At 56.3% G+C, this 59548-nt stretch overlaps 5 protein-coding genes across 10 annotated transcripts in view; 4 read left to right on the forward strand and 1 right to left on the reverse strand.

Moving 5' to 3' along the window:
- Window positions 1-5987: 5987 nt before the first annotated feature.
- Stk11 (serine/threonine kinase 11) lies at window positions 5988-20640 on the forward strand. Of its 2 annotated transcripts, XM_021174235.1 has the most exons (10): window positions 5988-7089; window positions 14750-14833; window positions 15427-15516; window positions 15976-16108; window positions 16176-16312; window positions 16602-16729; window positions 16995-17052; window positions 17859-18055; window positions 19867-20073; window positions 20218-20640. In XM_021174235.1, the coding sequence occupies exons 1-9, from the start codon at window positions 6800-6802 to the stop codon at window positions 20058-20060; spliced, it is 1311 nt and encodes a 436-aa protein (XP_021029894.1). In that variant the 5' UTR covers window positions 5988-6799; the 3' UTR covers window positions 20061-20073; window positions 20218-20640. The 2 variants fall into 2 exon arrangements, with proteins under 2 accessions (XP_021029894.1, XP_021029895.1); XM_021174236.2 differs by lacking the exons at window positions 19867-20073; window positions 20218-20640 and adding an exon at window positions 18346-18719.
- Window positions 20396-29292, reverse strand: Cbarp (CACN subunit beta associated regulatory protein). The gene is made up of 10 exons (XM_029482510.1): window positions 29047-29292; window positions 27286-27385; window positions 27041-27180; window positions 26872-26936; window positions 26348-26492; window positions 25360-25531; window positions 25103-25231; window positions 24556-24763; window positions 22969-23149; window positions 20396-22213 (listed from the first exon to the last, which is right to left on the reverse strand). Exons 2-10 carry the CDS (start codon window positions 27376-27378, stop codon window positions 21253-21255), a joined length of 2094 nt encoding a protein of 697 aa, XP_029338370.1. The 5' UTR covers window positions 27379-27385; window positions 29047-29292; the 3' UTR covers window positions 20396-21252.
- Window positions 29293-32234: 2942 nt separating this feature from the next.
- Window positions 32235-35781, forward strand: Atp5f1d (ATP synthase F1 subunit delta). Its single transcript, XM_021174220.2, has 4 exons — window positions 32235-32568; window positions 33796-33949; window positions 35186-35274; window positions 35386-35781. Exons 1-4 carry the CDS (start codon window positions 32428-32430, stop codon window positions 35506-35508), a joined length of 507 nt encoding a protein of 168 aa, XP_021029879.1. The 5' UTR covers window positions 32235-32427; the 3' UTR covers window positions 35509-35781.
- A 1466-nt stretch (window positions 35782-37247) lies between these two features.
- Midn (midnolin) lies at window positions 37248-48386 on the forward strand. 4 transcript variants are annotated; one of them, XM_021174335.2, is made up of 9 exons: window positions 37248-38325; window positions 39654-40286; window positions 41362-41449; window positions 41647-41709; window positions 43545-43673; window positions 43770-44087; window positions 44300-44438; window positions 45030-45302; window positions 46373-48386. In XM_021174335.2, the coding sequence occupies exons 2-9, from the start codon at window positions 40051-40053 to the stop codon at window positions 46648-46650; spliced, it is 1524 nt and encodes a 507-aa protein (XP_021029994.1). In that variant the 5' UTR covers window positions 37248-38325; window positions 39654-40050; the 3' UTR covers window positions 46651-48386. The 4 variants fall into 4 exon arrangements, with proteins under 4 accessions (XP_021029994.1, XP_021029991.1, XP_021029995.1 ...); XM_021174332.2 differs by having other exon boundaries at window positions 38217-38325; window positions 44297-44438; XM_021174336.2 differs by lacking the exon at window positions 43545-43673 and having other exon boundaries at window positions 38220-38325; window positions 44297-44438.
- Window positions 48387-58009: 9623 nt separating this feature from the next.
- Cirbp (cold inducible RNA binding protein) overlaps window positions 58010-59548 on the forward strand; it is a 5591-nt gene continuing 4052 nt past the window's right edge. For both annotated transcript variants that reach the window (XR_002378906.2, XM_021174040.1), the window contains exon 1: window positions 58010-58116. The gene's annotated coding sequence lies outside the window, so the exon portion shown is untranslated. The remainder of the gene's footprint in view (window positions 58117-59548) is intronic.

Below are 59548 nucleotides of genomic sequence, written 5' to 3' on the forward strand. Positions count from 1 at the left end.
TGTGAGCCACCATGTGGTTGCTGGGATTTGAACTCTGGATCTTCGGAAGAGCAGTCGGGTGCTCTTACCGGCTGAGCCATCTCACCAGCCCCAGGGTCATTCTTGAGTACATAACAAGTTCAAGGCCAGCCTGGCTACTGGAGGAGACCCTGTCTCCAAACAAGCAAACACTGAAGCAGCCATGAAGGTCAGGGAAGACTTTCTTGAGGCAGTGACCTTGGCTCTGCCCCATGTGCTAAGATTGTGGCAGCAGCTCATAGCCAGGGCAGGGTGGGGGTCCTTAAGGCAGAACCCTCAAAGGCCCAGAAGAGAAAGTCCTGCTCTTGGAGGTGAAATTAAACCAGGGCAAGGATGCCTATCAGGTGACTGAGACCCCAGCTTCTGCATCAGGCGGCTGGGGCAGAAGGCTGACTGTGGGCACGGAGAGTAGGTCTTACCTTATGTCAATTCCCAGCCCAGGCTTTTCCCAGCCCAGGCTTCTCCCAGCCTTCAGCTTGCCATACCGGAGGATGGGGACTTAGCCCTGAGGCTCCTATCCCAGACTCCCACTCTGCCACAGGCAGAGAGAAAGGTCCTCAGGCCTCTGTTCTCAGGGTACCCACTCTCACAGGGTAAGACAGCTTTGCCTGTTTCTCTCATGGGCCCAGGAAAGAAAAGACCCAGGGTCCTAGTAGTATCATTCAGTTTGTAGCAACCAGCTATGGCTAAGTAACAAAAGGACCCCAAAACAGCATTCATTCACTCATTCATTCCTTAATTAACGTCAAGGACACTGAGCATCACTGATTCATGAGGTTGGGTGGTGGAGCGAAACCCAGGCACAGACTGTACAAAGGGCCTGGGATGGCAGAATTGAGCTGCACGTGGCACTGCTCAGGACAGCAGGGACATAGAAGACCCCCACATAGTGCAGGCCGTACAGCTCTTCATGCAGTGTGGGATAACCTTGAGCTGGTCCTGCCACCACACCTATCTTACCTATAAAATATCATATTAAAAACTATGTTCGGTGTCATCCTGAAGCACTCGTTCTTTCCCCTTGGATTTTCTTTTTCTTCCTTCCTTTCTTTCTTTCTTCCTTTCTTTCTTTCTTTCTTTCTTTCTTTCTTTCTTTCTTTCTTTCTTTCTTTCTTTCTTTCTTTCTTTCTTCTTTGTGTGTGTGTGTGGGTTTTGAGACAGGGTTTCTCTGTATAGTCCTGGCTGTCCTGGAACTCACTCTGTAGACCAGGCTGACCTTGAACTCAGAAATCCACCTGCCTCTGCCTTCCAAGTGCTGGGATTAAAGGCATGCGCCACCACTGTATCCCGACCATTTTGACTTGTTGAAATCCTATTTATCTTCTTTCATATCTATGATGGTTTTGACTAGCATGTGTGTGTACCACTGGCATGTAGTTCTGAGGTAACCACGAGGGCGTCGATCCCCTGGGACTAGAGGCATGGTTGGGAACCATCATGCTAGTGCTGTGAACTGAACCTGGATCCTCTGGAAGAGTAGCCGGTGTTGCACCCTCTGAGCCTCCTCTTCAGCCCCATAAACCCTTTGTTTTGATGGACTTGAACATCAAAGACAGTGCACATGATGTGTGGGCAACTGATGGTGGAGGTGAGGAGAGGGAGTCAGAGCCACACCCCACTTCAAGCTGGAGTTAAAGGCAGTTGCGAGTCACCCTAAATTCACAGAGACCCACCAGCTTCTCCTCACCATTGGTGGAATTAAAAGTGTGCACTATAGCCAGATGTGGTGGTACACACCTTTAATTCCAGCACTCAGTAGGCAGAGACAGGTGGATCTCCTGAGAGTTCAAGGCCAGCCTGGTCTACAGAGTGAGTTCTAGGACAGCGAGGGCTACACAGAGAAACCCTGTCTTGAAAAAGCAAGGGGAAAAAAAGAGTGCTTCATGACAACACCGAACACAATTTTTTAAAAAAGATTTATTTCTTATTATATGTAAGTACAGCTGTCCTCAGATGCACCAGAAGAGGGCATCAGATCTCATTACAGATGGTTGTGAGCCACCATGTGGTTGGGGGTTTCTCTGTGTAGCCCTGGCTGTTCTGGAACTCACTTTGTAGAACAGACTGGCCTCGAACTCAGAAATCCGCCTGCCTCTGCCTCCCGAGTGCTGGGATTAAAGGCATGTGCCACCATGCCCGGTTCACACAATTTTTAATATGATATTTTATTGAGACTTTCATACATGGTTTTTGTCTCTCTGTGTAGCCCTGGCTGTCCTAGAACTCACTCTGGAGATCAGACTGGCCTTGAATTTAAGAGCTTTGCCTCCTGAGTGCTGGGATTAAAGTCATGTGCTGCCACTGTCCAGCAAACTTAGAGGTTTTCACTGGACAGTTTCTGGAGGGGTGTTTTGGCTCAAATTATGCAAACATTTATTAGAGTTTTTACCTTTTTTTTCTTCTTGAGACACTCTTGCACTCTGCAGCCCAGGCTGGCCTTGAACTCACAGAGACCACATGTCTCTGCCTCTGTCTCCCAAGTGCTGGCATTAAAGACATGAACGACTACTGCTGGCCTAGTTTTNNTTTTTTTTTTTTTTTTTTTTTGGTTTTTCGAGACAGGGTTTCTCTGTATAGCTCTGGCTGTCCTGGAGCTCACTTTGTAGACCAGGCTGGCCTCGAACTCAGAAATCCGCCTGCCTCTGCCTCCCGAGTGCTGGGATTAAAGGCGTGCGCCACCACGCCCGGCTTGATATTTTTTAAAAAGATTTATTTTATGTACATGAGTACACTGTAGCTGAACAGATGGTTGTGAGCCTTCATGCAGTTGTTGGGAATTGAATTTTAGGACCTCTGCTCGCTCTGGTTGGCCCTGCTCGATCCAGTCAACTCTGCTCCTTCAGGTCCAAAGATTCATTATTATTCATAAGTTCACTGTAGAAGTGGGCATCAGACCTCATTACTGGTGGTTGTGAGCCACCATGTGGTTGCTGGGTTTGAACTTAGGACCTTAAAATCATAGTCAGAGCCATCTCACCAACCCTAATTTTGATGTTTTTATTTTTATGTTTTCTGCTTCTTTGGAGATTGTAATGGCTCTTCCTGGTTGTCAGCTTGACTCTATCTGGAATGAACTACAATCCAGAATTGGAAGGGCTCACCTGGGATACTGATCTGGAGGCTGGAAGATACAAGTTTCTGACCTGGATCTTGGCATGGAGATCTTGAGGCATAGTGACTATGAGTCTCAGGAGACTTAAGACAGAGAGACCTCTGAGTTCAAGGTCAGCCTGGGACAAAACAAGTCCCAGATCCAGGCCGGGTGGTACACACCTTTAATCTGGGCCACACCTTCTGCTAGAGACCTACAAGGACATTGGAAGAAGGAAGGTTCGCTCTTCTTTGCCTGCTTGCATTTACTTGCCAGCACAGCTGTTGGAATCTACTGGCCTGTGGGATTGAGCGACTGTTAGATCCTTGGACTTCATTCACAGCTGACTGTTGTTGGAAAGTTGGACTGCAGACTGTAAGTCATCATCACAAATTCCCTTACTGTATAGACACTATCCATAAGTTCAGTGACTCTAGGGAACCCTGACTAATACAGAGATAGTAGCACTATGTAGCCCAAGCTGGCCTGGAACTCACTATTTAGTTGAGGGTGAACTCTTTCCTGCCACCTCCTGAGCCTCCTGTAAGTGTGACTTATGTGGCAGCAGGGATGGAAACAGGAATCCTGTCCCCTCAAACTGGTGCTCTACTCACTGCCTGGCTGCAGGCTTCATCTTTAGTCTGAAGTTTTCCCTCCTGGTGGCTTCTACCCCCACCCCCCATCCCCCAACCCCGGGCACCATTCCCATTGTGCTTCTTTGGTCTGGAATCTGTGGCCTCTCAGGGATAATTAATGCTATTGAAGTGGTACTGAGTTCCCAAATTTACAAAGTGGCTGCTCTACTGGAAGTCACAGGTTCGGTTCTCAGCACATGAAAGTCACATGCCTGATCACAACTATCTGCAACACCATTTCCAGGGTATCTGAGGCCTCAGTGGGGTCCTGAATATGACAGACACACAGAGGTAAATATGATAAATCTCTAAATAATTCTAACTATATCTCTGACCCAGACTTCTCACCAGCGTGATAACTCTTCCGCTCAGAGAATTCAGGGTAATGTCTTGGGACGTGTGAGGCTGTCACACTGGGGGAGCTCAGGTACAGATCGGGTGGAAACAGAATCTTGTCTATTGCCCCTGACTCTTTCTGGATCTGTCCTTGGAGTCTGTCAGGGGAAGGGTGGAGGTGGAGGTGTTTGAGACTTACCTATCCCTGCCATAGTTTAAGGCAATGTCAGAGCAATGAAATGGAGGTGAGTGTGTGACGTGGGTGCTGGCCAGCAAACCTGTGTGTTCAGGAGAGCAGCCCGTGCTCCTCACCCCTGACCTGTCCCTCCATCCAGCCTGACTCTTTCTCTGTTTGTCTAGTCTGTGTTTTCCCTGGACTTCTGTCTTCACGTCTGTTTCTCTGATCTTTTTTCTTAATTTATGTGCTTGCATAAGTCAGTTCTCTCCTCCATGTAAGTCCTGAGGGCTGAACACAGGTAGAGCAAGCATTTTTGCCCACCCTTCCTGGAGTCTAGGTCTCTCCCTCCCCCAGGACTCTCCTGGCAGTCCACCCTGCCCCCTAGTGGCCTCGGAGGGAACCATAGACTTACTGTGGACCTTGTAACCGGCCAGTGCATAAAGTAGTGTGTAGAGGGAGTCAGGCAGGGTGAGCACTCGTCCCTCAGTCATAAGCCAACCCTTATTTTTTATTCGTGCAGTTAAAAAAAGGGCACACATAAAAATAAATAGATTAAAAATATTAAAAAGAAGATGGGCGGTGGTGCCACACGCCTTTAATCCCAGCACTTGGAAGGCAGAGGCAGGCAGATTTCTGAGTTCGAGGCCAGCCTGGTGAGGTCCAGGACAGAGAAACCCTGCTGTCTCGAAAAACCAAGTATTTATATATATATAAAAATATAAAATTATATATATATATATATTATATATATATATATATATATATATATATATATATATATATTGACCAAAAACCAAACCACCCCAAAACACTGCAGCACAGGTGAGTTGAGGCCAGCGGCGACGTCAATCTTACCCAGCCACCTTTTTTGATAGCTGTTATTTAAAACTCTGTGTTTTGTGTGTATGTGTGTGTGTGTGTGTGCACGCGCGCGCGTCTGCCACGGAGTACCTAGGATCAGAGACAGCCTGAGGGAGGTATTTCTCTCTAGCCACCTTGTGAATTTACGGGGATCGAACTCATGACGTAAAATGCCCGCAACTTCTGAGCCATCTCACAAGCCCAGCTGCTCTTATTTTGCACAGGAAACGCTCCTCTCTATGTCATGGATCTCAGTGGCGCTACATTAAGGCTTCAGGTTCGGAAGTGTCAAGTTTGGGCTACTTTTTGACCTTTGACCCCGCCCCCAAGGCTGTTAAGAGCAAGCCTGGGCTGGATCACTTTAGGGATCCACGAGCCTCTCCACCCTCCCCCATGCCTCCAGTCGCGGCCGTTCCCCGGAGGACGTTGACGCGCGTGAACTCTAACCGGAGGCCCGAAACTCCGAGGTCACCACAGCCAGCCCAGGGGTTTCGCTGGCCCGTCGCGCTTGCTGACGGGCGTCTGGGACAGCCACTGACAGATAAAGTCCCGCCCCCCCCCCCCNCAGGGCCAACCACTGAGGGGCGGGGCTTGAAGCCACAGCCCACGGCCGCTCCCTTACAGTCGCTTGCTTACTCCCATTGACGGGCGTCTGAGACAACCAATGAGAATATAGATCACGCCTTCTCAGGTGGAACCCGAACTGTCCAATGTCAGCTCGGGCGCCCACCTAGATCCAAAGAGCCCAATCCCCGTTGGCGATCGAGGCGGGTCCAAAGGGTGGGGCCTAAAGCTACAGCCAACTGCCGCGCACGTCGGCTTCGCGAGGGGGCGTGTCCACCGTTGCGACGTGCGACGACGGCGCGGCGCAGGGCGGTAAACAAGATGGCGGCGGCGTGTCGGTCTAGGAAAGGGGAGGCGGCTCACGGCGTCCGCGAGTGAGGCGCGAGTCGCCGAGGGCGGCGCCGGCGTGGAGTTGTCTCTCGCGGGCAGCATCTTTCTGCCTGGAGTTCGATTCCCCCCTCGCCGCTCCGGCCTCCTGCCTGTAGTGCGGCGGCTAGGCGGCGAGGGGGACGCGCCGCCCGGGGTGGTTTTTTTCCCCCCTCGATCCCCGGAAGATTTCCTGTCCGGACTTCGTGCCCGCGACTTGCGGGTGTCCCGGTGTCCCGCGTCCGGGTGGACTCTTCGCCCCGAGAAGTCGTAGAACTAAGGGGCCGCGCGCGGCTTCGGCGCGGGCCGGACATGGACGGCGCGGACCGGCCTCGATGCGGCCGCCTGGGCCCCTGAGCGCGGGGCCCAAGTGGCGACCATGACCTAGCGGTCCGCGCGCCGCGACGGCGGACCGTCGCCTCCGTCGGAAGCAGCGTCCCCGGGGACCCGAATTGGGGGGACGCGAGGGTTGGGGGGGCTCATTGCTTTTTTTTTTCATTCTTATTTTCATTTTTTTTTCTCCCTGAGCACCTAGAAGAAAAGGGGAAAATCAAAAGTGAAGAATTGGCGCCCAGGAAGCGGACGTGGACCCGGTTGTGGGGACCGGGAGTGTTGTGGAGGTCGTTCCTATTTTTCCCCGTTCCTTTTTTTCCCCTTCTTGGAACATTTGGAAGAAGCGGGTGGGGGGGAAATTCGAACTTGAAAAGAATTGGCGGTCCCGAAGGGGACGAGGACAAAGAGTGGGCCAGGATGGACGTGGCGGACCCCGAGCCGTTGGGCCTTTTCCCCGAGGGCGAGCTGATGTCGGTGGGCATGGACACCTTCATCCACCGCATCGACTCCACCGAGGTAATCTACCAGCCGCGCCGTAAACGCGCCAAGCTCATCGGCAAGTACCTGATGGGGGACCTGCTCGGGGAGGGCTCGTACGGCAAGGTGAAGGAGGTGCTGGACTCCGAGACCTTATGCCGCAGGGCGGTCAAGATCCTCAAGAAGAAAAAGCTGCGCAGGATCCCCAATGGCGAGGCCAACGTCAAGAAGTAGGTGCCAAGGGCCTGGGGCCGACGCGGGCGCTGCCTTGAGCTCCTTGGGCAGCCCTTCTACTTTCTGGCTCTTCTCTTCCCTCTAACCGTATTCTCTTCTCATTTCCTTCCTCCTTTTCTTCTCTTTCCTTTTACTGCCTTATCTACCCCATCTATCCCTGAGCGTCACCTCGTGGAGTCTGTATGTTGGGGCAGCCTGCAGGACTGTCCTAGCGGGAGGTCCTGCGGCCAACTGCGCCTCCAGCCCCCCTCTTTGGGCCAGGTCCTGGCGCAAGTCGCGCCTGGCTTCTTTGGCGGGCGTTGCCAGGCGGGTGGCTAGTTTGTTTACGCAGCTAGAGGGAACCGGTGGGGCCAAAAATAATGGTGAATAGAGACTCGGGGTGAAGGGGGGTAGCCGGCCAGTGCTGGCGCAGGTCCCTGCGGTGTCCTGCGCGTAGTTGGCGTCGTTTGCCCCTGGGGACTCTTTATCGCCTGCCTGAACTTCACCTACCGGCTTCCAAGAAGGGGCCTTATCTTTGGGGCCAGCACTGGCGACACTCTGCCTAACTGACCTTGCCTGTGGTCCTGTCCCAGGAAAGGCTGGCAGCTTCTTGTTTTTGCCAGCTGGGCACTGCTCTGAGTGGTACCTACAGGAAGGTGGACAGATATCCAGGATCAGATGTGTGGACCCAGCGGTGGAGCAGGGCAGGCTGGTGGCCTAGGCTCCTCACAGGACCTCCTTGGCCTTTTTTGTATGAGTGGTCTTAGGTCAGTCTTGCACTGGGGAACCTGGGCACCCAGCATCAGGTGTTCCTTCAGAGGCCTGAGCTCGGAAATTCCTGGCTTGAAATCATTGTCTCAAGGTGGAGGTGCCAGAGGCTGCTCGCCTCCAGGTGGTATCTGCTGGTCTCCAAGGCAAGTGGCTTCCTTTGGCTTCAGGGTAATGGTTCTTGGAAGCCCACCATGTCTGTGAGGCTGCCCGGGCCTGCATCCTGGCTTGGGTCAGCCGCAGTCCTTGTACACATGGCAAGCCTGTGTGCTCTCTCTGCCTGTGACAGAGGGCCCCAGAGCTCTATCTGTGACTTCCTAGCCCTCATCTGCTGCTTTAGGCTTCCTGCCATCTCAACACCCAGGTTGGGGTGTGGCTTGCAGAGCCAGTCGGGTTCAGCTGAGAGAGATTGGTCCCTAGATCCTAAAGTGACCGCGCCCCCCCCCTCCCCCATGAGTCAGTGATGCTGGACACAGTCCACACTGGAGGTCTTCAGGACTGGGGAGCTCCTACACACTAGGTAGGAGCCTGCATGGTTCCTCAAGACAGGAGTTGGTCTGGGCAAGTAGACACATGCCTCTCATTGCAGTGCTGGAGAGACTGAGGAAGGAGGATTGCTTCTGTTTCTAGACCAGCTAGGAGTGCATGGGAAAACCTGGTTTCATAAGGGAAACTGGCTGGTAGGGTGAAGGCCCCAGGACCCACAAGGTGAAAGCAGACTCAGCTCTCACAAGTTTACTCTGACTTCCATATGTGTGCTGTGGCACATGTATATACACACACAAGATAAAAACTAGGAGGAGAAACTGAAGCAAAAGCTGCAGACTGACACTCTGCCCAGCAGTGAGGTGCTTGAATGGCAGGATACAAAGCCAGGTATCTCCATGGGAGTGCTGGTGTTCCCCACTTCCTGAGTGGCTCCTGCAGGGCAAAGCCTAGGGCTGCTGCACCTGCTTGTGTGATCCCCACTCAGCCACAGCATGGAAGGGGCAGCTTGGCGAGCGACAGCTGGTGTGGGCAGAAAGGCTCCTTTGTCTGCAGGGGCTTAATAGACTGCACTCCTGTTGTCTCTCTCATGGTGAAGTGTCTGGAACCTTCCAGGCAAGCCTCTGGGGTCCTGTCCTCCAGTCTGCACACAGAGCTTTCTCCTTCCAGTACCATACTGTGGAAGCATGCCAAGGCATCAGGTAGTATAGTGCCTCCATTCCTGGGAAGGCTGCAGGGACCTGTGCCCTTGGCTCCTGTCAGCCCCACTGAGAAGTCGCAAGAATTTTTTCTTAATGTTTATTTTATTTTTTTAACGTACATTGCTGTTTTGCCTGCATGCGCATCTGTGTCAGATCCCCTGGAACAGGACTTTGAGATAGTTATGAGCTGTTATGCTGTAAATTGAACCCAGGTCCTCTGGAAGAGTAGCCAAGTACTTTTGGCTACTGATCCATCTCTGTAGCCTCAAGTAGCATGATCTTAGTACCAGCTGACAGGAGAGTTGAGGAAGTTGCTGGTGACCTGCTGCTAGCTCTATGGCTCTATGGCTTTGAAGCCCCCCACCCCTCAAGTGTACTGTGGTTGTCCTGCTCTGCCTTACCTGTGGGGCTTTGTGTGGTTAAAACCCCATGTGCATGGGCCTTGTTGCTACTTGCTTGTGCATAGATATACTTTGAGATCCTCCAGATGGGACAGGTTGATAAAGCCAACCCAGAATATGGTGGCGATGAGACTCTTCCATTTCCATGTTGTCTGTATGGTGTAGTGGAAGGCATGGATCTCTCTCCAGCTGATGCCCTCACCACCAGGAGAATGCCTCTGCATACTTGCTTTTTGTTGGTGTTTTGTTTTTTTTGTATCTTTTTGTTGTTGACATTGATGTCTTCCTTTTTTTTTTTTTTTTTTATATTCCCTCACCTAGCCCTGGGTGTCCTGGAACTCACTTTGTAGACCAGGCTGGCTTTGAACATAGAGATTCACCTACTCCTGCCTCTTGAGTGCTGGGGTGACAGGCGTTTGTTTGGCCACCACTCCCTGACCATTTGGATTTGCTTTTGTACATGTGTAGGGTCTGGTGAGTGAGAATGCACACCTGCCTGTGGAAGCTTGAAGAGCATCATCTCCAGGAGCTAGACTTGTGAGCTGACTAACGTGGTACTAGGAACTGAACTCAAGTAGCCTGGGATGGCCAAAGACATTCTTTTGTTTGGTTTTGGTTTTTTGTTTTTCGAGACAGGGTTTCTGTGTATAGCCCTGGCTGTCCTGGAACTCACTCTGTAGACCAGGCTGACCTCGAACTCAGAAATCCGCCTGCCTCTGCTGAGATTAAAGGCGTGCACCACCACTGCTTGGCTCATTTGGTTGCTCTTTGCTAGTTGCAGGTCATGAGTGGTCAGCTGTGCCTGTGCTCTCTGAGTCCACTAGGTGGGGGCTCCTGCTTGCCCTTGCTCTTGACCTTCTTCTTTCCTAGTTCCCCTTGCTTGCCCTGTAGGTAAGTGGTTAGGACTGAAGGCCGGGCAGCCAGAAGCTGGGTCCTGGCAGTGTGGACCGTGCTTAGTTGAGTTGCCTGTCCTTTGCAAATTGTCTGGCCACCATCTCTTTTGGGGATAGGGAGCACCTGCCTGGGCAGAGTGGCTTGTGCTGGATGGTCACTGGCCACTTAAAGACAGTGCAGACAGTGTGTTCAGCTGTTGGGTGTCACCACCCTGTCCAGATCTGCACCTGTCTGGGTTGCTGGGGCCATGGGAAATGCTGGCAGCTTTCCAGGGACTACTGGAGGCCATTCCATGGTGACTGGCGGGCTGTGTGATGTGGATTGTGAATAGTTAGGACATTAGCGAGTTGTAGGACTTTGTTGGGTTTTCAGCCCTCAGCTCACAAAACATCCAAAGCAGCCCTGACGAGCTGCTCTTGCTGCCTGCCTGTACTGTGAGGCCACCCTGTGTGCCCACACTCTGCGTGCCCACACCTATGCTATGGCCTCATGTGGCTTACTTTGTTGTGCCTGTGGCATCTAGAGATCATCCTCAGGTGTCACCTCTCAGTGCCCAGCACTTCCTTTCATACTGATAGGGACCTGGAACCTGTGACTAGATGAAGTGACAGGGCTCACAGGTAGATACCACCACAGTCGGATATTTATGGGTATTAGGAGATCAAACTCAGATTCTCAGGCTTGCTTGTCAAGATTTACTGTCTCCCAAGTCCACTGTTAGCTGTTTTTTTTGGCAGGGAATTGATGCTTCCACAAGGGAACCATGTTGGTCCACAGACTCAGTACGGGGTAGCCAGCGCACTGGAATGGCAGGATGGAGCATCTGCTGTGCGGGCAGAATTCAGGACTCTGCATCAGGCATGGGTCTCTTTTCCTTTCCCAGTGCCAGGGCCTGGCACGTGAAGGCAGGCGCCCTGTCACTGAGCTCTGCTTCCTGAGAACTGAGTTGGGAGTGTCCCCTCTCCTAAGTTTAGAGTCTGCTTAGGATGTGGGATGCCTGTTTTATTTTATTTATATGAGTATACTAGCTAGCTTCAGACACCAGAAGAAAGAGGGCATCAGATCCCATCACAGATGGTTGTGAGCCACCATGTGGTTGCTGTGTATTAAACTCAGGACCTCTGGAAGAGCAGTCAGTGCTCTTAACCACTGAGCTATCTCTCCAGCCCTTCACCTGCTTTTCTTAGTTACCTAAAAGAAATCCTGAACACAGGAGGATGGCAGAAAGCTCTGAAGCCAGGTGGTTGGGGTTCCTTCCTGGGTCTGAACCTGCCCGGGCGCTTAGGCTCCCTGATGCCCTCAAGTACTTTCCCGTGGGTGAGAGTTGGATGCTGGAGGCTTCAGTAAGGTGGTTTTGTTTGTTTTTATGAAAACTTTATGAGTGTTTTGCCTGTATATTGTGCTCCAAATGTACCTGGGTAACCAGAAGAGGGCATCAGATCCCCTGGAACTAGAGTTTTGGGTATTTGTGAGCCATTGTATGAATGCTGGGAATTGAACCAGGGTCATCAGCAGCCCAGGTTAGCCTCAAACTCATGATCCCCCTGCTTTAGCTTCCTGGGTTTTGGGTTGCAGATACATAGCACCATGTCCAGTCATGAGGATGCTGTGATGCTGTCTCATCCGCTTGTCTTCTTGCTGTCACCTAGCACCTGACTGAGGCCACTGAGGAAGGAAGCGATTGCAGGCAGAGTTCCTCCTTGTGGGGGAGGCACCTAATGACGTCACAGCATATCTGCAGGCAGGAGGCAGACTCCCCCTCAACCCTTTTTTTGGGGTAGGACTTTGTCCTTGCTCAGTCTAATCTGGAGACTCCCTGAGACTTGGCCAGTGCCTATAGAGTTGATCACCATTAACCACCACAACATCTGCTGTGTAACTTCTCCTGGGGAGATGCTACGCACTGTCTGCTCACCCCAGGTAGGGAGCCCACGGCTGACCAGAGTATGGATACCACCAAGGTCCAGTGTGGTGAACCAGTGAGTGAGGTTTATTGGGGTTACTTAGAGGAGCAGAGATGGCTCGGAGATGGCTGAATCCCCAAGGCCCTCCCCAGCATGGGCGATGGCTCTCAAAGCGCACGCCTTTAATTCCAGCACTCAGGAGGCAGAGGCAGGCGGATTTCTGAGTTTGAGGCCAGCCTATGGTCTACAGAGTGAGTTCCAGGACAGCCAGGGCTACACAGAGAAACCCTGTCTCAAAACAAAAACAAAAAAAACCCCAAAACAAAAAAAAAAACAAACAAACAAACCACACAGACATAAGAATGTGTTTTTGTTTTAACCCCAGGTGTAGGTGCAGGGCTGCTTCGGACTGTCCCCAGCAGCTGACTATGATTTGCCTCGTGCTCTAGCGGAGGTGTGGTTTTGCCAGCTGCAGTTCTTTTCTGAGATTGTGTGACATTTGGAATTCTGGGAATTTTCAGCGGGTACATAAAAGTGAGCCCCAACCCCTAGGCAAGGTTGGTGATGTAATTAGGGAGGTTGGTTGCTGTTTGGTTGAAGATGAAACAAAAGGAAAGAAATTAGATTCTTGGAGTTACCTGATTTCTCTCCTCTATTCTTTTTATCTGTTTGGTTTTTTTTTTTTGGTTTTTCGAGACAGGGTTTCTCTGTGTAGCCCTGGCTGTCCTGGAACTCACTTTGTAGACCAGGCTGGCCTTGAACTCAGAAATCCGCCTGCCTCTGCCTCCCGAGTGCTGGGATTAAACGCGTGCGCCACCACGCCCGGCTTTCACTTTATTTCTTTTTTTGACATGGTTTCTCTATATGGTCCTTGCTGTCCTCGGACTCATTTTGTAGACAGGCTAGCTTGAGCTCAGAGAGATCTGCCTGCCTCTGCCTTCTGAGTGGAGATTAAAGACGTGTGCCACCATGGCTGGCTCCAGGGCACAGCTGTCAGCTGGCTCACTGTCCTCTCTACCTTGATTTTCATCTGTATTGGCATGAGTATTGGCCTCTCTGTCAGGGGTGTCAACTGGTGTGGCGTCTACCTCAGCTCCTACCTCCCTAGTGGGCTTCAAGCCCTGCCTTTGACAGTCCTTGCTGTGCCGTGGGATATCAGGATGGCAGCCTTAGTTTTTATAGTAACTGCCTGGAAGTCAGTGTGGAAGTGGGGAGCTGGTAGAGTCTGGGGTTTGGGTCATGCTGTATCTGAGCACTGGTATCTTAGAGTTGGTTTCCCAAGAATCCCAAGCCCAAGACACATTTGAGTGTGTATCTAGCTGTGCTGTTTCCCTCTTGTGGTTGTGGCTCCTGGGGACAGAAAGTGAACTAGGGTTGAACTGGAAGTTCTCTTCCCAACACTTTGAGGAAAGATAGTTGTGTCTGTCCCAATGCAGACCATCTCCATAAGTGCCGTGTGCCTAGACTGGGGGGGGCTGTTGACTTTGGACCCAGGCCTGCTTCCACAGCCCAGAACATAGGGTGGATGCCCAGTGGGCTATGCTCAGGGAGACTTCTGAGGAAAGGAGTCTGGAGTGGTGAAGACAGGCCAGGGAGGGGCACTGTCCACCCAGCTGAGCTTTTGGGTGAGTGTGCAAACCAACCTTCAGGGTAGATGATGTTGCCCTCAGCCATCCTGGCATGCCAACCAGCCTCTTGGAGAACGTGCATATTCAATCACCCTGTGAAGCCCCTATGAGCTGTCCACTACAGCCATAGTCCTATGCCCCAGTGAATCCTCCTGTCTCTGGAGTCACTTGTTCTGGACATCTGCTATCACGGAGGCCCACATTGTGTGGCCTTTTTGTGTCAGGGTTTCTCACTGGGCGAGATGTCAAGGGTCCCTCTAGACTATGACAAGTGTCAGAGCCTTGTTCCTGTTTACACCTGTGTGATACTCTCCTTTGTTATGTAGGTGGGTCATGTAGTGCCTGTCAGTGTCTGTTAGGGTCAGTGCCTGCCCCTTTGGCCGCTGGGTGACTTCTGTGATGAGGCTGTACATGTCTGGGAGCTTCTGAAATTGGGGTGCTGGGCCATTGCCTGGGTATCAGACCTGAGCTAAGGGAAGCCTCTGGGATAGGCCACTGGCCCCATCAACTGGTCACACAGTGGCTCTCATGTGGGACCAGCACCTTCCTCGATGGTATCGTGGTGCCTGTTGCCAGTCTCAGGATTGACCTTCAGCTCAGCGGGGCAGGCCAGGGTTGTGAGGTGGGGCGGTGCTTGGGAGAAGCCCTCTTAGCCTAGCCAGAGGCACGTTAGGTGCTGGACCTGTGCTGCCTCCCATGGGGCTTTGCTTGTCCTGGTGGTCCTTCTCCACTATGGCCGGAAACCACCACAGCCCAGATGACTGTCCTCTCCCTGGGATTGAGCCAGATGTCACAGGCAAACAGGAGGCTCCACCAGAGATGGGCATGTGTGCCATGACTAGATGTAGGCTTCTCACAGCAGGCAGGGTCAGCTAAGCAATGTCCTCTGTTGCAGGGAGATCCAGCTGCTGCGGCGGCTGCGGCATCGGAATGTGATCCAGCTTGTGGACGTGCTGTACAATGAGGAGAAGCAGAAGATATATCCTGTGGGTGGAGTGGGCTGGGGTGGCCCCTGTGTTAGGGGCTGGAAGCCTTCTGCAAGGCCTCTGGCTGCAGTAGTGCTACATGTCATCCTGTGGTGCCTGTCAGCTCAGCAGGCAGGGGAGCAAGGCACGAAGCTTCCACCTGGTGCCAGCCTGTTCTGAGCAGTGTGGCTGGGACTGGGCATGGCCTCACAGGGACTTGGGGCCTATGTACATTGACAGGGCCCCGGCTGGTTCTAGAGGTTTCCATGCTCCCCCTTCCCAGAGGTAGAGGTTGCACAGCCTACACTGCATCTGGGCAGTCCTGGGAGCATTCTGAGAACCCAGTGCCCTGCAGCCCCAACTCCTGGTACCCATCTCTCCCTGTGGCTAGTACACCAGCTGATTTCAGTCCTGTTGTGACCTATGCTGACTCCATGTGGTCCAAGGCACTGCTGTGGCCTTGTGGACCCTGTGAGTACTGATAGGGAGCACAGAATGGCGGGAGAGCAGAGTGTTGGTGGTCTGTTGGCCCAGCAGGGCCCTCTAGACCACTGTTGCTAGGAGCAGGGCTCCTGGGCCTGGTGTGCTGCTTTCCTTAGCGCCCTACGTATATGGTGATGGAGTACTGCGTATGTGGCATGCAGGAGATGCTGGACAGTGTGCCGGAGAAGCGCTTCCCTGTGTGCCAAGCTCATGGGTGAGTGCCCTGCTGGGTGCAGGAGGAGCAGCTATTGTCAGGAAACCCAGGTGTTTCTGGGCCCCCAGTTTTTAGTCCAGCCAATGTACGTACTTAGGGTTACCCTCTTGTTAGGCCCTGTGGTCCCGCTGCCCTGCAGAGCCGTAGTGGGTATGAGGCCTGTTCAGCGCTCCCAGGTTCAGCAGAATCACATCCCCTGGCTAGCAGAGAACAAAGGGAAGGGAAGGAAGCCAGAGGGGAAACCTGGCTCCCTGGGCCTGGGCAGCAGTGACTGCCAGTTGCCCTGTGTAATTTTAGTGGCCCAGCCTTCTGACTCTCAGGTCTGTTTGCCTGAGCCCTAAACACCTATCACCTTGTAGGCCAGGCCTCATGAGTCTCTCAAACTTCATAGCAAACTTATGTAGGTACCATGGTATGGGCTGAGACGCTTTGGGGCCTGAGCCAGTCCCACCCATTCAGGTACTTCCGCCAGCTGATTGACGGCCTGGAATACCTACACAGCCAGGGCATTGTTCACAAGGACATCAAGCCGGGCAACCTGCTACTCACCACCAATGGCACACTCAAGATCTCCGACCTCGGTGTTGCCGAGGTAGGCACCATGTGCAGGGATCATGGGCCGCTTCTCCTGAGCTGCCCTGACTCTCACTGCCCTGCAGGCCCTGCACCCTTTCGCTGTGGATGACACCTGCCGGACAAGCCAGGGCTCCCCGGCCTTCCAGCCTCCTGAGATTGCCAATGGACTGGACACCTTTTCAGGTTTCAAGGTGGACATCTGGTCAGCTGGGGTCACACTGTAAGTGTCTTGTGTGTACCCTGTAGCAGATGGGGGGCTGTGGATTTTCTCTAGTGTTCTTGGGCCTTTTTACCCTCAGTGTGTGGCTAGCAGGTTGGACATTCCAGGTCTGTGGGTGTGGTTCCTCACCCCACCCCACCCCACCCCACCCCACAGGGTTTTGCTTGCACACAGATGTAGGTGCCATCACTGCACATCTACCAGTTAACATGTGTCCTGCCTGGGAGTTGGGGCACCTGTCCTCTGGTCTCCAATATGGCTAGCACTGACACTCTTTTCCTATGTGAAGCTACAACATCACCACGGGCCTGTACCCATTTGAGGGGGACAATATCTACAAACTCTTTGAGAACATCGGGAGAGGAGACTTCACCATCCCTTGTGACTGCGGCCCACCACTCTCTGACCTACTCCGAGGTGGGCATCTCTAGATCACCCAAATGTTAGGACAGCAAGGGACAGAGCCCCTGGTCTGTGGAGGGGTTCTGACCTTACTGTCAGAACAGCCTTTGTCTGCCAGGATGGGAGGTTTCTGAGATTGTTTCCCCCCATCTGGGGCCGGGGTGGGTGGGTGGGGTCTCAGTGCTATGGGGCCTAGGAAGGCCAAGGGGATGGATGGTGGAGTGGGGCTGTGGCACAAAGCAGGCACCAGCTACACTCACATATCTCTTCTGTCCTACAGGGATGTTGGAGTACGAACCGGCCAAGAGGTTCTCCATCCGACAGATTAGGCAGCACAGGTGAGCATGGCCGGCCTGTCTCAGCCTGCTGGGGATCTGAGCTGAGAACATGGTCTCAGAGATACTAGGTCATCACAGGTGTGCTGTGTGTATTAATGTCCTGGGAAGGCTGTGTGTGAACTTGGGGTGTGACAGGGGTGCCCCATGCAGGCCTCCCTACCTTTATCGTTTTGTTGAGGAGTGCAGGCAGTTATGTGGCTGAGAAAGAAGCTGGGGATTTCAGGGCCTAGAATTAGATCCTCCCATGGTGGGCAGGGAAGGAGTAGATGGTGAAGTGTCACTTTGGACCCCAGCTGTTCCTTGGCCATCTGGACATGGAAATGTGTCTAGGGAGGCCAACAGGAAGTTTGAGGGAAGTTTGAGGCATGGTGTCTTTCCTCACATGAGGCTAAGAGCCTTCTGGGTAGCAGTGGAGCCTCTGTCCTCCCTTTTTTTATTTACCAGCTGGTCGGAGCCCTTGGGTCCAGGCTTCTCTGTCCTCTTTTCCCTCCATGCTAGACTGAGACTGGCTCAGCTGGGTGTTCCCCAGGGAGGGCTTCTAGCCTACCCGTGTTCAAGGCAGGTGGGACTAATAGGTGCAGGGACCTGATTGCCCACCATAGTCCAAGGCGCTATGGCTGTCATCAGTGGGTGGTGTGGTGGTTTGTGCCAGTGCTATGGGTGTTAGGCTACCTCGAGCCTGTAGCCGGAACACTGAGGCCTCGTCCTATGTAAGGACAGCCATGGTGTGGGCTCTGGTGGGTATTGGCCAGCCGTGGTCATAGTGCCTGGCACCTGATGTCTGTGCTGCACTTGGGCTTCTATAGCTGGTTCCGGAAGAAACACCCTCTGGCTGAGGCGCTCGTACCTATCCCACCAAGCCCAGACACTAAGGACCGCTGGCGCAGTATGACTGTAGTGCCCTACCTGGAGGACCTGCATGGCCGTGCAGAGGAGGAGGAGGAGGAAGACTTGTTTGACATTGAGGACGGCATTATCTACACCCAGGACTTCACAGTGCCTGGTAAGCTGGCTTGGTGCAGCTCCTGCTGGAGCTGGTGACTTTGTGCACTCTGGGGCTGGTCCTCTTCCCAAGTCTCCAGCCAGCTAACATGAGCCACCAGGACTGCCAAAGCCATCCTGGTGGCTGTGGCATTTCACTCTGGGCTAGATGAAGGGCTCCCTGGCTGCATCTAGCAGGAGGAGGGGAACCCTGGAGGGCAGTGGGTAGGGGCCCTGAGACAGCCACCTGAGGGAGGGTCCAGTGGCCCTCGGTCCTGGCCATGCCTGACCTTATATCGCCTTCTTCCCCAGGTGTCGAGGAGGCGGCCGAGGCAGGGCTTAGCGAGGATGCATGCGACATATGCATGTGGAAGAGCCAGGGCGCAGGCCTTCCTGGAGAGGAGCCCGAGGAGGGGTTTGGGGCTTTAGTGTAGCTCCCTGTCTGCTGCCCCACCCATGTCCTCCATAAAGCTTTGTCCACTATGTCTGCAGGTGGATGCTTGTCGCGACTTCACTCCTGTCACTACCCTGACAGGCTCCTCACCAGGGTTTCAGAGAACATGCCTGGGTCCAAGGCCTGAGCCAGCTCCTCAGTGCCAGAGTGGCTGCCAGCCAGGGCTCTTGGGGCCTTTGTTCCTGTGGCCTGCAGGCCAGTCCCACTCAGCTCCTGGCCTTTCAAATAGCTTTGGTGGGAGGGTAAGGACCTTGGGCTACTATGTCTCCTGTAGCAATTGAGGGTTCTAGTAGCAGTGCCCGCTGGGTGCCAGGTGGGATCCTCAAGGACAGGTGGACACCTGGTGTCCATTATGGGCCTTGGCCACAGCCCTTCCTAAGGTTTAAGGCATCCCTATGTGGGAATAGTGTCTTCTACTCTGTCACCTGGAGCCCTTGTCTAGACTGTCCCACAGGCTGGGCTCCTGGCTGAGAGCTGGTTTCTCTGCTGGGGAGGAGATGTACTTAGGTGCTGGTTGCATGAGGGACCCTTAAGGCTCCTGTGGTTTGAAGGAAGGCAAGGGTCTGGGGACACTGGTTGGCCATGGAGCCCATTTGTCAACTGGGGTAGTGTTGCACAGAGTGAAGTGACAGTGCTCTGAGGATAGCCTGATCCCTCTGTACCTGGCATGAGGGTCGGACTCTGCAGCAACAGGACAGGGGCTTTCTACTCAGTGCCTTGTGTGAAGGAGGGGACAGATGCCTTCTCAGAGTCCACCTGACCTCTGACCTCAAGCCTCAGTCCCGTGCAGAGTGAGCCAGAGTGGGTGCTGCTAGTGTAGCCGAGTCAGAGGGTCTAGGAGAGAAATTCTGGATCCAGGAGCATGGACAGTGGGGTGTGTGTGTTGGGTTCCACAGCTGCATTGCCGAGCACTGGACATGTAGTTACATGTAGACACTGACCTCTGGAGCCTGAGAAGCTTCAGGAGAGGCCACCTTTTGTCCCACTGCGAGGGCAGGCCAACAGAGCAAGCTGGCCTGCAGCCCCCAGCTTGATGGTCTCCTTCCCCGTGCTCATCGCAGCTAGTAGCTCCCAGGCCGAATGCTTCATCTCCTTGTGCCTGTACTGAGGGTCTAGAGCCTCTCCCTTGGAGAGCTCTGTGAGCTGGTGCTGGGCTGCCCAGGCTAGACAGGCAGGTGAGCGTGGGCATGCTGCAGGAGGGCCAGGGCATAGCACTGTGAAGGCAGTGGGCCTGCCTGCCTTTGGAGCTACTGAGGGGTGGGTGGCACTAGAGGCTAGAGCACCTCTGACCAGCCTCTGGCACAGTTGGGGCTGGCTGGGCCCTGGGGCTTTGAGCTACCTGCCCCTTGGCTCAAGCTATGCTTGCCATCTTCCCGCAGGACAGGTCCTAGAAGAGGAAGTGGGTCAGAATGGACAGAGCCACAGCTTGCCCAAGGCTGTTTGTGTGAATGGCACAGAGCCCCAGCTCAGCAGCAAGGTGAAGCCAGAAGGCCGACCTGGCACCGCCAACCCTGCACGCAAGGTGTGCTCCAGCAACAAGATCCGCCGGCTCTCGGCCTGCAAGCAGCAGTGACTGAGGCCTACAGGTGGGCATGGGCCCGGGTCCAGCCATGCCTGGTGTTCACAGTGGGTGTCTGCTGGGCTCCTAGCTCCTTCCTGTAGGGCAGGGCTGCAAGGGGGAAGGTCTGGTGGCTGAGGTGGTACTAAGTGACCACCCATTCTACCAACAGTGTGTTACCAGGATCTCTGGGCAGGTGTCCCTGCAAGGCTGTGATTTCTGGACCTGCCTGATCACTCACTTTGGGACATTGGAGCCGAGGGCGGACCTGCCGCCCCTGAAGCACTTTATGTCGAGACCACTGGCCGGCCTTGCCTGCATGCCGCCCTGCGAGCCTCGCTGTCTTTGGGTTGGTTTCTTTTTTTTAATAAAACAGGTGGATTTGAGCTGTGGCTATGAGGGTGTTTGGAAATATGGAGCAGGCGGGGCACAGGGTGGCCTGCAGAGAAAACCCAGAGCAAACAAATATGCAGAGACATTTATGATTAACCAGACAACATGACCAACCACAGAGGGCGCAGGGCAGGGAGTGGGCGGGCACTCACAGCGAGGCTGCCCTATCTTTTGGCAATAAATAAAGCTTGGGAAACTTGAAGCTGCCACCTGGGCTGTTCTGTCCGTGTGTCCAAAGCCCAAGGCTCTCGGGGAGGAATGAGACGGGGAGCCTGTGCACATGCAGAGAGCAGGCGCGGTCGGTTATTGCTCAGAGAGGAAAGGTGGAGCGCATACCATGGACAGGGTAAATCAATTCAGAATCTGGGGCGGCGAGCTCCTCTCTGATCCTCAGTGCCCCACAGTCACTTCGCCTCCAGTAGGTTCGCTCACGCAGTGGCAAGCAGTGACACTGCTAGCATGTGCTCACGAGTGGAGGGTCAGCTGATCCTGGAGGGAGGCTGCACATGCACTTCAGAACCTGCTCCACCAGCATCTGTGGCCAGAGGCTGGGTGCTGGGGTCAACCATATATGGACTGGAGAGTCCAATCTCGTCATCCTCCCTGCAGTTGAGCCTGGGTCCTGGAGCCTCATGCTTCCGGAGGCCACTGCGCCCTGCTAAGTGCCCAGGGGACACTATATGTGCACACTTGGGATTTGGGGGCCGTGTACCCATGCACGGCCACCTCAGGTTGCACCCGCTGTCGCCACCATTCCCACAGCAGCCCCATGTGCTGCCGGAGAAGCAGCAGAGAGGCAGGTCCAGTACAGAGCTTAGGCCGGGCTGTGGTCAGGGGATGTAGGGGCAGCAGCAGCGACAATCAGCACCTGGGATGAGGCAACTGGCTCAGCAAGACCGGGAGAGAAGAGTCTCTCGTCGAGGCTGGCTGCTAGCTTGTCTAGCAGGGCCCCGGCGGGCTCAACGCACAACCCAGAGCCTGGGCAACCACCACCACCTCCACCGCCAGGCTCCTCCTCGATGACAGGAATGGATGGGTCATCACCCGTGATGGGCAGCGCACGGCCTTCAGGAGGACAATCAACGCTGTCCCCACGGCGTAATGGCGCACGTGTAGGGCGGGCTACCCCAGGGGGCGTGGCTGCACGTGCACCACCGGGGTCGCTGTGCTGCCGTCCTCTCTGTTGCCATTGCTTCCGCGCATGAGGATGCGCACGTGTGCGGTGACGCGGTGCATCGTCGAAATGAGGGTCATGGCGCAGGAACTCATGGAAAAGAGCGTCCGTCTTTTCGTCGATGCTGTAATCGCGGCGCGGCCTGCGTGGCCAGGCTCGCGGGCTGCGGGGAGGGCTGCGGGCTGGAGCAGGAAGTTCCGAAACTTCGTCGCCTGCTCCGCGCCCCTCGATGCTCGCATAGCCACTGTCCATCTGTAGCAGGCGGCGAGCTTCGCCGTCCTTGGGCCTCAAAGCAGGTGGAGACTCGGGAGGGGGCGGGAAGGCGGGTGCTGCGCCTCCACCTCCGGAACCCGAGCCCGAGCTATCTCCGCTGCGCACTGAGTCGCGGTCATTGCCGCTGCTGCTGTGGTCCGATGCAGTGGCTGCATGGAGCTCGAGCGAAGCACGAAGGCTCCACAGGTCACGGTAGCTGCACTGTGCATGCTCGGCGTCCTGCTCTTGCTGCGGGTCCTGCTGCTGCGCATGCTCGGGCCCCAAACTGATGCCATGCTCCGGAGGAGTCTCGGGGCTCGCTCCTCCCGCCGCCTCAGCTGCCTCTAGCCTGCAAGGCCAGGCCCATGTGGTCAGAGCCTGGAGGCATTGCCCTGCCCTGCCGGCCACATGTTTGTGCTTTAGGGACTATGGACACGGAGGGTCTCCCGTGGGGTCTGGGCCACTCCTAAGTAACTCTCTTGATTTGCAAGGGTACCAAGAGAATGGACCTGAACCAGACTCCAAATCATCAGCCCCTTGTCCTAGGTTACTGCACCCACTGGTCAAGGGCTGATACAGCCAGGTGTGAATCAATGAAGCTAAGGGTCAGCCCCAAGTTTGCAAGGCCTCAGCCTGCATCCCAGTGGTTTAAGCATTTGGGAGTTTTGTTTTTGGCTTGGGGGAAGGGAGGTTATTTTTGATTGCAGCTGTTAGCAAGGCCGCTCCTTGATTGGGGTCAGGCATACATCAGGAGTGCAGGTAGGCAGAAGGGATGCTGGCACCACCGAGGAGGCCTTCAGGCCTCGGAGCCTGCCACATATCGGCAAGGCCACGGGAGGCCCCAGCCCACTGCCCTGCTCTGGCGGGTGTCTCATCTTGGAAACCCTGGGACCATCAACTGCCCACCTACCCTTACCCAAGCTCTCCCTGCTTCCCTCCTCCTTCTCCGGTCTGCGTTGGAGAGGTGGCCCCCACGAGGTGGCCAGGGTGACTCGAGTTCGTGTCCACAGGGCCAGGAGGGCAGTCCCTGGGCCACCTATGGGGGACGGGGCAGGGCAGGGGCCCACAGGCCCACCCTTAGCACCTCTATCTACTGAAAAATACCTGCCGAGAGTGGGGGGCGGGCTGGTGGGGCTGGCCAGAAAGGGGCGGGGGGGTGGGAAGGCCACCGAGTCGCCTGCGCTGGCAATGTACTGAATGAAGTCGGCGTGGGGGACGTCCCCCTCCTGCTCCATGCTCTCACTGGCTGCCCGCTGCCGCTGAAAGTGGTGCCTCTTAGGGGAACCTGCAGTTGAAGATCAGGCCAGGACCAGAGATTAGGCGTGAGCTGAAAGCCCTTACAGGACAGCAGTCCAGACGACCCTGGCTGGACCGGTGTGGCCATGAGAAGGATGCCCAGAGCCTCGAATGGCCCAGCTCTTGCTGAAGTCATTGCCTAAGCAAGCTGGGGTTGTAAGGAGCCTGCATGGGAGGGAGGGAGGAAGATGCCACCTGCAGGTCGCACCGTGCCCTGGGAAGCTTGGGTGAACTGCACCACCCGTGCCCCCAGCTCCTGGCCAGAAGCCAGGATCTTACCCCAAATAGAACTGCCAGAGTGGGCAGTCCTCCAGGTGGGCTGGGAGCCACGGGGCTGCACCAGTGGCTATGGCCAATCTGCACCAGGAATCCTGACTCCAGCTCAGAGCCCAGGTTCTCACCAGGCAGTCAACAGGACTGCCCCTCCGACCAGAGCACCCCGGAAAGGAAGTGAAGTGAGCCCTCTGCCACCCAGGTCCTCCCTGGTACTCCCTCACCCTGTGTCTTCCACCTCCTCCCCCACAGGGAAGGCCAGTACCTAGGTGGCACTGTCTCAAGCAAAGCCAGGGCACCCTCCCTACAGTTAGGCAGCCCTGTATCCTAGGGTCAGCAGGCTGCCACCTGTTTGTGGGCACAGGCCACACTCATTTGCATATGAGTCCCTTAGGAGTGGCCCAGACCCCATGGGAGACCCTCCGTGTCCATAGTCCCTAAAGCCACAGCTGAGATGGGACACTGTCCTCACAAATACCCAGATTGTTACGGTCTAGGGCCTTATCGAAAGTGTTTGGGGATTAGCTGGGCATGGCGTGTGCTTCTGCTAATCCCAGCACTTCAAGAGGGTTGCAGGAAGTTCAAGGTCTACTTGGGACACACAATGAGACACCTCAAAATAAAAGGCATTCATAAATCCTAAAATTAGTCCGATGGTCCTTTTGTCTTTTCTGGAGATAGGCTCTCATGTAGCCAAGGCTAGCCTCAAATCTACATAGCTGAGGCTGGCAATGAGCTCCTGTCCTCCAACCGCTGCCCTTCCATGTACTGGGAATGTGCACCAGAACACTGGAGAGGGAGCCTGGGCTTCATGCAGGCTGGCGAGGTCCTCTACCCCAATGACTTGTTTCAACGACTCAAAGTCATACAGGCAAAAGGGCCAGGTGGAGGTTCAGGGAGCTAGGGGATCGGTGTGCTGATGGATGAAGGGGGGACCACACCAGCTCTGAGTACCCCGGGGGCCTTGGAGCACCGGTGACAGGATGGTCATGTGCCTAAGAGGCAGGGTACCAGCAACTGACAGCTTTCCTAAAGAGATTCATGCCCTGGGAGTCCCTGGCCATTTGAGAGACCTCCATCAAGATGGCCCCTGGAGGTCATAGTCACTCTAGGATGTCTTACCTCTCGTGTCCAGACTGGACGCTCTCTGGCTGGGCTCCAGCTTCCATTTCTTGACCTTGAAGTAGGGGCTGGCTCCATCCAGGCTGGCATGTCGGCGTAGCCGAGTGAAGAATTGCAAAACAGTGCCCGACCCGGAGGAGCCTGTGCCCATCTCCCCAGGCACTGTTTCAGGCCCAGCAGCCTTGGCACCCCGGGTACCTGCATCTAACTGGAGGGGTGGGGGGAAGTAGGGATAACTGTCAGGCAGGCCCGGGATCCCTCCCCAGCAGGCCCTGGCCCAATCCCTGGGTCCCTATGAAGTGTGCCTTTGGCCAATCCCTTCTGGCAACCTTTCTTGAGCCAGCTCTGCCATCCTGCCCTGAATCCTGCCTTTCAATGGGCAAGGATCCTGCCTACAACTTCTATTCCTTAGGCTGAAGTGAAGCTGGCCACTCTTCCCACCAGCCTGGCTCTTACAGGGAATCCTAAGGTCTGGGAGCAGAGTGGTTCTGAGAAAGAAGTCACCATGATCTTGGGATGCTATAGGGACACCAGAGGGAACCCTCACCGAAGTGCCCTCCCCAGAGTCACTGGAGGCTGAGGGGCTGATCTCTGAGAAGTCCACGGAGTTGTAGGGACCTCCTGGCAGGGCAGAGCTGGGGCCGACTGAGTGGCCGGTGAGGGTCTTCCCAGGGGGCTATGAACAGAGAGGTTGGTGAGGGAGGAGGGACAGAGAGTACAAGTATGTGAGGGGTGACCCCACCTTCCCACCCCAGCCTGCCAAGACCTGCTGAAGACCACAGGCAGCTGTAACCTTGACCTCACCTGGAAAATAGCCAAGCTGTCCTTGGGGGTGGTAGCTGGGTGGGGTGTGGCCGCTGCACTGGCCTCCCCCGAATCACACTCATGGATAGTAGCGATTTTGAGGGGCGGCAGGTGGAGGTGGGTGAGGCGGGCATTCTTGAGGTGATGGAAATCCCCTTCTGTTAGGGTGTACCTATGTTGGAGACCCCAGCAGTCAGCCCTTGGCAGTCCCTCGCATAGCACCTACACTTTAACATCTTGACAGACAGGTCTCTCCCTGTTCAAGACTTTGAGCTTTTAATTCTCCTGCCTCCACCTATCAAATGCTGGGGTGACAGGTTTTTGTTTAATTTCTGAGACAGGGTCTCTCTATGTAGACCAGGCCGGGCTTGAACTCACTAAATACCCACCTGCCTCTGCTGGAGACTGCCATTTTTGTTTGTTTGTTTGTTTGTTTGTTTGTTTTTTGACCGGGTCTCACTCTCTAGCCTGGGTTTGGCCTTGAACTTTGCAGCAATCTTCCTGGCTCTGCCCACCATGTGCGGGTGTTCTTTTTAAAGGCAGGTCTTTGAAATACACCCATGGCTGACCTGGTACTCTCTATGTGTATTTTCTATGCAGACCAGTCGGGGTCTCAAATTTGTAGCAATTGGGGCTGGAACCATGGCTCAGGAATTAAGAGCACTATGGCTCTTGCAGAGGACCTAAGTTGGGTTCCCAGCATCTATACTGAGCCACTCAGAGCCACCTGTAATTCTAGTTCCAGAGAGCTCTGACGCCCTCTTCTGGCCTCTGTGGGCACTTGAAACCACATGTACATACCCCCACACAAAGACGTATAAATAGGTAAAATTTTAAAAATAACTAGTAATTCTGCCTCAGCTTTGCTTAGACCTCGATATTGATACTTACTCTACTCTCCACCCTGCCAGCCCATACCAAGAGACATGAGCCAGGATCCCCAGCTTTCATCACCAAGCTGCTGTGACCTCCCCCTGACTTCTCTCACCGGCGGCCCTTGTCCTGAGCCTTGCGGCTCTGTTCAAACAGGGCAGCCTCGTTGAAGGACACTCGGCGGCCAGTGGAGCTGGTGGCTAGGAAGCGCTCTGTTTCGGTGTCCTGGCCCTCGGGGTCTTCCCCCCTGCAGTCGGGGTCTGTGAGGAGAGCCAAGAGAGGGTGGGCCCGGGGTGGGCCGCGCGTGTCTGGCTGCCAGGCAGGCCGCTGGGCGGGGTGGGCTGGGAGGGGGGCACGGGCCGAGTGAGGGCAGGACGGGGCGGGCTGGGCGGGGCGGCGGGCACTCGCTCATCCGCTCACACACTCACTCGCTCTCAGCACGCGCCTGTGCGCACCTACGCCTGGGCGTTAAGGAAACAGAGATGAGTCGGACTCGAACTGCGCCCAGTCTGGTGGGGGAGACAGACAGACAGACCGTCAGGCGGCCCGAGGGGGCGGGCAGGGGGCCGAGGGGTGGGGCGCGGCGGGAGGCACAGTCAAGTGCAGCTAGGGGTGCTGCAAGCCGCGCGGGCCCCTCACCTTGTATAGGGTGGGTGCCGTTGTCCAGATAAGTAGTGGTGGTCTTCTCTGCTTCCTCCATGGCCCTGAGGAAGAGATGGGAAGAAGAGTGAGCAGGAATGGGGCGTCTCCACTCTGAGGCTCTGCAAGCGCGCCTGGGCATGTGTCAAGAGGTTCCCAGGGCAAGCACCTGTTGAAGCGCTGGTGCACCTCCCAGCAGCGTTTGCAGAGCAGAAGAACGCCAGACAGCACCACCAGCGTGCCTCCAACGAACAGCGACATCACCACCACCAGCAGCACATAGTTGTCCAAGATGGGGTCAGGCTCCGCCTGAGTCGGGGTTGAGTGCACAGGGCGGGGCGTGTCAGGGCTCCACAGCAGAGTGGGGTTTCCATCCCACCTCTACCCCGAGTCTCCAGGAGTCACCCAACCCACCGTGGGGCGGCTGGTGGCATTGTCCCACGAAGTCGTCAGGGCAACAGTGGCGGTAGTGGCGGCCGCTGTGGCCATGGTGGCCGTGGGCTGCATTTTGAGGCTACAAAGTAGGGCATAGAGCCAGCTCAGGTTCAGCTCTGCCTGCCCCTCCCCACAGGAGCCCCTGCAAGTCAGCCCCTACGTCCCCGTGCAGCAGCAGCCGCCGCCGTCACTGGGGTGACTCATGGACAGGTGGGGCGGAGTCTTACAATGTGAGTGCCCCCCCAACTCCCCATCCCCGCAGGGGTGCCTGGAGCCAAGGCTCCCCCCCCCCACGCCAGGACCTCTCTTTCGCCATCTTTTATCACATAAAAGGTGGCATCACGCTTGCGCAGAACTCTCTGTGTGTGTGTGTGTGTGTGTGTGTGTGTGTAAATGTGGCTTTCCCAAATGCCAACCACCTCCCTGGCTGGCTGGGGTGGCCGGACCGGCAAGGTAGCGCAGCCATGCCCAAGGAAGGGAAAGCACCCTTGGAGGAACAAACACACGACGCCTCCACAGCACACTCAGGCAACATCCCAGGTGTCCTTCTTGTCTCAGGGTCTCATGGTGCAGAAAAGGAATTGAAGGTAGTGCACCTGAGGTGTGGGCGGGGCTGTACTAATGATTCCCCCACCCCCAGTCACGACTCGATAGGGAAAGGTCCTTGTTCCCCACACTGGTGGGAGTGCAAAGGACAAAAGACGCTCATCTGTTCCTGGCCTGAAAATTTTGGTTCCCATGGCAACGGTGCGCAGGGCCTCGCAGTGACGGGGGGGTGGGGGGGACTGTTGCCAAGCAGAGGGAGGCGGGCGGGGGCGCGGGGGAGGCCGCCCACAGGGGCGCCCCAAGGCTTGGCCAAGATGGCTGCTCACCAGGCCTCTGCCAGAAGCGTGGAGAAACTGAGGCTAGGGCACATCATGGGGTGGGGTGGATTCAGAAAGGGCCTGCTAAAACTGCACCTGACTCAGTCCGGGAATGAAGATGATTCTGGAGTAATAAAGGCCATTCTGGCCATCCATCCCTACTTCCCACACCAGCGTGAGCATGCAAACCCCTTTCCCATGGAAGAAGAGCCCGCAGGCTCCACCGTCACCAGTGTTTTTCAGACTGGATGGTGGAGGAGTTGTGGGGGGAAACCTGAATAAACGATGTACACCCCCCCCCAAGAAGGCTACGTTTCCTCAGCACACCCAGGCAGAGAGCAGCGGGCATCAATTTCGGTGGGTGGCAAGGGGCGCATCCGTAGATCGGCAAATGAATTCAGGCTGGAGGGGGTGGGGCATGGTGCGGATGGTAATGAGAGGTGGGGGAGGAAGATGGCTGGAGACCCAAGGCGAGGAAGGCCAGGTCATGAGAGCCAGCGAGAACGCAAGCCTAGACATGGAGTCCCCACAGAACGTCCACCAGGCCCCCCAAGTAGGATACGGTGCGGAAAAGCGCAGAGAACGCGACGCCAGGCGCGTGAGGATCCAGGAGGCCAAGGCGACAACGCTCTCGCCCTGTCACTAGGGTAAACTGAGGCCAAGGGCAGGCGTGGGCTGGCTCCCTCTCGGGGCTGCGGGCGGTGGGCGGGGTGCAGGGCGGCTCAGGCCGTTCCCACGCTCCGCTCCCTTCCCGGAGCCGCGCGCGACAGGGCCAGTGGGCCAGGGCGGACCCTGGAACTGGTCGCCATCCCCTGGCCGCGCGCATTCGCCCGCCCGTCCCCGCCCGGCCCCGCGCGCCAGGGCCCGCCGCGCCTACCTCAGCGCCGGGGCGTGCGGCCCATGGGCGGCGGGAGGGCGGGCGGCAGATACACGGCTCTCCCGGTTGGCTCTGGAGCTCGGTGGCCGCGGAGCCGACGGAGAATTTATGAATGGGGAGAGCAGCGCACGGGGGAGGCGCGCAGGAGAGGTGGGGCCGCGCACGTGACCGCGTTGGCGGTGCTCCCGCTCCGGCCCCTGGCTCTGTGCACCCGGTAACCGCCCGGTCCCGCAGCCTGACCGCCCCCGCCGCTCTCGCCGCCGCGTCTGGCTCTCACTGCGATGGCCACCGCCTCCCCTTCCCTTCCGGCGGGGGCGTGGGGCGGAGCCTGAGCTCCCGCGCCCCCTCCCGCTGTCGCGCAGTCCCGCCCCCCTCACCCCTGCACGACTCAGCCTACCTGGTGCTGTCCCAGAACCCGGTGCTGTTGGGGCGCATTACGCCCCTAAACTAACGCGGGTATCTCAGGTCTTGGGGACCCTCAACTATCTAGTTTGTCACCTGCCACTCCAGATGTGCAATTCCAGTTTGCATATCCCCTTGGTCTACAAGCCATGAGATATAGGTACATCCCCATCCCCACTTGCATGTTTTTCTTATGCTGCTCTTTGGCAGGTTCCTTTATGGGTCCAGCATATAGCTAGTGCTGTAAAACACCTACTCAGAACTTGCCCTCAGAACTGTGATGGTCCCGCACACCTGCATTTGTAAGGTGAAATCAAGTGGATCAGGAGCGCAAGGTCAACCTCAGCTACACAGAATTCTAGGCCAGCCTGAGCAGCACGAGACCCCTTCTCAAACAAGAGAACTGTAGTGAAAGGGCTGAGCAAGCTAGGGTACCTGCGGCCGAGCCCAAGCAGCCATGTTTCATCCCTCAGTCCTGAATAGGAAAGGAAGAGTGCCTCCCCCCACAAGTTTTCCTTTGACACCCAAAGATTTGCTATCCCCTTGCCCACTAACTAAATGAATGTAATAACATTTAAACTTGCATCCATAGAGGTCTGTTATGGAATGATCCATACCTTATAACTCCTTCCACTTGCAGACAGTTCTCTTCCCGGTGGTGCTTGCGTTCGAACCCAGGGTCAGTCTCATTATAAGAGCCTATGCACGGGGCGTGGTGGCGCACGCCTTTAATCCCAACACTGCGGAGGCAGAGGCAGGTGGATCTCTGAGTTCGAAGACAGCCTGGTCTACAGAGTGAGTTCCAGGACAGCCAGGGTTACACAGAGAAATCCTGTCTCGAAAAACCAAAAAAAAAAAAAAAGAAGAGCCTATGCTCCCAGACCATACCTGCTTATTTCTGATAAGTGTCATCATGAAGGTGGGTCGTTTACACTGACCTCCAGGACACCATCCTCCTTTTCGTTTCAGTGAAGGGGATTAACCCACAGACCCGAGGCTGGCCCACACCACCATGATGGACTTCCGAACCCAACCAGATTGGTCTCAAGCTCATGAGTGTGTCAGCACACATAGACTTTCCAAATACTAAATATTCTGTGTGTGGGGAGGGGTCGTGAATTCACATCCTTTTGAAGGTCAGAGGAGGATGTCGGATCTTCTGAAGCTACATGCAGCTGTTAGATGTCCCCCATGGGCACTGAGAATGAAGCACACGTCCCTTGGAAGAACAGTGCTCGTTGCTGATCTCTGAACCATCTCTCCAGCACTCTAGGTTTAGTTTTTAGAAGACTTGTCTGGTAAGGCACAGTGGCCGTGGGGGTGGGAAGAGGACACTCACCACCGGACAAGTATGATCTTTCTAGGGTTGAGTTCTTGCTTCATGGAGCATTTGAGTAGATATGGGATCCTGGGACGGATATGGGTGTGGGTGTGTGTGTGTATGTGTGTGCGCGTGCGTGTGTCTAAGAGCTGGAGTAGGGAAGGGAATGGGGTTTCTAGCTGCCCACTGCCCAGGGAAACTGTCCAGATTATAGAGACTGGGAACTAGGTGTCTCTCACAGAGATTGATTAAGGCCAGGACTGCTGGCTTTTGAGCAGGTCTGAGCTCCAGAGTTTCTAGTTTGTAGAATTATAAGTTTGTAGTCTAGTTTGTAGTCTTGCATCTGCCAGACTCTGGTTCAAGAGTGACCACGACCCTCTAGCTGCCAGCTGCTCCTCTAAGATCCAACAAAACGAATGGCTTTTCTTCTGTTTGCCCCATCAAGCCTATGCCTGCATTTTCTGTGAACCTACGTGGTGGGGCATGGGGACCAAGAGCTGAGCGGAGGCCGGAACCTGCGTGAGTGCGGGGGCAGGGTGGTGACGTCATAACCGAGAGCGAGGCTGCGCGGACACGACTGGCGTCAGTGGGGCCCCTTGGCCGCCTGCGCACGGGCTCCTGCGTCAGTGGAGCGCAGGGGCGGAGGCCCGCAGGGAGGGGACTGCGGAGAAGAGCGAGTACATTTCCAGGTTTCGCGCGCCCTCTGCCGCCTTCGGGTTGCATGCCACCCAGTAACCTCTTCGGTGCACTTCTTTCCTGGCACGACCTCTCCCCAGCACGCACCGCAGCGGGCATCATGAAATTTATTTATTTATTTATTTAGCAGCTTCTCATGATGTAGTCCTGGTTTGTCTCAAACTCACGGAGCCCCGCTTGAGTCTTCCTCCGGGGAGTTGGGATTAACTGCGCCTGGCATATGCACATATATATCTATACATAGATAGATAGATAGATAGATATAGATATAGATATAGATATATGTTTTTCGAGATAGGATTTCTCTGTATAACCCTGGCTGTTGGCTGTCCTGGAACTCACTCTGTAGACCAGGCTGGTCTCAAACTCAGAAATCCTCCTGCCTCTGCCTCCCAAGTGCTGGGAATAAAGGCACGCGCCACCACTGCCCATCTATATTTGATGCACTTTTGGAAATAGGTTGTTCCGAGTGCGGGGATTGCAAGAGTGTGTCACCACACTCTACATTTTAATTCTTCTGTTCCAACACTTACAGGTTTGCTTCTTCTGGGCCTCGAATGCTTGGTACCTGATATCAAGCCCGCATCATTTCCGCGCAAACATTCCCCTCCTGAAGGAATGTGTTCGTTTGCAGAAAGAACCGCGTCCCAAGAACCCAGAGAGTCTTTTGCTGTTAGAAGGCGAAGAAAACTACAATTCCCAGAATGACCCACCCGGCATAGGAGGATCCCACTTCTAAGCATCGCTGCAAGGGGTGGGTCCAAGGGAAAGTATACCTCCCAGAATGCTCAGCGCGTGCTGCATCGCGCAGCCTTCGGAGAATCGTGTGCGCGTGCGTTCTTGTGGGAACTGCGCCTCCCAGAAGGCACCGCGCGTCGTCCTTCTCCCTCCCTGAAGGCCGCCTCGCTTGCCCAGTGTGTCGGCCGCCCGCGAAGCTAGAGTCCGCTGACGTTTCCGCCACCATGCTGCCCGCCTCACTGCTTCGTCACCCGGGCCTGCGCCGCCTGATGCTTCAGGCGCGTACGTACGCCGAGGCCGCCGCTGCACCTGCCCCCGCCGCCGGGCCGGGACAGATGTCCTTCACCTTTGCCTCCCCGACGCAGGTACGAACTTACAGCCCCCAGACTCGTCAAGCCCCTGATCTGACCCTTGGGAGAGGTTCTCTTGTATTAGGTCATTAGTTTCATCCCCATGGGGCCCTGTGAACCTCCTCCCACCCCAGACCTCACCCCTGAACGGGGTCACCTGGACCCAGGGCTCGACCTCTGTGTTCACTAAAACTTCATGCTCCACCCCTGAGGGCGTTGCCTGGACATAAGACTCCACCCTCTGGGAGGTGGATCACCTATACCTGGAACCCAGATTTTGCCTTCGCAAACCCTTCTGTTTTGGGGTGTTCCAGGCTCTACACCTTGGTGGTGGTCACTCAGGCCCCGTCCTTGGGTGTTGTACCCGAGATTCATATGAACCCCAGGCTCTACTCAAGGCTTAGGTGGTGTCACTTGGAGCTAGGATGAACCATGGAGCACAGAGCAATGCCTTTGGGTTTTACATGGCTCACAGTTTCTACCCGTAGGGGGATTCCCCAAGTCCACAAGCTGTTGCCCAGATAGGGGTCACCAGTACCCAGACCTGGAGCTCTTGGAAATTGCCTGGACCCAGATCCTGAAGGGTCATCTGGACTCAGAACAGAAACCTGGCCACTGTTGGGGTCACCTGGGATTGACCCAAGCTCTTCGTCCTGTTGGGTTTGCCTGGACCTAATATCCTTTTTTTTTTTTTTTTAAAGATTTACTTATTTATTGTATGTAAGTAAACTGTTTGTTTTCAGACAAACCAGAAGAGGGCATCAGTTCTCATTACGGGTGGTTGTGAGCCACCATGTGGTTGCTGGGATTTGAACTCAGGACCTGCAGAAGTGCTCTTACCCACTGAGCCATCTCTCCAGCCCTGGACCTAATATCCTTAATTGGATAGACCTTAGCCAGGGTTTTACCAACTTACTGCCATGCTATTTGTAAGCCTGGGTTGGTTTTACACTTTTGACTCCCTCATAGCAACTTCCTGAGTAGTTGTGAGACAGCCTTTGGGTTTCTCAGAAACCCCATACCAGGGGCTGGATCAGCACCTGCTGCACTACACTGCATTGCCCTCTGTTTCAGTCACCTCTTCTAGACACTCTTTTAGACATAGACATTTCACAGGTGAGCAAGCTGAGTCTAACGTCAGCTCTTGGTAGTGTCTGTGTCCCATAAGAATTCCATCCTCCCTGTGCCCACTGTACAGCAGGCATGGGGTAATGTCTACCCCATGGTGTACACTCTCTGCAGGTGTTCTTTGACGGTGCCAATGTCAAGCAAGTGGACGTGCCTACGCTGACTGGAGCCTTTGGCATCTTGGCATCCCATGTCCCCACACTACAGGTCCTACGGCCTGGGCTGGTAGTGGTTCACGCAGAAGACGGCACCACAACTAAGTACTTTGGTGAGTGTGGCCCAGGATGAATAGAGGTTCAGGTTTGAGAAGGGCAGGGAGAAAGCAAAGGGAAGAAGCTTGCCCAGCCTGCCATGACAAAGATGTGGTCATCTGGGGCACAGAGGAAAGCCAGCAGCTGACCTCGCCGTAGCTGGGCAGGAAGACATGTAGAAATGACTGTTGAGGAGCTAGCCTTTAGGGTAGGATAGCCTTGGTGTAGGAGGAAGCCGGTCTGAAGGACCCACGTTTCCAGGTTAGACTTCCATGTTGCCCCTTCTCCAGATGAAGGGGTGTGTCTTATCTTCTCTCATATCTCACTATTTAACAATACCCACCATGGAGCCCAGGGCCTGGAGCTTTCTAGGCAGGGGATACAGCCCACGGTCATCACTGGGGGATTCCAGCCGAGGGCTCCGTCCACGAGTCAGGCTCCCACACAATATTGTTCTGTATGGTTATGTTTGGGCAAGTACCAGAGTAGGCGTGGCGGTGAAGGTGGGAAAGGTGTATGCACACATGTGACGGAAGGACATTGGTGGCACCCTCCTTCATAAGCTCTTTCTGTCTTTGTTCCTTTGAGATGGGCAGAACCTGAGTTTGCCACGTTCTTAGCTAGGCAGGCTGGCCAGTGAGTCACAGACATTCTCCTGCCCTACTCCTCACCATTAGGATTCTGGCTTCCCGCAAACTCTGCTCCTTCTATCTGCACAGTGGGTACTCTTTGCGTTGGTTCTGGGGCCCTTCAGTTTCCTTTTTGGTTTGCTTTCTGATTTTAAAGTAGTGTTTCCTTAGCCATGCTGACTTTGAATTTCTGATCCTCCACCTCCTGGGTGGTAGGGGTGACAGGTTTATGTCGGCATACCCAGTTTCTGCCTTGCTGGAAGTTGAACCCAGGAGCTTGCACATGCCAGGCAAGCACAGTACCCACTGAGCCTCAGTCCTGGCTCCTCTTTTACACTTAGTTTGAGGGAAGACCTTTCTGTGTTGTCCTGACTGGCTTTGAACTGGCAGTCCCCTACCTCAGCCTCCCCAGGGGGCTAGGCAACAGGTATGCACCGGGCCTAGCCGTCCTTTGCCACCATCCACATGCTTGGCCTGAGCCCCAGTCTTGCAGGGTCACTCTGCAAGTGGCCTAGAGTGGGCATTGGCCTGGGGAGGCGGAGGGCTGGTGGCCCTGAGCACACATGGGCGGTGAGGCTGTGTGCACGCTGCCCAAGCAGGCTGCTCAGACCCTCTCCTCCACAGTGAGCAGCGGCTCCGTCACTGTGAATGCTGACTCCTCTGTGCAGTTACTAGCTGAAGAAGCTGTGACGCTGGACATGCTGGACCTGGGGGTGAGCAGTGGATGGGAAAACTGAGGCAGGGCAGGGCAGGTGCTGCTCACAGGAGTGTGCTGTCCTGCTTCCGGCCCTGCCTTTCCCTCACACTGGCCCACTCCTCTGCAGGCAGCCCGGGCCAACCTGGAGAAGGCGCAGTCAGAACTGTCAGGTGCGGCGGATGAGGCAGCACGGGCCGAGATCCAGATCCGTATTGAGGCCAATGAAGCCCTAGTGAAGGCCCTGGAGTAGATGGTACCTACTGTCTTGTCACCCATGGGGAAACTGAGCCAGGTCCAGGCCTATGAGAAGTTCCCAGTGGGCTGAAGTGGCCACCAGGGGGTCAGCAGTGCTCCAGTTGCTGGGCTTAAAGCTTCCTGGTGCCTGCCTGCCAGGTCATGGAGGGCTCCCCCGAGTCTGGGATCCCCACGATCCCTCTGGAGAGATGGCCTTGATTGCCCCTCAAAGCCACCTGAACCGTCATCAACTTACCCAGCCTGTCTCCATTAAACACCAGGAACCAACTGAGTGTTCTGTTTTTAACTGCACAGCACAAAGCTAGGGCTCTCTTCACCCCTGCCTGGGCCCCCAGAGGCAATTGGCGACTCTGGGTAGGAAACATGGTGGCTGGTTGTTGGGGTGCTGGCTGCTGGAATGGGTGGGATGGGCAAGCATTGAGGGCAGGGCATGAAGTAATGGGTGTGACTAGTGCTGCCGGCCAGGCAAAGCGCCCTGACCACCAGCCAGGCCCCCCTGCCCCACCCCACAGGCTCTGGGAAGAAGCGGGAACCACCTGCTCCCACAGAGGCTCCGCCCTAGGCACACCCAACCTGTGGGTGGCCCTAGCCTGGCTGGCTGCCTTCCCAGTCCCTGATACGGTTGGCACCTCCTTAGGCACTTAGGCCCCTAGCTGCCCCTGGGTGGGGTGGGGAGGCCTGGTAGGGGGTGGCCTTGGCACCACCCCATATCTTTGTACAACCACCCCTCCCCACCCCACCCCACCCCACCCCCATGGCCAGGTACTATGCTGGCTTGCCCTCCTTTTATCCCCACTTCTTCAGCAACCCGAGTAGAGTGCCATGGGGGATAGGGGGAGCAGGGAGGCTTTGAGGGTGGTGAGTAGGTCTGAGCTTGCCATCACTGGGTCATCTGAAACACCTGGACAGTGACCAGGCGAGCTAGGGCCTGAGTGAGGCCTGTCGCACTGTATCAGGGCCCTGTGTGGGTGACTCCCTATGACCACATGTGCCTGATCTGGGCATGAGTGTGCTAGAACCCTTCCCTTCCGACACTTGCAGCCTGGGGGTATTCCAAGATAAGTCACAACATGGTCATCTAGAGCCCCACGTTCCCAGCTCAGTGGTGTGTGGGCCACAGAGGTCACTGAGGTCATCGGGCTGGACAGATGTCAACAGGAGGCCCTCAGAGCAGCCTGGCCTGGCCTAGTATCTTGAATCCTTCATATCTTCCCCACCAAAACTCAGGGAGGTATCTCCTACGAGGAGGTGTGAGCTTTGGAGCCTGGCCTCAGGACAGGACAGCCTGTGCTGGCTGGGCTGTGTCCTGGGACAGCAGAGCAGTAGGGCGGGACTGAGAACCTGGAGGTTGGGACCTTCCTGGAGGGCAGGGCCTGGACAGATTACTGAGTCTTGGGCTTCATGCTAAGGACAAAGGACCACACAGGAAGAAGAGACAGGAAGCAAGCAGTCTGGGCACCCTGCATTTATTACACTGGCTTTCAGTCTGAATGGTGTCAGAGCCAGCCCACCTCACCTGTCCCTTCCCTGAGGTCCCTCCAGAGGCAAACCCTGCCTCTGACCTCCACACTGCAAAGCTTCAGTTTGTACTTCTGAACAAACTCCTGCTCATCCCTCAAAGTCTCTGGGCCTCCAAGTGTTCTCTGGCCTGACCATGACCCTGGGAAACTGGGAGTGTCGGGGCACGCCTGTCTGCTTGGGGGCCCAGCATGCCTGTCCAGAATGATCAGCCAGAGAGGAAGGTGACCTAGGAAGGAACCGGCCTGGGAGGGGCACCCAGGGTGGTGGTGGTGCTCAGACCAGATAAGTGCAGGAGACCGCATACGTGGACAGGAGATGGAAGGTTAGGGAAGTGATGGAGGGTCTGGCCACACTCAAAGTCATCATCAGGAAGCGGCCTGGAGGCCGCTCAAATGACAAAGGGCTGGCTCCTTGGTCCATAGAGTGGGTGAGTGAGTATCCACCCCAAAGGCCAGGGCCAGTATGTGCCGATGCATCTGTGCTGTGAGAACAGATCACACATTCGAGGCTGCAGAAGGCCTTCCTTTGCTTGTCTGGTACTTTGTAATTAACCCAGAGGGGCCTGGAGATACAGACACATTCGGCCAAGCCCACTGATGACCTGAACTGACTTCTGAGACCCATATGTTGGAGTGAGAACCAACTATGCTATGGTGTAGGGTGCATTAGGGACTGGGCTACTCAGAGGTCACACAGGTGACTGGCCTAAGCAAGGCCAGGGATGGATGAATCGTCACAGAAATGGCCTCTGAAGTCATCGTTAAAGGATGAGGAGGCCAGGCAGCTGTCAGGGGCACCTACTGCCTAGCAGGTGACACTACCCTGTTTTCCTGGACCCAGGCTGCTGACTAAGGAACCCCTTCCCGTTCCGCCCCCCCTTCCACACGCGGGCGCCCCCAGGCGGAAGCACCAGGCCAACAGGAAAGGGGGCGGAGCAGGGAAGCAAGCCAGACAACCCCCAATCCTAATGTGAGGTGAACCCCAGTACTTGGGGAGGTAGGAGTTACCCAGGTCGGTGACACCCCTGAGGCACTGCTCTGTGGGTGCTGCGAAGCCCTAGGGCCGGTGTCCCAGTTCAGGCCAGCAGGCGGTGGGGTGGGGTGGGGGTTAGGGAATGCGTCACCATTGCCCGGCCCCCCGCCCCTTGCCCGCCCAAACTCCACCCCAGGGAAGGCGGCGCGGATAAAGGCTCAGGGGCCGCCCGCCCGGCCCCAGACCGGCACGGCCACCTCTCGCCACGACCCATACGCAGGTCATCTGGAGCAGTGGTGACCCAGGACCTACGGAGCCGGTGAGTAGGGGCGGAGCCGCACGAAATGGAGAGGGGCCCCCACCCGCCGTAAACTTCTCAGGCTGCCCCACTCTTTGTTCTTTGAACCGTCTGCACCTAGTGTGCCTCAGGACCGGGAGCCCTCCAACTTGTGGGGTGGGAGGGGCTGCCCGCTATGGGCACCGCCCTGGCGGGGCTGCAGCCCACGCCCCCAACCCCCCCCACTCTGCTTTTCCAGCCAGTGACCTTGAACTATTTGTAGATAGACTCAGTTTCCCTTTATGTGCGGTCTTAAGTCTTCTCTGCATTGCTAAGTATTCTCAACGGACCCTCCCCACATGCAGACCCCCAATTCTTGGCGCACCCCTTCCCCAGCCAAGACGCACGGCACTCCTCCCCCGGGACTCGGGCAGCGCTCCCGGGTGGGGACTGCAGAGGGCGCGCCGGGGCTGCTGACTCACCGCTGCCCGAAGCGGGGCGCGCGCGGGCGCAGCCGGGGACGCCGCATCACGTCACGGCTTGGGCGGGCACACCTCGGGAAACGGGCCGACCCGGGATTGGGAGGGGGGGAAGTCAGAAAAAAAAAAAAACTGAGGGTGAGTTAGGTTAGGACGCGAAGTGGCACTGGTTCGGGAGGGACGGATCTAATCAAAGCCACGTCACCGACCTGCATGGCCCTGCCCAAGCTGTGGGTTCCGCCCAAGTTCTCCAATATCATTGCATCCACCCACCCACGGGGGCGGAAGAAGGCCCTGTCCTTGAGAGGCCAGCTCGCGACCCTTGACCATGAGGCTCAGGGCTCAAGCGACAGCTTCCGCAGGCTGTAGCTTCCCGGACAGACCCTGCGGGGAGGCGCCACGATTTCCTGTTCCTTATTCGGGAACAATGGCCGGCTCCCTGCCTTTTCTCCAGACCGCTCTGGTTGCGGACGAAGGGGTTAGGCTCACGCAGAGGGGCGGGGAGGGAGGGTGCTAAGTCCTCATACTCAGGTCCGCTACCCTCTGGGCCCGCCCGCCCTTTGTTAAGGTCTTTGGGCCTTATGAATGGCTCTGGGAGCGGGTGGGGGGTCGCAGGGGCTGGTCAGGAGCGGCCTCAGCCCAACCCTCTTGGCATCTCCATTGGACGCAGAAGGGACGGGGCGGAGAGAAAGGGAGGGTCTCGCTGCCACGTGGGGTAGCCCCACTGCGATTCTCATTGGCCCGGTACCGCGACGGACTGGGCGGTCTGTGTGTTTTGATTGGCCGCCGCCAGGCCGGCGGAGTAAGTAGTGAATGGGAGGGGGCGGTGGTCCCGCCCATTGGAACGTTGATACATGATAACTTTTTTTTTCTTCGTACTTTCACCCCCAGATCTTGCGAGCGGCGGCTGCGGCTGTTGCTAAGGGAAGGGACGCGCGGGGTAGCACGACCCGAGAGGGATCCAGGCACCGTGCGAACCAGGATAGCTTGCCCCGTTTCTCTAGGACCCTCCCCGTGCCGTACCCAGGTCGCTGTCATCCGCCCTTGAAAACGGATCACAGACCCCACCCCGGGGCGCAACCCAAGGATCCCACACGACCCCGGAGCACCACTCGGATTCTTGATTGCCGGCTCAATTCCTAACGTTGGGACCTTTCCCAAGGGGCGCACGCACTGCTCCTGTCCCTGGGTGCCCGCGGAGCGGAGGAGGACCTTGTTTCGGCGGGGGAGTCCCGGCAAGGATTGGAGGCGACCCGCAGGCCCCCCAGTTCTCCAGCGCGCGCCGGGGATGGAGCCGCAGCCCGGCGGTGCCCGGAGCTGCCGGCGCGGGGCCCCCGGCGGCGCCTGCGAGCTGAGCACGGCCACGGAGTCGGCCGCACCCATGAGCCTGGCGATCCACAGCACCACGGGGACCCGCTACGACCTGTCGGTGCCCCACGACGAGACCGTGGAAGGGCTGCGCAAAAGGTTGTCCCAACGCCTCAAAGTACCCAAGGAACGCCTAGCGCTGCTTCACAAAGACACGTAGGTAGAGCGCCGCCCCCGCCTGCGCGCCCCCTGGCACCGGGCCGCCCCCTCGGGCCCGGGCCCCGGGCGGGAACAAAGAGCGCGCCGCGCGGGGAAGCAGGGGCAGCCAGACGGGGGGGGGGGGGGGAGGGGGTCGGGGGCGCGCCGCACGCTCTCGGGCGCCCTCTGCTCGGCCTTACTTGCTTGGGCCCCTTCCCCCGCCGGGGTCTGCACAAAGGCAGGAGCGCCCTGCGGGGCCCCAGGGTGCACGGGAAATACAGGGATGACAGGGGAGTTGTGGGCCCCCGGGATGGCACGAGGAGGGGTCCGTAAGCTGTGTGCCTGGGGGGGGATGCACAGCCACCCCCTCTCATGCCGGCGGTCTCGCCGCTTCCGCATCTGCTTGGCGGCCCCCTCTGCGTCTGGCTGTCTCCCCATCACTTGCGTCTCTCTACCCCCCTTTGTTCTCGGTTCCCCACACCTCCTCCTCACCTGGTATTTAAATCGCCTCCAGGCCGGGGAGCCCCGTCGCCCCCCCCCCCCCCCCGTCCCCTGGCGGGCCTCTGGGGACACGCAATGTCCATCCCCAGCGGAGGGGCCCCAGTGGGGGAGGGGCGAGAGGGGGAGGGTCTCCTTTGTTTGAGCAGCGGGCCTACGCTGGCGAGGGAGGAGGGGGAGCCTGGGTCGGCAGAGCCCCCGAAGGCCTCTCTAAGAGGGCTGGAGCCCCGCGGCGCCCACAAAGACGAGCCCGGGCAAGAATTGGAGAGTTGTAGGCAGGAGCTGGCCTGAAGAGAGGCGCGGGGGAGGGTGGCAGAGAGCCCACAGGGGTTCAGGTGATAGCAAAGTCTCTTGTCTCTTGCAGATGGGTTAGTGCTTAGTGCTCTCACCTGGAGTTAAGTGTCATGGCTTAGGGGGCTCCCAGGCCAGTAGGCCTCCCCACAGGCACTTGGGCCTGGAGAGCGGTGGGGTGGAAAACGCTCCTCTGTCCTCCCCTCTCCTTGGGCAGGCACAGCCCTCCTCCTCCTCCTCCTCGGCCTCCGCTTCCGCGTCTCTGTGTTGTCTCCCGTCTCACCCTCTTCCTTCCTACCCCCAGCCGGCTCAGTTCGGGGAAGCTGCAGGAATTCGGCGTGGGGGATGGGAGCAAGTTGACGCTCGTGCCCACGGTGGAAGCTGGCCTCATGGTAAATGACTGAGGGGCGCGTGCCCAGGAGGCTTTATAATCCCCTGGCCACCTCACTCCACAAATGCACCCACCATCTTCCCCTTGCAAAAAGCTCTCCCACTGCCCCTAGCACGCAAGGCTCCCCCCCCCAAACCCCCCCCCCCCCCACTGCTCTAAACACACTCTGAGATTACTCTTCTGTCCCTCTCTTTGTAGTCCCAGGCCTCGAGGCCGGAACAGTCCGTTATGCAAGCCTTGGAAAGTTTGACTGAGACCCAGGTAAGGACCCACCACCCTCCCCCTAACAAGGGGAGGGGGGACTAGAGGCAGTGGCCACACCTAGGGACCTGGCAACTCTCAGGACACCTTTAGAGAGTCTCCGGTTGTTTGTGCTTCCCTGGTGGCCTGTGGGGGAGGGGATAAAAGCCCCGCCTTGGTGCCAGCTTGGCCTGGTCACCCCGCTTCCTCTTCCTCCCTGCCTCCCCCAGCACCTGACCACCTGACCTTGAGACGTTTTCTCTCCCACGGTGGCTGCCACGGTGTGTGTGTGGGGGCAATCTTTAGACCAGCCCTAACTGTGGGTGACCTTGGGCCATGCTCACAGGCCCCATAAACTCTCCCAGTGTGGAGGACGCAGCCCATAGGATAAGTCACTCAATGCCTTCTCACCTTTGTGAGAACAAGATGGCAAAACTTACTCTGCCGGTGCAAGGGGGGTTGTCTCCCTCCTCCTCCTCCCCTCCCTCCTCCTCTCACTGGTCTTTGTTCTCTGCCCCAACACGGGGAGGGACAGGCAGGGGCACCCAGCCCTGGGCCAGGGAGGCCTCCACAGGATGTTAAGAAAATATTTAGTAAGCAGCCAGGAGGGAGGCTGGGCCTGGCTCTCAGGAGGACTCCCAGTTTTGTTGAGGGCTTCCCCCTCCTTCCTCCTTTTCTCGGATTCTTGGCCACAACAGGGCCCTCCTCCTTAGCAGCCTCTAGCTTTTCCAGTACAGTGACACAGTCGTCCTTAGCTTGCCCTGGGGAGCGGGGTGTGCACTCACTGCTGCTTGCTTGCCTTGATGAGGGGGACTGGGCAAGGTCCGTGGACTCCCCTGCCTGGGCCTACATACAGCAACCCTTGCTCCGTTGTCCTGCCTCCTGGTATAGGGGGCACACGGGCTCGGGAGCTGGGTGGTCCTGCCTCTGTGGGAGGGGTCTGGGAAGAACAAGGAGGTCCTAGAAACCGGAAGCAGGGGCTTTTTTTTCTGGGCCAGCTTTGAGCAGATTTGCCTGTTGGCCCGTGGGGGATGTGCCTGGTATGAGGAAGTCAGAGGGGGTTTGTGGGTGGAGCCTCGAGATTCCCACAGTGGAGAGGGGTGACCCCAGGTGCTCAGGCCTTTCCCTGGGAAGGGTGGTAGGATTGAGGCTCTGTGGCTGGCAAGATGGGGGGAGTTCAGGGTCTGTTGCCTCCCTCCCCACCCAGCTCTTTGTCCCCTCCCCGTTGGGCCCCAAGTGAAGAAGGTTCCTCCAGCCCCCTGCCAACAGAGCCAGGGGAGGGAGTTCTGCCAGGCGGTCTGCTGTGACTCATAGCCTCTATGTCACTTCTCAGAAACCTCCGCCCCCCACCCTGGCCTCTGGGGAGAACAAGGCTGATGGCCAGGGCCCCAGAGGTGGGAGGGAGGGTGCCCAGTGTATCCAAGGGTCAGGTAATCCCACAGATCAGCCCCCACAGAGTGGGGGTGTGTATGAGCAGGTCAGAGAGCTGCTTAGCAGAGCATGTGGAGGCCCTTGGGGACAGTCTCCAGGTTTCCCCTTGTCTTCTCACAGCCTGGGACACATAAATATTTATCTTGGGAAAGCAAAGGTTAACGGAGGAGTCCCTTTTGGATTCAGCCTGCCTCTGGTACAGCTTAGCTGTGAAGGCTAGCTTGACAGGCTCCTCCTCTGCTAGATTCATAGGCAGACAGGATCTGGGCACTGAGGTGGGAAAGGGACAGGTGTGTGACACTTCAGGGAGGGCAGTGACCATCAGCTGGGCCCCACCCCTTCTGGTCTCAGTTTCCCCTTTAAAGGACCCAAGTTGGCTGAGAAGAGCCAGAGGCCGATCTGACCCACCTCTGTCCCCCCCACAGCCCCCAGCGACACCCGGGCCAGGCCGGGCTGCCGGAGGAGGCTTCCGGAAATACAGATTGATTTTATTTAAGCGTCCGTGGCACCGACAGGGACCCCAGAGCCCAGAGAGGGGCGGCGAGAGGCCCCAGGTCACATACTGCGGGGAAGAGCTGGGCAGGGTTGGGCCGGGGGCATCGTAGGCGAGAGCCGCGATGGCTGATGAGGGCCCCCACTTGTCTCTGCAGGTCAGTGACTTTCTGTCAGGCCGCTCGCCTTTGACCCTGGCCCTGCGAGTCGGGGATCACATGATGTTTGTACAGTTGCAACTGGCAGCCCAGCACACCCCACTCCAGCACCGCCATGTGCTCGCTGCCGCTGCCGCAGCAGCCGCCGCCGCCCGGGGAGACTCCAGTGTAGCCACCCCAGTGTCTTCGCCTTGTAGGCCAGTGTCCAGTGCCGCCCGTGTACCCCCAGTATCCAGCAGCCCTTCCTCACCTGTACCCCCCTCACCTGTCACTGCTGGCTCCTTCCGATCCCACGCAGCCTCCACAACCTGTCCTGAGGTGAGGATGCAGAGGATACAGATTCTTACTTACTACATGGGGGATGATTTTGAGGGCTCCAGCTGTAGCCTTGTATCAAATGCTGTTGAGCTGATACAGTGAGTCTGGAACCTGGACAATCTCTGACACCGACTGCCCTAGAGGCTGGGGAAGTCAGAGCCGAGGAACAGACACATCACAACTATACCCATTTGCCAATCTCCCACCAGCAGATGGACTGTTCTCCACCCGCCAGCAGCAGCTCCACATCCACCCCAGGCAGCAGCCCCACCCCTCGATCCCGCAAACCTGGTGCGGTCATTGAGAGCTTCGTGAACCATGCTCCAGGGGTCTTCTCAGGGACCTTCTCTGGTAGGTGTCATTGTACACAAGTGGTGTAGGCATCTCAAACTTGACATCCTGTGTGCTGGCTGGAGTCTGGGCCATGCACCCGTGTAACTGTGGTTATGTGTGCTGGACTGGGACATTGGGATAGTGCCTCCCTAGGCTACCCTGCTGCTGAGCCACGCCCTCAGCGCCTTCTCCAGTGGGGGATTCTATGCAGAGGCTCTACCCTGCGTCAAGCTCCAAGCCTCCTTGGGGTTTTTGGGTTTTGTTTTGTTTTTTGAGGTAGGAGCATCCTTAGTTCTCCCGCTTGGATAGGAAGGATTTTTGTTGTTTTGTTTTGTGTTTTTCAAGATGGAGTTTTGCTGTAGCTCTGGCTGTCCTGGAACATATTCTGTAGACCAGGCTGGTCTTGAACTTGCAGAGATCTGTCTGTCTCTGCCTATGCCCATACCTCCCAAGTACTGGGATTATAAAGGTGTAAGCCACCACTGCGCAGCCCTGGACGCCTGCATACTCTGTCAGTGCGTGCAGGTGTGTCTGCCTTCTCTTGCTGACACCCTGCTAGAGCTCTGACCACTTGGGCTCATAACCCTCTTTCTCTCTCTCTTCCTGCAGGCACACTACACCCCAACTGCCAGGACAGCAGTGGGCGGCCTCGGCGTGACATCGGCACCATTCTGCAGATACTCAATGACCTCCTAAGTGCCACGAGGCACTACCAGGGCATGCCACCCTCACTGACCCAGCTCCGCTGCCACGCTCAGTGCTCACCTGCCTCACCAGCCCCCGACCTCACCCCCAAAACTACCTCCTGTGAAAAGCTGGCAGCCACCTCCCCCACATCCCTGCTCCAGGGCCAGAGCCAGATCCGAATGTGCAAGCCCCCTGGTGAGTCCTACCCCCCACCCAGCCTCCCTTTCCTCAAGGCTGCCTCTGTGCATGCTGGCTCCTGAGGGGACAGCTGACCTGCCAGGGGACCTCCTGGAGCTAGCAGCTGCTTCCCCCCCAGACCTGCCCTAGCTAGGAGAAAAGGAGGCAACTGTTGCTGCACAGTGTCCCCTTGTGTCCCCTTGTGTCCCCTGAAGGGCTCCCTCCACTTCCTTCCCCCCCACCCCCACACCAGGCCCCTCTCCAGATGGCCTTTGGCACTTTCCCTGAATGGTTGACTCAGTTCTAACCCAGCCCAACCCAGGCTGTGGGGTGGTTTACAGCCGCACTACCTAGATCACCTGCCTCCAAGCCCTAGTCACAAAAGGGAAACTGAGGCACAAGCTTTGTACCAATTTTTTCTGGAAACAAGATTCTTCTAGTTTTTTTGTTTGTTTGGCTTCTGTCATTAGCAAGACCAGCCCCCACCCCCCACCCCCAGCCCCTCTCTGGGAATCCTCCTCAGTTTTTTTTTTGTTTGTTTGTTTGGCTTCTGTCATAAGCAAGACCCGCCCCCCCCCCCCCCCCCCCCCCCAGCCCCNCTCTGGGAATCCTCCCCAAGGCTTCCTCTCGCTCCATCAAGCCTACAGCCCTGTTTTCAGAGGGGTTTTCCTGAACTTGAGTTTTCATCTCTGCTTCCTAGATAACTGGTGACAGGTGTACCCAACCAAAGCTTGCATTTTTTTTTTCCCCTTTGCTCTTTGGTCCGGGGTGTTACTAGGAAACTCTAGCTGTCCAGGGAACTCACTTCGATCTCCCAGCCTCTGCTTCTCCTCCCTGTGTGCTGGGATCAAAGGTGTGCATCACGGAGCCCAGCTGACTTCCTGCATTTCTTTTGTGACTAAACCCCTGTGCAACACTTACTCAGCCCACAGACCTGCCTGCTCTCCCAGTGTGCTCCAGTAACTGGAGGAGAGAGACCGGGGGCCCTGTGCTTCCTTGTACATTGCGAGGTCCTTGCTGTCAGCAGTTGATGCTCCAGCCCTTCAGAATGGGCCTCAAGATTAACAGGTGTCTGTCTCTTTTCGTAGGAGACCGTCTTCGACAGACAGAGAATCGCGCCACACGTTGCAAAGTGGAACGCCTCCAGCTCCTGTTGCAGCAGAAGCGCCTGCGCAGGAAGGCACGGCGGGACGCCCGGGGGCCTTACCACTGGACCCCCAGCCGCAAAGCTGGCCGTAGCGACAGCAGCAGCAGTGGGGGTGGAAGTGGCCCCAGCGAGGCCACAGGCTTGGGCCTCGACTTCGAGGACTCCCTTTGGAAGCCTGAAGTCAACCCGGACATCCAGTCCGAGTTTGTGGTGGCTTAAAGGATCCAGTCCCCTTGGGTCTGTACATCCCCTATCCCATACACGGGGCAGGAGGACGCCACAGACTGGACGCTGAGCGGCCCAGCTCTGGGGGGCACGAGGTCACCTCCGATGCCACTTACCTGCCTTTCTGATTCTTTTTTAGCTCCCTGATTGTCTACCCTGCATCCCTGGTCACATGCCCACTCTCTCTCTTCCCTTACCATGGTCACGGCCTCTGCGACAGGGCCCTTCCCTCCCACCTCTCCAGCTCCAAATATGTAGCAGTCTGTTCCCGGATGGCCCAGACGGAGGAAGCCACCCACCCCCCAGCCCTTCCGCTCTGCCTAGCTCTCCCCACCCCCTTCCATAACCCAATTCAGGTTTTTAACTCAATGTAGATTCTCCAAGCACTTTACAGATGAGGGTTGGGGACCCCAGGATGAGTCCCACCCCCACCCCCACCCCAGTCTGCAGACTTGGCCACTGTTTCAGGCCAGCTGGATTCCCCTGCCCCTCCCACCCCGGAAAGCTGATAGACTCACAGAGGATACCTTTGTCCACGAAGCCCACTTAACTCACAGCCTTCCTCCTGCCTCAGTCTCCCAAGTGCTACAATGATGGGCCTTTGCCACTATGCCTGGCCGGCCTTGCTCTTGCCACAAAAGCTCGTTGGATGGAAAAAGCTGAAGCAAGTGGCTGTTCTCTGGTCGGGGGGGGGATGCCTCTTTTCCTCGCGAGGCGAGGCGGCCACCCTCTCTGGACACTGGTCTCACCGTCTCTTTCCTCCCTCCACACACCCACTTATTTCCTTAACCTTCTTTCCCAATGGAGCTTGGGGGACTATTTATAGATTTCATTTTTCTCACTGAGCCAGTGATGGTTGCTATCCTCTAGGAAAAAAAAAAAAGAAACTGGGGTAGGTTGTAGGAGGGGGGCCCAGAAAGACACCCCTGTACCTCTTCTCCAGGCCCAGCCTGCAGCTGGGGATGGGAAGAGGGGTGCTGGACTGTGCCTGCATTAACTCCACACTGGGGAGGGCGCTCTGCTGGTCCACATTGGCTCCATGGGGGAGCCCTCCCCTTGAGTTGGGGCTGATACAGCAGGAGTGAATCTTGTGGGGAGGTTTTTTTTCCTCCACATTTTGAGATTTTGTGATAAATGGGATATGTGCCCACCCCTGACATCTGTCCATGTTGTCTAGACTCCACCTGTCCACGGTTCCTTTGTTCTAGGCTGTGAACCCGTCCTTGTCTCTTCCCCCACTGTGTGTTTAAACCTTAATGGTTTGGGATGTGAACGTGTGTTGACTAGCTGTAAAGGTTTTTTGGGGTGGGTGGGTGGGAAGGGGATCCTGAACGGTAGAGGCCAAGCGAGAATTCGGTTTTGTTTTGTTTTTTTTTTCTATTTTTTTTCCCAAAAAGAAAAGGGAGGGGGTGAGTGGGTGCATTTTTTAAAGCTGTCTTGAATACCTATTTAAATGTGTTTTGGGGGTTTTTTTTTAGGATTTTTTTTAAGCTGCCTGTGATATGTCCCAGTACTGGGCTGAGGGTGGAGGCCTCAGGCAGGAGCCCACCCATAGTTCTCTTCCCTATGACGACTTCACCAGATAGCATTAGCCACCCTCGGGGGGAGGGAAGAATCCGGCTGTGGGGGATCCACCTCGCCCAAGTCTCCTTTTACTGAAATAAAATTTGAGGGGAAAAGAAAAACCTTACACGAGCACCGAATTTCAAATAAACGAAAATGAGACATGACCTCTTGCCCCTGGCTGTTCCTTGAGGAGTCCCCAAGCCCTTTGTCTGGTGAGTAGCAAGCCCTAGTTCCTGCAAATGGTTTCCCAAGCAGCTCCCCCAGCTTGGGACCGGCAGGAAGCTGCTTGGGGGGGGGGGGGGCTGGCCACTTCCTGCTACCGAGGACGGAAGTACCTTTGGGCGTGGGGCCGGGGCTTGCCCTGGGCGACGCTTTCACCCTCAGTTCCTGGCTCTGAAGTGGGCTGAAGACGGGAACTTAGGAGTCAGTACTGGGGCAGGGCTTCCCAGCTCCCAGGAGTGGGAGGTGTTGCTCCAGCCCAGAAACTGGGAAGTGCCTGTGAGAGTCGCACGCCAGGCAGCCAGGCAGAGGGAGTCAGCGCTGTGACTTGAGGTTCTCAGGGAGCAGCTAAACCTCATCAGCCTTGTGACCTGCCTCTCCTCTCGGTGGCCACACCTGCGCATTCCACCCATAAGGATCATGCACCTTCCAGGCCTTTGCTCCAGCCATGCCCCATATGGGCACAACAATCTCTGGTTACGCCTGGGAACTTGCCAAGGTGGACGCCCACCTTTTCCTGCCCCCATCGGCAGGCCGACCTGATGTTCCTCACGGCTCCATAAGGTGCTTCTTGGGGCAGGGCTGAGACAGTTATCTATCAGACTGTTAATTCTCTTGTTCAGTGCTTTCCGAGGCCCACAGTCACAAGTAATTACACTCCCATTTTCCAGCCCAGAAAACTGAGCCCCCTGGCCCCCAACACAGCGCTGGGCCTGGTGGTTTAGGCCTGTGGTTGGAAGCTAGTCCTCGCCCTGAGCCTCACTGGGTGAGAAAAGCTGCCTTCCCCAAGGGTGGCTTGGAACAACTGAAGGGTTTGCTGCCCCTCCCTCCACCAAGTAACACCCAAATCGTCCCGCGCCCGCCCACACTAGGAAGGCGGATGTCCTGATCCCTGGAGAGTTCATGATCATTGGGCTCAAAATGTTTGGGGACATCTGAGGGCACACGACGTAGATGAGGGTGGGAAGTACCCGTGTGTCAGGCTTGGGGAGGGACAGCTGCCCCTTGTAGCTCAGGGCTACTTGAGGGACCAGGAAGGGAGGCGAGGCGCCTGCATCACCAGCCAGGCAGGAATCTGCCAATCAAGTCCACTAGCAGGGCGATGAGAGATGTCCCAGGGCACCTCAAGGTCTGGTCCTTGAGATGACTGTCCTAAAGGTGCACATGTGTTGGGGAGTCTAATGTGATAACCTTGTGAGGGTGTGACACTCCCAAACCACAGTGCTTCCTGCACAGCGCGTAAGGACCCACAACCCCAGGGTACAATCACCCAAGCCCCAAGGCGGAGACCCAGTGCGTACGGTAGTAAGGAGAGAGAAACTGAGGCTCAGACAGGAATGGTTGCCGAAATCGCAGAGGGGCGGGGTATGCCTTCACTTCCTTCCGCTCCCCCCACAACACCCCATTGAGGAAAAAGCTGAATGGGAGGGGGCCGCCCCCCGGAAACCCGATGAGATGGAAACGCGGTTGTCAGGGCAACGCGCCAGGAGGGGCTCCCGACGTCATCGCGGGGAGGGCGCCCTGTCCGCCCCCGCCTGAGCTTCGGCCCAGGCTCCGCCCCCATGGGAAAGAGCTTATTGGTGAAACCTCCTTTCCGTCTTCCAGAAGTACCAATAGCTCGAGGTTGCCTTCTGGAGGCGGGACTTTAGCCTGGTAAAGCCGAGTGCGCGAGCGCGGAGGCGCAGGGGCCCCGCCCCACTGTCCGCGTGTATGCAAACTTGGGGGCGGGATTCGCAACGCAGGCTTGACGGCTGCTGCTGGGCGGGGACGGAAGAGGGGGCGTCACTGGGGGCGTCGCACGTGGACCCCCCAGCACAGGCGTGCAACGAGCACCCCCGCTTTGCACACTGGCATTTCCTGCCGCATCAACTTCCAGTTGACTGACCTTTCCCCGTTCCCCTGCAGTTCCCTGCCTCATGGGAGGACTTGAGGATGGAAGGCAACCAGTAGGAGGGGGCTTTGCGGGACGAATAGGAGTTTGCCATGTGTTGTTGGAAGAGAGATAGGGTGTGTTGCGGCTGCATTCAGGTCAAGCTGTGAAGGGGTTAACGAGATAGGAAAAAAGAAAAGCTGGTAAAGGGCCTTGAAGAAGATCCCCCAAGTCTAGACTTGAGTAGATGGGGGTGGTGCTCCTGGCCATGACCCTGGTTATAATCACCCTTTGGAAGGTGGAGGCAGAAACAGTAGAACAGGTTTGCACTGCACGAAATTCCAATCATCCGGAAGAAGCTGCGAGGGCTGATGGAAGGGATGGAGGATGGGGAGGGCAAAGATTTTAAAATGCATGCTCGCACTTTGGATGAGCAGAGAACGACCCCCGGTCCGGGACATCAGGTCATCATCAGCTGTCCTTGCCCGTGGTCTCCATAAAGAAGTCAGGGAGAGGTGGGTGGCGCACAGGTGTCATCTCAACACTCAAGAGGCTGAGGTAGAAGGATGAGTGCAAGGTCAAAACCAGTCGGTGCTTATGCCCAGGCTGGCCTAGGGTGAGAAGACCAGAGTAGAGGCTGGCGACAAGGAATGGTGGTGTTTGCCAAAGCCGCAAGAGGGTAACCTCGCAGATGGGCAGGTCTCTGTGACCAGGCAGCCGGGGGCGGGCAGAAAGAGGTCACTACGGGTCATGGCTTCCTGCCAGAGTCTGGAGTCCCCTGGGGGGAGGGGTGGCCATTTTCCAGTCGGGACTTGGGGACCTGGCAGTAAGTTCTGAGATGTCAGAGGTCTGGAGGTGGCTCTGCGTGGGCAGCTAGGAGGAGCAGAACCCGTGGAGGAGGCCAGAGATGGTACCCGCAGGGCACAGCCGCCTCCGTGGGGCCCCAAACAGCACCACCCTCCTGCCGGGCCTTGGGAAGGAGGCTATGCGGGCGACGGCTGGGCGTGGAGATCTTCCCAGGAGTCTGATTCCAGCCCCACCCACGGCCACCTAGTCCTCCCCGGTGTCACGCGGGGCAGGTGAGCCGCTCAGCCTGCCAGGTGGAGGAGGAAGGCTGTCACCTGCAAGACTCGCTGCTCCTCCAGGGCAAGGCTGGCTGGTTCCTTGGCTTGGTCCCTTCAAGGTTTTTTTTCTATTTCTGTCTCCATCCAAGCCCCTCTATTTTCGTCTTTTCACTGGCTGTCCCACCCCTCCCCTCCCCCACTTCCGCCCCCTTCTTCACCCTTCCCCCCCTCACATTCCAACCTCCTCCCCCGCCCACAGACGTGGGGCCAGCTGCTGCTTTGGGTGTCCAGGGGAAGGATAGGGAGGTGGGTCAGAGGTCCTCTGAGAACAGGCAGGGAGTGGGGGGGGGGACAGGAGATGGGGCCCCTAACCCTTCTGGAATGTGGGCGGGACAGGCCCTTATGGAAGAAGGAGCCCAGCCTTCACCCCAGCAGGCCGCCGCAGACAGCTGTCATGCCCCACAATACTGAAGCAGAACACCACTAACCAAGAGGCCTCCAGACACTCGGTGCAGCTGCACAGGCCAGGAGCATTTACTGAGGACTTTGGGCCTGGCTCCCATTGCACAACACCCCATGTAACTCATCCATACCCCACACTTTGGTTCTTGAGCATCCAGGGTCATACATGTCCTAGTGAGTGTTCCTAGATGAAGATGAGGTCGGAGATTGCTAGTTCAAGGTCAGCCTGGGCAATTTAGTGATATGCACCCCACACACACCCACACACACAGCTGGGCAGGCTGGGTACATAGCTTTGTGGTAAGGGCTAGTCTAGCATGCCTGGAGTTCTGTGTTCCCCACAGGAAAAAAGGAAGAAGAAGAGTCAGCATTTGTTTATGTTTATTGTTTTAAGTTGACTTCTTTCCTGTGTATGAGTGCTTTGTGTGAGAATACGTATGTGCACCATGTTCATGACTGCAGGCTGGCAAGCCACAAGAGGACTTGGGTTGAATCCCCAGGGACTGCACTTACAAATGGTTTTAAGTTATGTGGGTGCTGGGAGTCCACCAGACGCCCCCCCCCTCCCCGAGGAGCAGCCAGTGCTTTTGACTGCTGGTATATTGCTCTTGCCCCAAGAGTTGGGATATTCACACCCCGGTCTAAAGGCAGCCTCCTCCCTCAAACACAACCACAGGCCAGCCAAGGAGAAGTCAGGGTCTCCCTGCACTGCCTCTGGTCCGACTGGTGGGAAATAGGTGTGTTTGCTGGAGACAGATGTGCCCTAAGAAAGTGACTATTATCTTGTCATCCCAGCACTGGAGAGGCAGAGACAGGAGGATCAGAGTTCTAGGTCACTGTCCGCTACACATGGCCTTCCCAAATCCCTGTCTCACAGGAACAAAAAGGAAGAAATTTGCAGAATCTTGGAAATCCACACAAATTGGGGCAGTTAGGTGTCAGCTCAAGAGTTGACAGCCAGAGAAGACATCGCAGAGGAGGAGGCAGCCCAGCTGCTGCCCTTGACCCTTGACCTAGTCCCCGGCAGACCCTGGAGGCTCCCCGGATCCCACTCACTTCTCAGATGAAGCAATGGGGTCAGGGAGGTGCCTGGGTGCCGCCTACCCAGACAGCTGGGCCTGTGGGCTACAGCTGACCCTCTGCACCTGGGTGGACAGGTGTTCCAGGGTGTCCACTTGCATGGGGACCCTCCAGGCACCCTGAGGTGGACAGATGCTTGGTGACCTGGGGATTTGTGCACACATGTGACTGTCCCTATGCAGCTAAGTGCAGAGGAAGTGCTGCAAACCACCAGCCCGAGGCAGAAGTGGCTTTGCTTACCTCTGTTTCCAGGGAGCCTGTTAGTGTGTTACCCCTACATGGAAGGTCACACTACTGTTAGATATGTGTTTGAGGGGGCCTACTGTAAGTGGACAGGATGGAGGAGGGGTGGCTCTTCCTGCCCCAGGGGTGATGGGGTGGAGGTGGCCCTTGCTCAGCAGCATTTGAGAACCCTTTGGGGTAGATGCCTTCCATCCCCTCCCTTCCACTAGTTTTAGGAACCCAAATAGGTCAGTTCCCAGGCTGATGAACCTAGCTTCCAGGGCTTGCTGGGCATCACTGGAGGGTCGCTGGTGGTTTTTCAACATCCGATACAGACCTTGTGCCTTTAGAATGAGTGCATGTTCCTGCTCCTACATCCCTGACCTGGCTTCCGTGCACTGTTTTCCAGTCCCAGCCATTTATTAAAAGCAGGCAAGTGCCGGGGGTGGTGGCGCACGCCTTTAATCCCAGCACTCGGGAGGCAGAGGCAGGAGGATTTCTGAGTTCGAGGCCAGCCTGGTCTACAAAGTGAGTTCCAGGACAGCCAGGGCTACACAGAGAAACCCTGTCNTCTTGAAAAACCAAAAAAAAAAAAAAAAAAAAAGCAGGCAAGTAGCAGGGCATGGTGGCGCATGCCTTTAATCCCAGCACTCAGGAGGCAGAGGAGGCAGGCAGATTTCTGAGTTCGAGGCCAGGCTGGTCTACAGAGTGAGTTCCAGGACAGCCAGGGCTACACAGAGAAACCCTGTCTCGAAAAAAACAAAACAAAACAAAAGGCAAGCAGGTATAGAAACCCGTGAGGACCTTCCACGAGATCTATCAGATACCAAAAGCATGTCGAGTCTGTGACTGTGAGCCCAACAAGTCTGCTGCAGAGGGCGTGGGTGTGCATGTGTATGGCGTGGCATGTCATAGGATGTGTGTGCTGTCTGAGGCGTCCCTCTGCCGCTCAAGGCCCAGGTCTGGGCAAGAGCCTGCAGGGCCTGGCCCTCCCAGGCTTTCCTATTTCCATTCCTGGGGTGTGACTCAGGGCTGCAGGAGGGATGAGTCACAGGAACTTGAGCCTAGCCCGCTCTGGCCGCAGACCCCTTCCAGAAGCAAAATGCAGTCTTTTTGAGTGGCAGGGCCCCAGACATCTGGGGCCTTCTGAGAAATCAGAGCCCACTCTGTAGCAGAAAGGCAAGCTTAACCCTTCCAGGTGATTCTGGACTCACTAATAGGGAGAGCCCAGGTGCTTCTGACACAGCTCTGTTGTGCCCACCTAGGAACGTGAGTCACAGCCATAGATGGCTACATTACCTCTGTGGGTGCTGGCCCACCCAGTCATGCACACCTAACCCTGCATCTACATCCAGGTTGTGTTCCTGTATGTTGGCGTCACAGCACCCTGCCCACCCATCCTGTCCTTAGGGAACACAGGTCAGTCATGCAAAGGTGACTGTGTCCACTTCACACATATTTGACAAACCCATTTCCTCTGTCCACAGGATCCAGATGTTTTCTCTGAATCCTTACATTTCCATCTATGTCCCTCCAGGTCTTCTGCCCACGTGCACACATGTGCGCCACACCTGGCAACACATGCATAGGCTGCATCTTCCACCCTGGCTCTGGTCCCAGAGGATCCGGGGCTAACTGGGCGGGTTCCAGGCTTTGCCATCACGGTCCCATTTGTGCGCCCCCGCCGGGCAGAGGCCAGGTGCAGTGTCCCCGGCCTCCGCCCGGCCGAGAAGGAGGCGGTAATTACCGGGCCCCGGGGTGCCCCCCCACACGCGCGCCTTTCATCCCGGGCCACGCCCGTCCCCAACCCAGACGCTTATTTACCATCTCCCGCCCGGTCATTAGCCTGGGTCCGGGAGGACTCCGCGGGCGGACGGAGAACCGGGGATGGGGAGGTGGAGGCGTCATCCCTCATCGTCTCTATAGCGACGCCGAGCAGCGGAGTGGGGTGCAGGGTAAGCCCGAGATCAGGACTGACTGAACTCTCCTTCTAGGCTGACACCCTGCCCCCATCTCGGATTTATACAAGACACATGGGATCCCTTTGGGAGCAGTCACTAGTGTCCCGATGGGCGACACTGGGCCAACTGCTCTGCCCAGACGCGCAGGAGCAAACCTCGAGGGTGCAGTCCAGCTACCACCGAGCTGGGCACAACGAAGGTAAACCAGCACTGACACTGACAGTTCTGGTTTCCGTCAGTGATAACTGTCCACGATGGCGACGTCTAGTGGCCATAGCCTGCCCAAGCAGCTTGTGGCCGCCTGAAAAGAGGTGGGACATGAGTCCTGAACACTCCAGCCGAGGCTGTAGCGCCCTCTCCTGTCCTTATCGAGCAGAGAGCACTATTTTGGATTGGCCGGTGGTTCAGGGATTTACAGCGTTGGTGGATATGAGGTGTGTGTAAGAGAGAGTTTCAGCCTCCTTTAAAGCCCACCAAAAGAAACAAAGGGTCATGGTGGCACGCTGAGCCACCTGTCCACGTAGTCACAGGTAAGTACACGGGACACGCTTTAGACACAAGTACGCCAAAGGCGCAAGAAATGCACCCTGAAGCCTTATCCATGGGTCAGACATTTTCACGCTTTTCTGGGGCTCGAAAATGGCTATGGGTAATGGTGGAGCCCGGCCCAAATGAGCCGGTTGGTAGTAAGCTTAGTAAGTGGGTGCTGCTTGAATGAATGAATGAATGAATCAAAGACTAAGTACAGCAATTCTCAAAACCAGGAACTGGAAGATGCCAGAATGTGAGCCAGGCTAGGGGCCCAGCATGATCCTGGGAGCTGGGATTACAGGGATCCAATTTTCCCTCCTGTGAGCACATAGTAGGACTGTTGCTCTGGCTCTGCTGGCTTGTTGTCCAGCGGTCCCTGCAAGGCACGATCCCCTCCCCTCCTGGATTGCGCACATTGAGGGAGGGAACACATCTTGGTCTCTCAGCTCTTTTTAATAACCTCCTTGCGTGAGTGGCTGACGCAGCAGGCTGCTCTGACGGGGATAGGAGGGCTGCGTGCAGAGAGCGAAGTGCAGAGGGGGTGGCCATGAGTCACCAGCTGCTGTCTAGGGGGAGGGGAGCATCAAATCCCTGAGGGGTCCTGGCATTCTTCTCCTGGTGACAGCTGGGTCACCTCGACCAACTTCATCTGAAGGTCAGTGAGTCTGAGGCTTAAAGCAGGGTTGGGATGTCTCAGTTCTCAATGTCACCAGACTGTACTCTCTCCAAGGCGCAGTGCTGAAGTGTGGATTTCCTATCACTGATATCTAGGGAGATGTCTGCACTGGCTTGTTTCTCAGGCCGTATAGTAAGCAGAAGCCATTGAAGTGAGAGGTGAACTGCCTTAGATGGGGGTTAGTTAGGATCCTTACATAAAGCTGGGCGTGGTGGCGCATGCCTTTAATCCCAGCACTCAGGAGGCATAGGCAGGCGGATTTCTGAGTTTGAGGCCAGCCTGGTCTACAAAGTGAGTTCCAGGACAGCCAGGGCTATACAGAGAAACAAAAACCAAAAAAACAAAAGGATCCTTACATAGGCTACTCAGGACTCAGGACTCTCAAAACCACAGTGGAGGGAGAAGAAAATGTAGCCTGGAGACAAGGGTCTGCTATCACAGCTACTTGGGAGGTGAGACTACAGATTTCAAGGATAGATTGAAAAATGTAGGTTGTCTCAAAGGACCAAATGGCCTAGTGGTAAAGGGCTCTTGCAGCGGATGTGGGTTCAGTTCTTAGAATCCACATAGAGGTTCACAGCTCTCTGGACCTCTGCATCCAGAGGATCCAGTACTCTCTTCTGGTCTTTGTCAGGCGAGTGCTGCATAGACATTCAGGCAAAACACCCATATACATAAAATTAAAATTAAAATGCACTTTTTTGTTTTGTTCTCTGTGGTGTGTGTGTTTAAGAAGGCTAAGGATGTAGCTTGGTTTAGCCACTGTTTAGAATTCTGCAGTGAAGGGTTAGGGGGTGTGGCTCAGGGATAGAAAGCCTTCCATGGCATGCTTGAGACTCTGGGGTCTCTCCTAGAAAATGCAGGTACACATTGAAAAGAGCGGTGTTTTGCCATCTGTGTGATGTGGTACTGTACACTTGGTTGTAGATGGGCAGAAATCAGGTCGTTATAGAGCAGGTTGAGATTTGTAGGAAAACTGAGTTGGGTGCAGAAGAAGTGCTGCAGCAAATCTAGAGAAAAAGGAAATCTTGACATTGTGATTAATACTGGGATGGAAATTTTAGGGCTGATCTTATGGAGTGTCCTTGGGGTCCAAAGAACTGTTAGGCAGTAGTTGTATTGGGAGGTTCTTTTGGACTAGAGTAATTCGGTGGTTTTGGTTTCATGGGCAAGAATGGGGAAGAGGGGCGAGCAAGATGACTCAGTGGATAAAGCTGCTTGTGGCTAATCCTGAGTATGATCCTTAGGATCTACATGATGGAAGGAGAGACTCCATCTGTCTTCTGGCTTCACAAATGCGCCTCAGTTAAATAACTGTAATAAAATATTAAAAGAAAAAAAAGAACGGAAAAGTATTAAGTCGATGAGTCAAGGTTGGAGCCGTTTTTGAGAGTCTCATTGAGGTAGCAAAAGCTCTTTGTTCCCTCGGCTGGACAAACGGGCCGGGAACGCGGAAGTGGGTCAGCTCCGCCCCCAAATCAGCTGTCCCCGCCTCCTAGTCTCTAGCGGGCGGGGGAGGAGGGGAGGGATGCGGCCAGGACAGATTCCAGCCAATCAAAACACTCAGCGCCTCCGCGCGGACAAGGGCAAAGCCAACGGAGTCCCGCCCCTCTATCGAGGCGCAGATGCCGAATCTGAGGCATCGGATTGGTCAGTACGGCGTGGTAGGCGGGTTCAGGGGCGTGGCTCCAGGGGTGGAGTATATCAAGCAGGACTCGGGCGCTCCCCCTCGCACTCGCGCCTTAGGAAGCTTGGGTGTGTGTGGCGCGCTGTCTTCCCGCCCGCGTCAGGGACCTGCCCGACTCAGCGGTGAGGGCTCTGGCGGCACCGGCTCTGAGGGGCCCGGGGCGGCGGGCGGCCTGTGACTCTCGGGCGAGGCGGAGCCGCAGCGGCACGCCCCTGGGACTTGGGGGCGGGCCCGGGTTGGAGTCCGCCCCGCCGGCGGCGAGGCGGGCAGCGGGACACTGGGGCCTCACGCTTGTCGGAGGGCGTCCTCCACCGCGCGTCACCCCCGGGCCGAGGCCGACTTTAACGGTGGGCTTTTTTTTTTTTTTTTTAATTTTTGTAAAATGGCCGCCGCGATGCTTTGAAAAGCTTCGCCGGCGAAATGGCGGGACTGCCGAGTGCCCGGATGGAATGGCGCAGGGTGCGCGCTTGGCGCATGCGCTGCTCCGGGGGCGGGGCGCGCCTACCTCCAAAGTCCGGTTGTCGGTAGATGTGGAGCTGTGTCGCGTGCGACCCTTTTACTCCAGCTGGCTCTACCTCGGTTTTCTCTTCCCTTGTGGTTCCACGTGGGGAACAAAAAAGCACATGTAGGTTTGAATGTTGCCCTTTTGTGCCCCAAGTTTATTGCCCCAAGGTAGACTGGTTTCGTGGTATAGTGGACTTACTTTCCAAGTTGTCCGGTCTTGGTTTTCCCTAGCCAATAATGACTTTGTCTAGATACCACGCCCCTTTCGATAGCCACGCCTCTTGGGCCAACCTCCTCTCTCCCTTGAGTCCATCATGCAAAAACATTTCTCTAGCCCTTGGTTGAGTAAGCAAGGCATCCCACAACTGGCACACCTCCAGACAGTACCCTAAGAGCGTATTTCAGTAATGAAGTTTCTCTGGCCCAACAACTCTATGCTAGTGAGGGTAGGCAGTCACTATCATTTCTGTCCCCAACCACACACATTTGCAAAGTGACCGTGCCGTTTTGATCCTAACCATGGGATTCTCTGGCCAGGTGTAATAAAGGCCCACAGCAGGAAAGGAACTAGAGTATCAAGCCCTAGAATCATTTAAGGCAGCAGGACACTGGGGCCTCACGCTTGTTTGGAGGGTGTCCTCCACCGCGCATCACCCCCGGGGCCGAGGCCGACTTTAACGGTGGGCTTTTTTTTTTTAAAAAAGCTGTCAGCTGTATGACAAAGTCTTCCATATGCGTTTGGGATGATAAAAGCAAAAAGAGTTCCCTCTTGTGTAGCCCAGAAGGGTATTGAACTTGCTGTGCAGTTGTATTTGGTTTTGGATTCTGTTCCTTTGCCTCCAACTCCCACAGGCTAGGCGAGATGGGTGTTTGTTTTGAAACAGTCTCTCAAACTGATCCACAGTGACCTTTCTCTCATTGATCTTCCCATCTCGGTGACTTGAATGGCTGGATGAGAGGTGTGAAAGAAACCCCACTTGAGGCTGAGGTTTCCCAGTAAGACCATGGGGTCAGCCGGGCGTGGTGGCGCACGCCTTTAATCCCAGCACT

Source organism: Mus caroli, chromosome 10, assembly GCF_900094665.2.
Source record: "Mus caroli chromosome 10, CAROLI_EIJ_v1.1, whole genome shotgun sequence".
Classification (NCBI taxonomy): domain Eukaryota; kingdom Metazoa; phylum Chordata; class Mammalia; order Rodentia; family Muridae; genus Mus; species Mus caroli.

Excerpts from the sequence above, each read along its gene's own strand:
- Stk11 (XM_021174235.1), top strand. The coding sequence starts at position 6,800 with ATGGACGTGGCGGACCCCGAGCCGTTGGGCCTTTTCCCCGAGGGCGAG. Across the intron at positions 7,090-14,749 it reads GGCGAGGCCAACGTCAAGAA|GGAGATCCAGCTGCTGCGGC; the intron begins GTAGGTGCCAAG and ends CCTCTGTTGCAG. Across the intron at positions 16,313-16,601 it reads TGGTCAGCTGGGGTCACACT|CTACAACATCACCACGGGCC; the intron begins GTAAGTGTCTTG and ends TCCTATGTGAAG.
- Cbarp (XM_029482510.1), bottom strand. The coding sequence starts at position 27,378 with ATGCAGCCCACGGCCACCATGGCCACAGCGGCCGCCACTACCGCCACT. Across the intron at positions 24,764-25,102 it reads ACTCTGGGGAGGGCACTTCG|TTAGATGCAGGTACCCGGGG; the intron begins GTGAGGGTTCCC and ends CCACCCCTCCAG. Across the intron at positions 23,150-24,555 it reads GTCCAGTCTGGACACGAGAG|GTTCCCCTAAGAGGCACCAC; the intron begins GTAAGACATCCT and ends CTTCAACTGCAG.
- Atp5f1d (XM_021174220.2), top strand. The coding sequence starts at position 32,428 with ATGCTGCCCGCCTCACTGCTTCGTCACCCGGGCCTGCGCCGCCTGATG. Across the intron at positions 33,950-35,185 it reads CACCACAACTAAGTACTTTG|TGAGCAGCGGCTCCGTCACT; the intron begins GTGAGTGTGGCC and ends TCTCCTCCACAG. Across the intron at positions 35,275-35,385 it reads TGGACATGCTGGACCTGGGG|GCAGCCCGGGCCAACCTGGA; the intron begins GTGAGCAGTGGA and ends ACTCCTCTGCAG.
- Midn (XM_021174332.2), top strand. The coding sequence starts at position 40,051 with ATGGAGCCGCAGCCCGGCGGTGCCCGGAGCTGCCGGCGCGGGGCCCCC. Across the intron at positions 41,710-43,544 it reads AAAGTTTGACTGAGACCCAG|CCCCCAGCGACACCCGGGCC; the intron begins GTAAGGACCCAC and ends TCCCCCCCACAG. Across the intron at positions 45,303-46,372 it reads CCGAATGTGCAAGCCCCCTG|GAGACCGTCTTCGACAGACA; the intron begins GTGAGTCCTACC and ends CTCTTTTCGTAG.